General features: G+C 54.8%; 3 protein-coding genes across 4 annotated transcripts; 1 reads left to right on the top strand and 2 right to left on the bottom strand.

Moving 5' to 3' along the window:
- Nucleotides 1-14814: 14814 nt before the first annotated feature.
- ADAM11 (ADAM metallopeptidase domain 11) lies at nt 14815-30129 on the bottom strand. 2 transcript variants are annotated; one of them, XM_059489355.1, is made up of 27 exons: nt 29987-30129; nt 28653-28843; nt 27333-27409; nt 26979-27045; nt 26547-26632; nt 26402-26468; nt 26251-26299; nt 26096-26163; nt 25579-25653; nt 25418-25489; nt 24805-24971; nt 24644-24728; nt 24471-24561; nt 24313-24364; nt 23685-23784; nt 23380-23451; nt 23204-23296; nt 22355-22435; nt 22224-22274; nt 21028-21091; nt 20855-20954; nt 19815-19934; nt 19564-19732; nt 18302-18416; nt 17696-17786; nt 17291-17308; nt 14815-16991 (listed from the first exon to the last, which is right to left on the bottom strand). In XM_059489355.1, exons 1-27 carry the CDS (start codon nt 30042-30044, stop codon nt 16976-16978), a joined length of 2295 nt encoding a protein of 764 aa, XP_059345338.1. In that variant the 5' UTR covers nt 30045-30129; the 3' UTR covers nt 14815-16975. The 2 variants fall into 2 exon arrangements, with proteins under 2 accessions (XP_059345338.1, XP_059345336.1); XM_059489353.1 differs by having other exon boundaries at nt 14815-17308.
- Nucleotides 30130-32598: 2469 nt separating this feature from the next.
- Nucleotides 32599-44010, bottom strand: DBF4B (DBF4 zinc finger B). The gene is made up of 11 exons (XM_059489421.1): nt 43743-44010; nt 42191-42382; nt 40733-40783; nt 40086-40155; nt 39271-39341; nt 38525-38561; nt 36701-36743; nt 35746-35862; nt 35480-35606; nt 34781-34890; nt 32599-34320 (listed from the first exon to the last, which is right to left on the bottom strand). Exons 1-11 carry the CDS (start codon nt 43851-43853, stop codon nt 33060-33062), a joined length of 2190 nt encoding a protein of 729 aa, XP_059345404.1. The 5' UTR covers nt 43854-44010; the 3' UTR covers nt 32599-33059.
- CCDC43 (coiled-coil domain containing 43) lies at nt 43948-53606 on the top strand. Its single transcript, XM_059489422.1, has 5 exons — nt 43948-44374; nt 48605-48692; nt 50633-50768; nt 51145-51200; nt 52410-53606. The coding sequence occupies exons 1-5, from the start codon at nt 44144-44146 to the stop codon at nt 52595-52597; spliced, it is 699 nt and encodes a 232-aa protein (XP_059345405.1). The 5' UTR covers nt 43948-44143; the 3' UTR covers nt 52598-53606.
- The last annotated feature ends 617 nt before the right edge of the window (nt 53607-54223 follow it).

Raw genomic sequence — 54223 nt, 5'->3', positions numbered from 1 at the left:
AAAAAACTGAATGGAAATGTCTGGATTCAGTAACTCAGCGTGTTCCTGTGAGAGTGATGGGAAGAGAAATTTGTGAGGCCTTCTGTTGTGTAACACCCTGTGCCCAAGGGCAGGCAGTGCTACCTTTTGGGGAGGATTCCTGTGCTTTCCACATTAATGGGGTCAGATGGAGCCCTGGTAGCTCTGAGTGTGGAATCCCCTCCCTCTCCTGCAGCAGCACACACGAGCTGCCTGGGGAGTCTCAGCCCTCTCAGAATATCAATGATTCTGCCTTATTCCAGACCCCTCTTCCTTCCCTTCTGTCCAAGTTTTGTTCAGACACAGCAATATGTATAATTTAGCTTTCTGCTTGACAGACCAGCCCGACCTGGCATTCTGTGGGTTTGGCATTTAACTTGAATTTACAATTAGCAGAAGGGGAGTGAGGGACTGATGCCTTTGGCTCTGTCTTTCTGGCAGGGAGCCGGCTCTGCTGGGAGAGGCACTGATAAATATCTCTGCTTTCTGCTGCTATTTATAAGGGATTCAGGACCTTGCTCTGCTCCCTTTCTTTTTTCAGGTTTCCATGCATTTTAATATCTTTTAGGGGCCTGTTTCAAGCAGGATTGTTCTCTTTCAAGGCTACCTCTGTCCCTCCTCAGATCTGGGTCAGGATTGATCCCAGAAGGATTGGGGTGGGAAGGGACCTTAAAGAGCATCTCATTCCACCCCTGGCATGGGCAAGGAGCCCTTCCATTATCCCAGGGTGCTCCAAGAATGTCCAGCCTGGCTTTGGACACTTCCAGGGATGCAGAAACAGCCACAGCTGCTCTGGGCAGCCTGGGAGCAGTGAGGGATGAGGACACAGATAAATCCCTGCCCTATTCCTGTCCCACAGAACATCCAGGGGCAGTCCAGTCCCACATTAAATTCACTCCAAGGGGACATCAGCATGTCCTTGCTGTCCCCTCTGCCCGAACAGCTCCTGTGAATGGGTGTTGTGCTGACTTGTTTTGCTCTGTTTTCCCTCTGGGACAGCAGGCAGGCCAGGCATGGATCCAGACTATCCCTGAGCAACCCCTCTGTGCCCAGAGCCAGCACAGCTCCTGTGGGAGCCCCTCTGGAGCTGGGGGCACCCTGAGAAGGGAATTGCCCCCCTGGCCTCTGGCACTGCCCCCTGGCTGCTCCAGGGCTGGAGGGGAGCCAGGGTGGTGTCTCCAAGGAAGTGAGAGTGCCCCAGGACGTGTGTGGCAAGTGGATGTGGGCAGGGGTGGCCCGGTGAGCTGTGTGGTCCAGGGCAGCTCTGCTGCTGTGTTTTGTGTTCCTCTGATTGAACTGGCCTGGAGAAAGTCACAGTGGTGGGCAGGGGCTCTGAGTGTGGCTGGGGAGCTGGGTGGAAACCAGGTCTGAAAATACGAGGGAGAGGCATTGGAGCCTGGAGAGAAGCAGGGCTGGTGGCCACAGGACACTCATCAGCCCCAGCACTCCGGTTCCTCTGTTCAGTGTCCTCAACTCTGTTCAGTGTCCCAAAAAGGTGACATTTAACCCCATGTGGTGTTTTGGGAACAGCCTTTGCCCACTGAGAGCAGGGGAAATCCTCACTGCTCCCTTCAGTGTCCCAAAAAGGTGACATTTAACCCCGTGTGCTGCTTTGGGAACAGCCTTTCCCCACTGAGAGCAGGGAAAGTTCTCACTCCTCTCTTCCCAATCTATAGCAAATTCTGTCAAGGACTTAGAGCAGGCTCCCACCTGCTTTTGTATTATTTTGTGTGAAGTCCTGTGGGCTTCTGCCCACCCAGTGAATCCCTGTTAATGAGCAGAGTGTCCACAATATTCCAATCCCAGTGCTGGATTCATTCTGAAAATCCCAACTAATGGAGTTGTTTCTGTTGCTGCTTTTTATTTTCACTTCCATTGTGTACAAAGTGCACATTTGGGTTGGAGCTGAGTGTGTGTTGCTGGTTGTGGGGTCTGTCCCAGCTCTGTCTGGCTGTGGCTGGTTTTGGAATATCAAACTTTGTTTTTCCTTTTGAAAAAAAACCCAATAATTTCCTTTAAAATGCTCTTGCTTTGGCTTAATTGCAATAAACATCCAGGAGAGACTTTGGGACAAAAAAAATGCCAGATGGAATTTGGATTTGTGGTGACATTTAAAAAAATTGTATTAAATCCAGTGGATTACTCCAGTCTGAGTGAGATGGCTTCTTTTTTCCAGCAATAGAATATGGGGAATGGGAGGAAGAGGGACATTTAACAATTTGTCTTAGAGCCACAATTTGGAATTTTTTTTAGATGTGACCTTATTTAGGTCAACAAATAGCTCAGAATGAGATGAGAATAGGATGAGAAGAACCACATTAGAAAAGGGAAAACCCACCAAGCTGGGAGAAGGTGGCAGAGAGGGAAATCTGCATTTCTGCATATGGATGAGAGGCGGGCAGGGTTTGCTGCCCCGCTTGTGGCTGTCACCGGGTGGCTCCGCTCGGTGTCCCCGCTGTCCCCTCGCTGCCAGCCCGACCCCGGGCTGCGGAAGGAGGCACGGGCTGTTTGTCCTGCCTGCAGCTGGCACCGAGCTGGGTTTGATTCCGGAGGTTGGAACAAGGGCTGTTTGTCCGGAGGGAGGAAAGGGCAGCGGGGCAGGAGGGGTGGCGGCCACCCAGGCCAGCTCCAGCAATGACAAATTCTCTTTTCTCCACTGCCAGGGCGGCCCAAAGATTGCACAGCCTGGGAGAGGGGGTGCTGGGGCTGCACCCACATCTTCAGCTGGGGTTAAAATCATTTCAGACCTTCTCACTGGGAATTCGCTGTTCAACAGAGGCTTCTCTACCTAAAACCACGAGGCTTCTAACCCTAAAACCAAGGGGTCTGACCCTAAAACCAAGAGGCTTCTGTACCTAAAACCAAGAGGCTTCTATACCTAAACCCAAGAGACTTCTGACCCTAAAACCAAGAGGCTTCTGACCCTAAACCCCAGAAGTTTCTGAACCTAAAACTGAGAGGCTTCTGACCCTAAAACTGAGAGGCTTCTGTACCTAAACCCAAGAAGCCTCTGTACCTAAAACCAAGAGGCTTCCGACCCTAAAACAAAGAGGTTTCTGTATCTAAATCCAAGAGACTTCTGTACCTAAACCCGAGAGGCTTCTGTACCTAAATCCAAGAGGTTTCTGACCCTAAAACCAAGAGGCTTCTGACCCTAAAAACAAGATGGTCAGGGAATGCCTTTACCAGCTCCATGCCTGGGAAGGGCAGCACCAGCCTGAGCCATCGTTCCAGTGCAGGGATAACTGGGGCCAGGGCTGCTGCTGGACCATGCAGGGACCACTGGGATTTGGGCTCCTGCTGCTCCCAGACCCCCCCTTTACACACTGGGTGAGTCCCTGCAGGCAGCCACAAACTCCAGCTCAGCCTTGCCCTGGTGAGATTTAGGGTCAGAAGTCTCGGGGTTTTAGGTACAAAAGGCTCTTAGTTTTAGGGTCAGAAGTCTTTTGGTTTTAGAGTCAGAATCCTCTTGGGTTTAGGGTCAGAAGCCTTTTGGTTTTAGGTACAAAAGCCTCTTGGTTTTAGGTACAGAAGCCTCTTGGATTTAGGGTCAGAATCCTCTTGGGTTTAGGAGCAGAAGCCTCTTGGTTTTAGCCACAGAAGCCTCTTGGATTTACGGTCAGAAGCCTCTTTGTTTTAGGGTCAGAAGTCTCTTGGTTTTATGGTCAAAAGCCTCTTGGTTTTAGGTACAGAAGCCTCGTGGTTTTGTGGTCAGAAGCCTCTTGGATTTAGGGTCAGAATCCTCTTGGGTTTTGGGTCAGAAGCTTCTTGGTTTTAAGGTCAGAAACCTCTTCATTTTAGGGTCAGAAATTTCTTGGTTTTAGGGTCAGAAACCTCTTGGTTTTAGGGTCAGAAGCCTCTTTGGTTTAGGGTCAGGAGCCTCTGTTGAACAGCAAATTTACAGTGAGAATGTCTGAAATGATTTTAACCCCAGCTGAAAATGTGGGTACAGCCCCAGCACCCTGCCCTGGTGACACATTTTTGGGGCAATGGTAGGGTAGAATCCCATCCTGTGTTGGTTGTGGTTGATCCTGTGTCAGGAAGAGAAGCAGAGGTCAAAGCTGGGATCACACCCAGCTCTGCAGATGTGGGCAGATGTGCAGAGCTGCTGGCGGTGCCCCTGGGTGTTTGTGTGGCCTCCAGCTGCAGCTCCAGGAGGGAGCAAAGCAGCTCCCAGGGGTCCCTGTCACATCTGCCAGCCCTGGGAGGATGCCTGGGGTGCCTGAGGAGCTCTCCCAGCACCACACGTCTAGACGTGGCCCCAGAGGAGCCTTTGTGGTGCCTGCTGACAGCTCCACGTGCTTTTCCTCTGCTGGGAAGGGAGGGTGAGGGTAAAAATCCTCTCTGCAGAGTGATTTTCCCTTTGGAGGCATAGGTTGGCTGTTAAATATTGTTAACGTTAAATGTTCCTGCCTGTAGTTCAGCCACTCTTGTGTGGAAGTGTGTTCCATTCCTGGAGCTTGATTTGTGAATAATTCAGGAATTCCTGCTCCCAGGAACACGATTTGCTGCTGTGAGGCTCCATCCAAAGGAGCTGTTCATTGAGGTGTGCTCAGAGCCTGATCCCTGTGAATGGGACATGGAGCAGCTCCTGAAGGGCAGAGCCGTTCGCATGAGTTAAAGGATGCTCTGTTAATCCAAAACTCGCTGTAATCCACGCTCCAAAGCAGCAGGGCAAGGAGCCTGAGGGCTTCTGCTCCCAGGGAAATTGTCATTCATTTTCTGTGTATCAGAGGAGGTTCCAAATACCAGCTCATCATTGCTGGGCAAATGACATTTTGTTTTCTGCAGCGTGACATTATCGCTGTTGTGTAAATTCCATGTTGATAGCCGGGCAAAATGCCTTGGAGGGAGGATTTAAAAACATCTGATCGGTGCTTATTGGGACTTGGGAGCCATTTCTGTGCAGGCCAGGATTTGCTGTCCTCCTCCCTGTTGTTTTTATTGCATAGGATGTTCTGGTGACTCTGGGGCAGAGGACCCAAGGAATTAAGTTGTGGTATTTTCTGGGATCCCTGTCGTTGGAAGGAAATGATGAATCTGACTCCATGTTCTTAGAAGGCTGATATTATATTATATTATATTATATTATATTATATTATATTATATTATATCATATCATATCATAACATTACATTTATAGAATACTATATAATACATAATTTTATTTATTCTGTAGAATATATAGAATACTATATAATATGTAATTTTATATATTCTATATTAAAAATATATAATATATATTTTATATGTATAATATTCTATATTTTATATAGAATACACTATAAAATATTTTATTCTATATTTTATATAGAATTTATTCTATATTTTTATATTTATATATTTATATATTATATTTATATAACTATATAGAATTTATTCTATATATAATATAATATAATATAATATAATATAATATAATATAATATAATATAATATATTTAATATTTATTAATGTTAATTTTAATAATAATTATTATTAATTATATTATCTACGATATAAATATAATATATTATAATATAATTATTAATAATATTATTAAAATAGCATAATAATAAAAAATTATATACACTATGTATATAATATATAGCATTCTATAATTATATATTTTATATAAATACTATAAAACTATACCAAAGAATAGAGAAAGGATACAGACAGAAGGCTACAGCAAATGATAATGATGACTTGTGACTCTCTCCAGAGTCTGACACAGCTTGGCACTGATTGGTCATTGAGTCAAAACAATTCACATGAAATTAATAAAACAACCATTTGTTGGTAAACAATGTTCAAACCACATTCCAAAGCAGCAAAACACAGGAGAAGCAAATGAGATAATATTGTTTTCATTTTTCTCTAAGGTTTCTCAGCTTCCCAGGAGAAAAATCCTGGGCAAAGAGGATTTTTCAGAAAATGTGACAGTGACAGTTGAACAGGGGTGACACTGGACGTTCCCTAAAAAGTTCTTTTCAACACAAACCAGTCTGATTTTGATGGTTTTATATCTCTGATATCTATATAATATACATTATATAATAATCTCCAGCTCTCCTGCAGGTGCTGCTGCCTTCAAAGAGAGTTAAAGGGAAGTTTGGGACCCTCCCAGTGCCAGGAAAAGTTGTGGTGACAGAGGTGCTGCTGCTGCAGACAGGTAAGAACAGAGTGAGGAAATGGGGCGTGGGGCTGGGCAAGGTCAGGAGAGCCTGGCGGGGCTGAGAACCAACCCAGATGCATTCTCTGCATCTCAGAAAAAGTGAATTTATTGAGTGGAATGCAGGGAGAGAGGCACAGAGAGGGGAGCAGAGGATGAGCCCATGAGGAGATGCAGATCCTGGTGCTGCCAGGAGCTTGTGGGTGCTGCTGGGCAGGCTGGGAACAGCTCTGCAGGAATAAATCAACAACCTCACCCTGAAGGATGGAGATTTGGGGTGAGAGATACCCCTTGGCTCACCCAGAACCGGGGATTGCCCCAGAGTTTCCTTTGGCAGTTTCTCCAAGAGGCCACAGTGTCCCTGGTGTTGAGCCCTGTGCCCAGAGGAGGGGACAGCCCATGGCTCAGCAGGGTGGGATTTAATCACTCTGGGGCCCTCTGTGTGACTCTGTGTCCAAGGCTGATGCTCTCAGAGGTCTTTTCCAGCCTCAGTGATTCTGTGGAATGAAACCCTGCTTTAATTGTTGCCTCTGAAATCTGATTTCTTTTCCCCTCTTGCCTCCTGGATGGAGCAGCACAAGGAGCCTGCTGGGTTTTTAACAAAGCAGCGCATTAGGATGCTCTGCAGCGCTCAGATTCAGCCATTTGGGGTGTTTGGCTGTCCAGGGAAGGAAGGGGAGGATCCCTGTGAAGAAAGGAGAGTCAGAGCAGGGTGAGGAGGGAGTTACATAAAATTCCCTGACCTGGAGGCTGAGGCACCACCGACATCCCAGAGAGGAGAGCCAGGACCTCGGGAGACCTGACTGAACAAACTGCCCATTCTAAATTCCCAAAGACCAGGAAGAAAAGCTCAGGAAATGGGGAAAACAAACCCTCCCTTTGGGTTAAAGCAAGCTGGGATGGCACGGGCTGGGAGCTGGGAAAGAGCTCCAAGGGATGCCTGGCTGTAAGAGCCTGAATGAGAGATATGGGACTGCAGGTGGCTCTTCAAAATGCACTTTATTGTGTACAAAATGCAGCTTATTACATCTAAAATGCAGTTTATTGTGTACAAAATGCAGTTTATTGTATACAAAATGCAGTTTATTCCATCCTGGACTTTATAGCAATCCAGGGTGGCGGGTGACAGAGCTGTGCCCACAGCTGTCAGCTCCAGTGACCCTTAGTTTAGGTTCCAATGCATTCTATACTTTCCTTTGTTTAGCATCTTCACACAGTAGAACCAATCTATACCTTAACTTTTATCCATAGCCTGTCATAACTACTGTAATTACCATATTCATGTTACTGTTCTCCAATCACTCAAAGTCAGTACATTACAGTTTAAGCTAGAAGATATTTTTCAGTTTTCTTGCAGTGGAAAATTCTGAGACCTTTTTACTACTTGCTTGTTTGCCTGTGCTATCTCTCTGCTTGCTAAAAACATTTTCTTGTTTGGGGTGGGTTTATCCTTTGCTCTAATTCATAAAAACCTCTTCTAACCAACACACCCTTTGCCTTGGTTATCCAGTAAGACTGGCTCAGAAATTCTATTCTTCTATATCAAAATTTGCTTTAATTTCTATTCCTTCTTCAGTTTCTATATTTAAAAATATTTCTGCTAAGCACCTGTGAGACTTCCTTGTCAAACTTTCATCCTGGCAGCGCAGGGGTTAAAGCGAGCTGGGCTGACACGGGCTGTGAGCTGGAAAAGAGCTCCGAGGGATGCCTGGCAGCAGCACAGCGCTCCTCAAAGGGCATTGGGGAGATGCTGCTGCTCGCTCCAGCCAGGGATTTGGGTTTCCCCCGTTTTCCCCGGGAATGCTGCGCCCTCCCTCCGGAGCTGGCGAAGTTAAAGGACACCAAAGCCTTCAGTGCTGTTTCCGGGCCATTGGCCGGTGAAAATCCTCCCCTGCCCCGATGGTCTGGGCTCCAGCAGCGCTGGTGTGACTGAGCTTTGACCCCGAGCTCCCTCCCCATTGTCCAGTGGAATTCCCGATGGGATCCCCGGTGCCCTGGGGCTGCTCCCGCTCCTCAATCCCTGAGCTCAGCCCCGGGCTCTGCTCCTCTTTTACTGTTGGGGAAGATGAAACAGGAAAGCCTTATAAATATGATTGTCTGGCAAAAGGTTTTGAGAATATGGAAACTATAAGTGAGATTGAAATGAAAGCAAGCTTTGAGATCCCTCAGTTACTGAACAACTGGAAAACAATGGTGTGGCCGGCTGAAGGTGATCCCCTTTTGATGGAACAACACCCTCTGCTTGCAGACAGGCCCAAGGGTCAGAGCAGACCCTACAGCTTGGCAGAAGGGGCCCAAAGAGGAGTTTTTAGGGTTTAAAATGTAACACAGTGTGGTAATGTAATGATTCTTATAGGCTGTATGGAAATGCTATAGGATTTATATATTGTACTAGATTGGTTAGTGAGAATCAGAATACTCAACACAGAAGATGATTTATTGCATTGTAACAAGAACTTAACACTTTTCTACGCTCTTACCTCTTGTCTCTTAGCTCTTGCCTTTTACTCTCTCACCCTCTCACCCTCTCTCCCCCTCTCTTCTCTCAGCCTGCTCTGAGCTGTGTTTGGCAGCTCCCAGCAGGGCCCTGCACCCAGGCCCTTTGCAATAAACCCCAAATTCCTCGACCTGGCTGCAGAGATCTCTCATCTCCATCCATCCCCACCATCCTACCCCCTTCATTCCTGCACTTTCCTTTTCCCTTTCCCCCCCGTTCAGTGCTCTGGGAGGGGGATGCTCCATCCCCGATGTCCCTGGCTGATCCCTCCCCTGAGCTCCTCAAGCCTCTAAAAATCCTTTTGGACCTGGGTCTGTTCTGTGGGAAACCCGATTTTCTGCTCCTATCCTTATTCTCTGCTGTGGGGTCCCCTCTGCTGGTAGAAATCGAGTCAGGGGTCAGCAAAGGTTTCAGCTCAGGGATCTTTGCCTAAAAGCTGAATAATCCCCCTGCACATTCCTTGAGCACTGGGGAACTCTGGGTGCGTTATCCCAGGATTTTCAGCATTTCAGGGGATAAGAGGATGGGGACAAAGTCTTCAGTGGTGCCTGTTGTGACAGGACGAGGGGAGATGAGGAAGATAAAAATCTTCTTTCTTAAATTTAATCTAAATCGATCCTCCTCCTTATATTGGAGATGGATGGATTTGGATTAAATTTAAGAAAAAATATTTTATTACTATATTATTTACTATTATAATAATATTATATTTATATATTTTATATATAATATATTATATATAATAATTATTATATAATGATAACAATTATATATGATAATAATTATTATATTTATAATATAATAATAAACATAATGATTAGATTTATAATAATTATAATAAATTTTAAATTCTATTATATATAACACATAACTATATATAATATATATAATATAATATATATTATATACGATATGTAATTATTATAACATATAATTATATTTTATAATTGTATTATAATTATAATAATTATGTAATAATATAATTATTATAATTATATAATAATTATTATAATTATAATTATATAATAATTATTATATTACAATAAATACGAGTATGTTTATAATAATATATATAGTAAAATTATAATTTTATTATAATTATTATTATAATAAAAATAATATTTTAATGACTGAGGCATAGCACGGCTTGTCCAGAGAAGCTGTGGCTGCCCCATCCCTGCAGGAGGATGGAGCTCCCCTGGGGATGTGCTGTGCTTGGCAGAGCCTTGGCAGCTGGGTGCTGCCTCTGTCCTTGCCCCATGGCTGTTTCTGAGTGCCCTGAGCTGTGCCAGCCCTTTCCCCAAATGCCTCTTCCCCATGCCTGCCTTTGTGTCTTGTTTCCTTCTGGAGCCTAAAAAGCAAAATTCCCACCGTGGGCGAGGCAGAGCTGGGATCTGCTTCCACCTGAGGTGTGCAAGCTCCTCCTGCTGAGCTTCTCCATGGTGACAAACCCATCCCTGAATTCCCCTGAATTTCCCATGTGTGAAATGAGACAGGCTCAGTGGAGATGCTCCATCACAGGGCACACTGAGAACCAGAGTGTCCTGTCCTGTCCTGTCCTGTCCTGACCTCTCCTGTTTTTCACCTGGAGCACATCTGGCACAGCTGGATGAAGCCCTGCTGTGTTCCAGGATCACTCCTGGAGCTGGAATCTCTCATTACTCCAGGTGTGAGTGCTGTGCCAGCTCTGTGCCAGGCAGGTGCCAGCCCTGGGAGGGTTCCTCAGCTGCAATCAACCCCTTTGTCCTGCTCTGTGCTCAGAATTCCCTTTTATTTGCATGGCTGTGAAATCTTTTTGGGGTGCTCCTTGGGCTGTAACCCAAGGATCCGTGGATGTCCCCCATTGCTCACATTTCCCCATCACACTGCAGAGATGTTTCCCAACCATCTGATGCTCCTGATGTGCCTCAAATCTCCCAATTCTGGGGCGGGGGAGCAACCTGAGCCCCCTCAGCACCCCTAGCCTGGCCCCCCACATCTTCCTCAAGGCCTTTTATCCTCATGCTCACCCCAAAAGCAGCTCCTGCCTCCTGCCAGATGGTCAATCATGAGCTCCAAGCACCGGAGGAGCACTGGGATATTTTAGTTTTGAGGGTTTCCCATTATGCAATGGCACAGACACAGCGTGGGGGAGGCGTTGGCTCCTTCTTGCTTTGCGTTCACTAATAATGAGGGATTTGCATGGATTTTTGTGTTTCTCGAGTTTGAGCAGGAGTCTGATGAGGAGAAGCTGAGGAGCAAAGGAGGCTCAGGGGGGACCTTGTGGCTCTGCACAGCTCCTGACTGGAGGGGACAGCGAAGGGGACAGCCAGGGGGTCGGGCTATGCTCCAGGGAACAGGGACAGGACAAGGGAAATGAACTCAAGGGGAAGCTTAGGCTGGATCTTGGGAAAATTGCTTTTTGGAAAGGTGTCAGGCATTGGCACACCTAATATATAATATATCATATATAGTATATAATATATAATATATCATATATAATATAGAATATAGAATTTAGAATATAGAATATATATAATCTAACATATAGTATATATAATATATATAATATTATATAATATATAATGTGTTATCTGTTACATATTACATATTACATATTATATATAATATATAATATATAATATATAATATATAATATATAATATATAAAATATGTTATATATTATATATTATATATTATATATTATATATTATATATTATATATTATATATTACATATTATATATTACATATTACATATTACATGTAATATGTAATAAATAAGGTGTGACAGGGCAGTGGGGGAGTCACTGTCCCTGGGGTGTTTAAAGCCATGTGGATGTGGCACTTGGGGACAGGGGTCAATGGTGGCCCTGGCAGTGCTGGCAATGGTTGAACTCAATGATCTTAGAGGGAATTTCCAGCTAAAAAATTCCCTGAGTTTCTGATCTCAGCACAGGAACACGAGGCTGTGGCTTCTGCCCTGGGCTGCTTGTGGGAGGTGCAGCAAGAGCAGAGGGTGAGGAGTGAGATCAGAACTGATCATGGGACAATCCCTGACAGAACAATGAATTAGGAGGGAGAAGGACATTGAGGCCCGGCAGGAATGCTCAGTGCCTGGGGACGAGCTGGAAAGGAGGGTTTGTGATGCAAAGAAAGGGCAGCCCGGGCTGTTGGGTGTCTCTGGACACCAGACCTGCTCCTCCTGCAGCTCCTGTGGCCCTGGGCAGGTGGCCAAGCACCATCTCCCTTGCACCAGGCACATCCAACACGTCGTGGTGTCCCTGTGTCCCAAACCCTGCCCTGCTCAAGAGCTGTGGGTGTTGTGTGACCCTGCAGGGCAGCAGGCTCAGCTGGGCCCACTTGGATTCCTTGTTTTTTGCCCTCCTGACCCCGAAGATTTGGAATAACTCAAAGATTCAGGAGCAGCCGGTGCATCTGGAACGTTTCTGACTCACTCATCGCGCTGGTATCTCGACACCAGCCCAAAATAACTCTGTGCTGTGGCACAGCTCTGCTGTGGATGGAGCAAAGCTGCACCAAACCCTTCATGGGGTGCAGAGCTGCTCCTGGGGGGACACAGGGGGACACAGGGGTCAGCAGGTCCTGGTGCAGACCCCCCTCACCCCCTGGGCACTGTCACCACAGGACTCTCCAGCCCCTTCCTCACCCCTCACCCTGTCATAGGGGCAGAGGAAGAGGCTGATGGTGCTGGGTTTAATGAGGTGGGAGACACTGCCCGGGGCTGGGTGTTCTCCCGAGGGAGCAGCACCCCAAGATGCTCAGACACCCCCAGCAGCACCCCGAGGGGCTCAGACACCCCAAGCACCCCAAAATGTTCAGACATCCCCAAAACCCAGAGATGCTCAGGCATTCCCAGCACCCCGAGGCACTCAGGCACCCCCAGAGCACCCAGAGGGGCTCAGGCATCCCCAGCACCCCAAAATGTTCAGGCATCCCCAGCACCCCGAGGTGCTCAGGCACCCCCAAAACCCAGAGATGCTCAGACATCCCCAGCACTCCAAAGTGATCAGATACCCCCAGCAACCAGAGATGCTCAGACACCCCAAAAAGCCAGAGATGCTCAGACACCCCCAGCAGCCCGGGTCGAGCTCAGCTCATCCCCGCCGGGACCTGGGGCCGGTGCGTTCTCCTGCCACCCCCGGGGACACCGGGGTCCCCCCAGGCACTGCCAGCCCCACTCCGGGGGCTCTGGGGGAGGTGGCACAGCAGGATTGTCCTGAGTGCTGCCCCTTGTCCCCCCTGCGGGACTCACGCTCGCGTGGTGCCCCCTGAGCAGCGCAGGGATGTGCGGGGATGGCACCGCGGGGACACGAGGACGGCTCCTGGGGACCTGGAGCGGCTCCTGGGCCGTGCTGGGAGAGCCCTCTCCTGGTCGGAGTGCGGGGAGAGCGGAGTGAAGGGAGAGATCAGCCCGGGGAGATCAGCCCGGTGTGACGGGATCCCGGCCGTGCCGGTCACCGTGGCCGCGCTGCCCCGGGCTGGTGCCGCGCTCCGTCCCCGTGGGTCTCTCTGGGGGCTGGGGTCTGTCCCCAGTCCCCTCCTGCCAGCACCTGTCCCCTATTCCCTTCTGCCAGGACCTGCAGGGTGCTCGCTCAGCTGAGGGTGCTGTCCCTGGGATGGACCCGTGTCCCTGTGCTGGGACAGGGTTAGAGCAGTGTCACCGTGCTGGGACAGGAGTGGCAGTGTCCCCATAGTGGAACAAGGATGCAGAAGTGTCCCCGTGCTCGGACAGGGATGGAGCCGTGTCCTCGTGCTGGGGACAGGGATGGAGCAGTGTCCCCATGGTTGGACAGAGGCAGCAGTGTCCCTGTGCTGGGACAGATGGAGCCGTGTCCCCGTGGTGGGACAGGGACGGAACAGTTTCTCCGTGCTGGGACAGGGGTGGAGCAATGTCCCCATGGTGCGACAGCGATGGAGCCGTGTCCCCACACTGGGACGGGTATGGAGCCATGTCGGTGTCCCTGTGCTTGGACAGGGGTGTAGCAATGTCCCCATAGTGGGACAGGGATGCAGAAGTGTCCCCATGTTCGGACAGGGATGGAGCAGTGTCCCTGTGTTGGCACAGGGGTGGAGCAATGTCCCCATGCTGGGACAGGGGTGGCAGTGTCCCCATGGTGGGATAGGGCTGGAGAAATGTCTCTGTGCTGGGACAGATGGAGCAGTGTCCCCATGCTCGGACAAGGGTGGAGCAGTGTCCCTGTGTTGGGACAGCAATGCAGAAATGTCCCCTTACTGGGACAGGGATGGAGCCTGTCAGTGTCCCCGTGCTGGGACAGGGATGGAGCTGTGTCAGTGTCCCCATGCTGGGACAGGGATGGAGCCGTGTCAGTGTCCCCATGCTGGGACAGGGATGGAGCCATGTCAGTGTCCCTGTGCTGGGACAGGGATGGAGCCGTGTCAGTGTCCCCGTGCTGGGACAGGGATGGAGCCGTGTCAGTGTCCCCGTGCTGGGACAGGGATGGAGCTGTGTCAGTGTCCCCGTGCTGGGACAGGGATGGAGCCGTGTCAGTGTCCCTGTGCTGGGACAGGGATGGAGAGGTGTCCCCATGCTGGGACAAGGGTGGATCGGTGTCCTTGCACAGGTTCTGAGCATCCCTGTGATGGGACAGATGGACTGGTGTCCCCATGCTGGGGACAGGGGTAGCAGTGTCCCCATGCTGGGACAGATGGATCCGTGTCCTTGCACAGGTCCTGAGCATCCCTGTGCTGGGACGAGGAGCAGCCACACATCCCCACGGTGGGACAGGGTCCCCAGCCAGGCAAAATCCTGGAAGGAGGGAGCTTGGTGACACTCACCATGTGCCATCACCTCCATGCCGGGAGGATACTTGGGTAACATGTGACCACTCTTTACGTTGTTATAAAGTGAATTTGGGTCTCCTGTATGACCGCGGTGGCTGGCACAGGATTTACCAACCCTAGATTTGCTGTGGCTAAGTCAAGTTTACACACTCCACGCTCCTGACTCAGTGTGGAAATCATGGGGGACAGACCAGGGACATGTGGGACATTGGGAACATCACTGGGATGAGCTTTAGGGCTCCAAGGACCGCAGCACCCTCACTGATGAAACCCGGGCACCCTCCCAACCCCTGTCCCCGTCCCCCTCTCCCCACGCGGGTGACAAGCACAGCCCCATCCTTTTCCAAATCTTTATTGTAAATAAATTCTGCGACATGGCAGGAGTTGGCCGAGGCCGGAGCCAGGGCCGGGCGGCTCCGGGGGCTCCGGTGGCGGCTCCCAGCGCGTGCAAAGCGGGGCTCGGGGCCGGGGACGGAGCGGGGCTCGGGGCGGGGGGGGCCGGGCCGGGCCCGAGGCAGCAGCGGGGGCCGGGGGGGTTTTGCTCTCTTGGCTCTGGAAGCACCGGGTGCCCCCCCCTGCCCTTCCCCCGCCGCTCTGACAGCGATAAAATCATTAAGAAAAATCCCGGTATTTATATTTTTATATATATATATATAAATATATATATATGGATGTCCCCAAACCCAGTGACAGCGGTGGCTTCTTGCTCTGAACCGGGAGCAGCCCGGCACTGTGGCTGTGGCAGCTGTGGGGACACTCGGGTGACAGTGACAGTGTTGGGGTTGATCCCAGAGCCCTGATGCCCACCCTGGTCCCAGGTCCCCAGGTGTCCCAGCCCAACAAGAAGCCACCACAGGATCCCAGCCAGGGGATGTCCAGCCACCCCCATCCTGCTGTCACCTCCCATGCTGTCCCCTGGGGTGCCACCACAGCCACAGCTCCCGTGGGTGTCACACCAGGCTGGGTGCCACCCCATGGCCATGGCTGGGCTTGGGGACACTTTTGGTCACTCTCTGTCTCCATGGCAAAGGGACCTGGTGGGGGGCAAAGAGGGGACACAGAGGGGACACCCCACACTGCTGTGGATAGTGGGTATCATCCCCCATTGTCCCCGTGCTGGGTGTCCCCAGGAGTGTCCCCACAGAGGGCTGTGTCACCAAGTGTCACCAGGGATGATGTCCCCTCCATGCTGAGTGTCACCAGTGGTTACAGGGACCCGTGTGGCCCCCAGTGCTCTGTGTGCTGTGCTTTGGGTGGCCCTGCAGAGCCACCCCGTGCAGGGTGACAAGTGCCACATGCCACAAGGACAATGGGGGTGATGTGGGGGACAGCCAGCCTGGGGTCCCACCAGCCTGCCCTGGGGCCGGGGTGACAAGTGCCACCCAGCAAGCTGCCCTGTGTCCCCTGTACCCTTCTGTCCCCCCCAACCCCAGTGTCACCAATTTGGGGGTCACCTGCCTGAGCTGGGGAACTGGGGGAAGCCTTGGGGACACCCCTGTCCCACCACTGGGGACTTCGGGGTCCCATGGCTTGGGGATGGGGGGACAATTTGAGGGGACAAACCCAACATGGGGGTGCTGAGCTGCTTTGGGGGGCGGGGAGGCACATTTGGGGTGCAGGACCCCATGGGACCCAGTCTGGCCACTGGGCAGGGGGGGCACAACTCCAGGCCCTGAACTGGGGATGGGCACTGGGCTGGTACTGGGGACAGTGGCCCCATACTGGGGACACTGCCCTTGTCCTGGGGACACTGGCCTTGCCCTGGTGACAATGGCCTGGTCCTGGGGACACTGGCCTCATCCTGGGGACACTGCCCTTGTCCTGGGGACACTGGGCTTGCCCTGGTGACAATGGCCTGGTCCTGGGGACACTGGCCCTGTTCTGGGGACACTGGCCCCATCCTGGGGACACTGCCCTTGCCCTGGGGACACTGGCCTTGCCCTGGTGACAATGGCCTCATCCTGGGGACACTGGCATTTTCCTAGGGACACTGGCCCTGTTCTGGGGACACTGGCCCCATTCTGGGGGCACTGCCAATGTCCTGGGGACAATGGCCTCATCCTGAGGACACTGGCCCCATCCTGGGGACACTGGCATTTTCCTGGGGACACTGGCCCTGTTCTGGGGACACTGGCATTGTCCTGGTGACAGTGGCCTCATCCTGGTGACAGTGGCCCCATCCTGGGGACATTGCCCTCGTCCTGGTGACACTGCCCTGCCTTTGGGTGCCAGGGCCTGGCTGGAAGATGCTGCTGGGGGGCTGTGGGGGTGTGGGGGTGTGGGCGGGGGTCCCCTGGCCCCGCGGGTACATTCATCATTCCCGTGCCTGCCGGGGGGGCCGGGGGGTCCCCGGACATTCGTGGCCGTGCTGGGGGGGCCGGGGGGCGCTCCCGGGTGTCCCCCCCCTCCCCGCTCTCCTCGTGGGCCGGAGCCTCGGCAGCGCCGCCCCCGTTAATTGGTGTTAATGAGGCGCTGGGGGGGTGGGGCGGAGCGGCCCCGCTCAGGCCCCCCCGGACCTGCAACACAAAGTGGGGAGCGTTTAGTGGGGGGCTGTGACACGGGGGGACACACGGGGGGACACTGAGCTGAAATGAGCCAGCACCAAGGGGGGGGATGCTGTCAGACCCCCCCCCCAGCGCTGCTCCCCTTCAGCCGGGGGGGCACAGAGATGGAGACAGCACGGCCGGACACACAGCACACGGACAGACAGGCTCCCACGCCGTCGGGCTGCCGCACGGTGACGGTGACGGTGACAGGGACGGTGACGGGACGATGGGGGGGACACGGTTACACTCCCTGCTGCGCCGGGTCGTACCTTCCTCGGCGGATGTTCCTTGGGGGGGTGGCAGGGGGAGAGGAGAGCAGCGTTAGTGCCACCGCCGCCACCCCCGCGTCCCCGCTGTCCCCTCCCCGGTGTCCCTGATCCCCCCACAGGCAGCAGCAGTGCCACACACGGGGGGACCCCAACCCAGCATCTCATGCTTGGGGACACAGCCACGGGTGACAGTGACAGTGACACCCCGATGGCACATGCAGGCAGGGCAGGCGGGGACAGACAGGGATGGCGCAAGGGACCAGGCGGGGACAGGGGACCAGGCAGGGACAGGAGCCGAGGCCACACCGCGGGGGGATGGCGGTGTCCCGGCGGTGACGCTGTGCGCAGGGGACGTGGCCGGTGACAGCAGCGGAGGGGACGAGCCATGCGGTGGTGGCTGCTTACTTAAATCCCCAGCCTGTCCCCCCTAGGACGATGGCAGCCACCAGCACGGCCCCCGCGATGGAGCCGATAATGATATTGGTGCCACTGGGACCTGTGACAGACGGGACAGGGAGGAGGGGACAGGGTCACACTCAGTGGCAAGGGGACGTGGGGACATGGGGACATAGCCCTAGGGATGCCCCAGGGCCATGGGGAGTCGGGAAGGGGACAAACCCAGCCAGAGGGAATATGTCAGTTGGGGGGGGGACAGGGGGACACAGGGACACAGCGCTGTGGGGACCCGGGAAAGAGGCAAATCCAGCACAAGGACCCACCTCAGTGGGGACAGGATGCAGGGACACGGGGACACCAGGACACAGCCCCAGCGCTGTGGGGACACGGGAGGGTGGCAAACCCAGCACAGGGACCCACCTCAACGGGGACATGGGGACACAGGGACACAGCCCCAGAGCTGTGGGGACCTGGGAGAGGGGACAAACCCAGCCCTGCCCGGCTGAGCTGCGGCACCAGGGTGGGGTGGGGACACTCTGGCTGGGGACAGTGCGGGACAGCCCAGCCTGTGTGGCCTGGGGACAGCAGGGAGCCTTGTCCCCGGGGCACACGGACCCTTGTATCGCTCCGTCTCCCCCGTGGGCTTCGGCTCCGGGATGGGGTCGTAGACGCTGCAGTCCTTGCCCGTCCACTCGGCCCGGCAGATGCACTTCCCCTCGTTGCTGCAAACCTGTGAGGGGACAGCATCACCCCCTGTGAGAATCTGAATTTTCCCTCATCTGCCTCATTTGGGGACCACTGAAGAGAAAACCCCCCCTGTCTAAAACCTCTGGCTCTGAAGGAGAAAGTCACACGCCAACAAGGCCCTGAGATCTGAGAGCATTGCTAAGTTATTGTTTTCACAGGGGTTGTTTGCTGTATGCTAAGGGGGCACCGTGCCCTTTTTTCAACAATAGCTTTGGAAGCTGTCCCACCTCTCGGCCTGGCTGGACTTCTCCTGAGTTCAGGTGGTCTCCCACAGAAGACCCTCACTCATTTGCAACCACTGTGAGAGGCAGACTGAGATGTAAGGAGCCTCTACATCAAGGACTGAAAAGGCCCCTCTGCTCCTTCCAAGGACTGGGACTGAAACCCCCAGCCCGGGGCAGGTGTGTGGGGGACCAAAGCTGACCAAAGCGAGATGTTTGCCTGCAGGTTGTGACCACTGGACCAAGAAGACAATTGCTCTCATTTACTGCTGAGTACATGGACTACCTGTTACATCTATTCCTTATTGTATCTGTTTCCCCCAGCTCACAATTTTCAATAGAATTATCATAATAAAAACCTCTGAGTTAGCTGGAGATTTTGAGATCTCCCCAGCGTAACAGGCAGATCCTCGACTGGACTGGACCAAAGGACTATTCCTCTACATTTCCATCTACTGATGAGGATCTTACTTTTCTAGTATATTAATTACAATGGACTTCCAATCTTTAGAATCAGGTTTAAATCCAGAGAAGAGTAATAAACATAACCTTACTCATACTAACCCTAAGTATCTTCCTGACTGCACTAAACTTTTCACTCGCCCAAATAACCCTGACTCAGAAAAACTATCCCCATATGAGTGGGGGGATATAGCTATGTTCGGTAGCTATATCCCTCTCTCTCTTTTCTCTCTCTTTCTCTATCTTTTCCTCTCCCTTAATCCCTCTATCGCATTTTGCTGTGGTCATTCAATAAAGGTTCATTTGTTTTGATTGTCACTGCAAACCCCCTTGTACCGTGTTGGTTTTTACACCCTGAGATCACTGCACGAGCCATCACGAACCCCGTTTGTAAGGACGGATTGTGACACCCCCAAGGTGTCCCCCTGTCCCCAGCAAGTCCCTCACCCCGTGATCGAAGCAGATCTTCCCGTCCCAGCTGCCGGGGCAGGAGCTGAAGTTAAAGGCGGTGGCTGGAAGGCATTTGCGGTCGAGACAGAGCATTCCGGGCCCGCAGGGCGTCCCGTCCTCCACGTAGCTCAGGTCCGAGCCGTCCACCAGCTGCACGTGGCCGCCCCTGTGGCAGGACAGCCCCCCAGGTGACACCGGGTGACACCGGCACCCCGAGAAGCCGCGGCCGGTGCCGGCGCTGACGGTACCTGCAGTCCACGTAGCGGTTCTGGTGGTAGAAGGTGGTGGTGGCGATCTCCCCGCTGAGCTCCCCCAGCCGCGGCGAGCCCGAGATGTTGGCACACAGGAGGAAGCCGCAGAGGACGTCCCTTCAAAGGGGGGACAGCGGTGGTGTCACCAGGTGTTGCAGTGTGATGGAATAGCCTGTTTCAGCTATCCCAGCTCTTTTCCCAGGTGTGCCAATCACCTCTCCCTTCCCCTCTCATTGCCTCCTGCTGAGTGCTGTCCATCAATCTCGGTATGCCAGCAAGGGCATCGTGTGATTGGCAGAGTTCAAAAGATGCCTTTCAGCCCTGGGGACATTGGGCCATCCAGGTGTCATTTGTCCCCTGAGACTTCCTCTCCCTTACCTGGTTGGTGGCTCCCTACCCTTTCCCTCCCTCTCTCCCTGGACTTCAATGTCACAGCAACCACACAGTTCTTGTTCTGTTGGAGCTGTTGCTAGATTCAGAGGCCTGTGTGCCAGGAATAAAGCTCTGGATCCAAACCCTCCAGCAGGACCCGTGTCCTTTTCCTTCACCTCGCCTAAAGCCTTTCCACCAGAGGTAAAACCTGAGCTCCTGCATGACTGGACTTGTCCCAAGCGCCAGCTGCAGCATCCGGCCAGCCAAAGGTGTCTCTGAGGTGAAACCACCACACCTGCTGCCCTTGGTCAAGGAGCAAGGGCCAGACAAACCCAGGCACGTTCCATCCAGCAATATTGGGATTTAATTCCAATATATTGGTATTTAATTCCAATATATTGGCGCCCAACGTGGGGCAGCTCCATCCTGGGGATGGATCAGTCAAGGAAGAGACCCCTGAGGTGGCACCCTCACTTTTGCTGCAGCATCCAGCCAGCCAAAGGTGTCTCTGAGGTGAAACCACCACACCTGCTGCCTCTGGTCAAGCAGCAAGGGCCAGATGAGCCCAGACACGTTCCATCCGGCAATATTGGGATTTAATTCCAATAACCAGGGCGGGCAGGTGGCACTGGAGGGGTGGTAGCATGGGGACAGGGGACACTCACTGCTTGTTGCACTGCAGCCAGCCCAGCCCCTCGCGGCCGCAGTTGCCCCGCTCTGTCCCCTCCACGTTCAGCTTCTCGTAGCAGAAGCGCTCGGCCGAGCCTGGCAGAGAGCAGCGAGTGTCACCCGCTTGTCACCCCCCCGTGTCCCCTCCCCGCCCCAGGCTGGCACTCACTGCGGCCCCAGAGCGCGTTGCACTGACGGTCCCGGGTCTTGCAGCGCCCGCCGTAGCATCGGCCCTGTGGGGAGGGGATGGGGTCAGGGTGGGGGAGATTTGGGGCTGGAGAGGGGTCAGGGGCTGGAGAGGAGTCAGGGCTGGGGGAGGATTAGGGGCTGGAGAGTGGTCGGGGCTCCTGGAGGAGGCTCAGGGGGCAGGACAGAAATCAGGGGTCCTGCAGGAGGATCAGGGACTGGAGAAGGGTCAGGGCTGGAGGAGGATCGGGGGACTGGAGGGGGCTCAGAGGACAGGACAGCAATCAAGGGTCCTGGAAGAGGATCAGGGGCTGGAGAGGGGTCAGGGGTCCTGGGAGGGGGCTTAAGGGACAGGAGAGCAATCAAGGGTCCTGGAAGGGATTCAGGGGTTGGAGAGGGATCAGGGGACTGGAGGAGGTTCAGGGGACAGGAGAGCAGTCAGGGGTCCTGGATGGGGCTCAGGGGCTGGAGAAGGGTCAGGGGCTGGGGAGGGGTCGGGGCTAGAGAGGAGTCAGGGGTCCTGGATGGGGCTAAAGGGGCAGAAGAGCAATCAGAGGTCCTGGACAAGGATCAGAGGCTGGAGAGGGGTCAGGGCTGGGGGAGGTTTAGGGGCTGGAGAGGGGTCAGGAGTCCTGGAGGGGCTTCAGGGGACAGAACAGCAGTCAAGGGTCATGGAGGAGGCCCAGGGGCTGGACGGGGGTCAGGACACTGGGGAGGGGTGACGAGGCTGCAGAGGGGCTCACCCACATGCCCTGCAGGGAGGTGCTGCAGGGACAATGAGCCCCCCACACATCCCTCCCATGGGTGGTCCCAGGAGCTCTGCCCTGGCTCATGCAGTGCAGGGATCAGAAACCACATCAGAAACCACATGTGTGCACAGCCAGGGGACAGCAGGACCCCCAAACCCACACCCAAGGGCTCAGGACCCCCAAAACCCCCAAACCCACACCCAGATGTGTGTGCATGGCTCAGCTGTGGCTGCGATGACTGAAAAAGTCACAAAACTGGTTTGGGTTGGAAGGGACCTTAAAGCCCATCCAGTTCCATCCCCTGCCATGGGCAGGGACAGCTCCCACCAGGCCAGGCTGCTCCCAGCCTTGGACAGTCCCAAATGCACTTTTAACATGCACAAGCCCCAATGCAGGAGCCTGTGGGGATGTGAGGCTGGGCTGAACTCACCTGCTCATTCTCACAGAAGTATCCATCCAGCTTGTGCAGGTTGGGGGGACACTGTGGGGACATGGAGAAGAGGTTGGGTGATGCCACAAGGCCCCACAGTGTGTCCCACGGTGTCCCCTGGCCCCACTGACCTGGCTGGAGTCCCCGGTGCAGGTCTCAGGGATGTCACACTCGTTCACAGCCTCCCGGCAGGACACTCCACGTGGCTCGTACTGCCCGGGGCACAAACCCCACTCAGCAGGAAGGGGACAGGATCCCACTGGATCCACATCCAGTCCCTGCCCCCCCTGAGCCCCCTGGATGCCCCCAGCCCCTCACTGCTGTAGTGCGTTTTTATACTTTGTAATACTTTGAAGTAGTTTTGTTTTGTATCCCCATATTTTTCCTGAATGGCTTATCCCAGATTGTTCCCCCCTCCCTTTACCTGTGTAATCCCTGGATGAGATCATTCCCAAACCCCCACCCTGGCTCTCTGTCCATCACTCAGCATCTCATCCCCTCCATCTGGAAGCTTCAGTCCAGGTCCTGGAGTGATCAGCCAGAGGCCAGGGCTCAGCCCCCCAAGCCCTACAAAGAGTGTGTTAAAGCTCTACCCTACAAAAATACAAGAACTTTATGACTCTCTCCCCATTAACAGGCTAACCTATATTTAAATAGCAGAATTAACACTGTCCTAAATGTCCATCCCCCAGTACCCATCCCTTAGGGTCACTCATTGGTCAGTAAGTGTTCTCTACTTTGGGTTTCCACCTCCCTTTAAATGTAACCATGGCACATCTCCAGGGCTCTCGGCAGAACCCCCTGAGGTGTAGGGGCTCCTTTGGGACTCCTAGAATAAAACTTTGGGTTAACCCCCGCTAAGAGTCATCCCTTTATCTTCTACCAATGTTCTGCTGCAAAGGTGGCCAGCCTGGGTGCCCTCAGTTCCCTTGGGGCACAGAGAGTGTCCCCCCGCTGCCAGAGGGACAGAGACCCCTCACCTTGCAGCCCTTGCAGCAGAGCCCATCGCTGCACATGGCGTCGTGGGTCAGGGTGCATTTCTTGCAGCAGTTTCCGCCGCTCCTCGCGCATTCCTGCCGGGACAGCAGCCGGGATCATCCCCTGGGCATCCCCGCAGCCTCCCCAGGGCGGGGGGAGCATCCCCGGCCCTGCTCACCGCCAGCGAGCCGCAGTCGCACTCCTCGCCCGCCTCCACGAAGCCATTGCCGCACTCCGGGGGATCCAGGAGCTGCGGGGACCGGGGGGGACAGGGCACACACAGACACACACAGGGAGCTGCTGGGGACCCCGAGCCGTGAGCCCCCCAAAAGGGCATCACATCCCCGGGGGTGGCAGCAGCCCCAAAGTGTGCCATGAGGTTCCCCCGCTCCGGGAGCTCAGCAGGGGCTGGGGACACCTCGAGGGACCCCCGGAGCATCGGTCCCCACTGTGTCACCCCAAAGGGCCGGGGGGTTGTGTTACCTTCAGGGGTTTGTTGAAGAGGCAGCTGCCGCCGCCGTCCTGCAGGAACTGGTTGTACTCATCGATGCTGCAGCGGGAGAACTTCCGCGGGAGGTAATACCTGTGGGGTGGGGTCACTGTCACTGTCACTGTCACACTGCCACACCCTGCCTGGGGCACTGCCGGACACAACAACCCGGGCAGGAGCTCAGCAGCGGTGACACGAGGTGCGGTGGCAGGGGATGTGGCAGAGGATGTGGCTGGAATGTGGAAGGGATGTGGCAGGGGATGTGGCAGGAATGTGGAAGGGATGTGGCAGGGGATGTGGCAGGAATGTGGAAGGGATGTGGCAGGGGATGTGGAAGGGATGTGGCAGGGGATGTGGCAGGGATGTGACAGAGGATGTGGCAGGGGATGTGACAGGGATTTGGCAGATGTGGCAGGGATGTGGCAGGAATGTGGCAGAGATGTGACAGGGATGTGACACGAGGTGTGGCAGGGATGTGGCAGGGATATGGCAGGGGATGTGGCAGGGGATTTGGCAGGAATGTGACAGAGGATGTGGCAGGGATGTGACACGAGGTGTGGCAGGGATATGGCAGAGGATGTGACAGAGGATGTGGCACTGCCACCCCGAGCGGGCACCCACCCTGTGTCCTCCATGATACAGCCCAGCCACGAGTCCGGACAGCGACAGTCCCCTGCGAGGAGAGGAGAGGCCTGAGGCTGCAGAATGTCCCCCTGCCAGCCCGGTGGCACGGCGGCGTGTCCGCTCTGTCCCCTCTGTCCCCGCTGTCCCCGCGGTACCTGCCGCCGTGCGGTGCTTGTTCCACATCATGCCCACGTTCTGCCCCAGGGTCTGTGCCAGTGTCACCGCCATGGCCGCCACGTTGCCGTACTGCTCGGGAGGGACGCGGTGTCACCTCGGGGACCCCCGTGCGTGTCCCCAGCCCTCCTGGAGGGGATCCCCCCGCACCCACCTCGTTGACGCCGCAGGCGCGGGCAGCGGAGCAGATGCCCCCGACAAAGGCGGTGCCGCTGCGGCTGCTCTGGAACGTGTGACCCCTGCGAGGAAGAGGATGGTGGGGACGGGGGACGCTGTCCCCGGGCCCGGGAGGGGACGCGTGGGCGCAGCGCTCACGAGAAGAGGTGCACGGTGTCGCTGTGCTCTGCCAGCCCCTCCCGCCGGTACTTGACAAACTCGTTCAGGGTCTCCAGGGAGTCGTGTCCCACCCGGATGCGGTCCTCGGCCGCCCACGTCTCCATGGCCACCAGCACGATGCGGGTGTTGAGCTGCTCCTTGTAGATCTGTGGGGACAAAGGGACAGGGCTGGGGACGTGAAACCTCCCAGGGACAAATCCCTGTGGACAACTCTAGGAGCTGGGCACACACATCCCTCACCAGGGACAATTGCCCAGGGACAAACCCAGCAGGTGCCAAAGGACAAACAAGAGTGGGACAAATTCCCTGGGGCCAAACTCTCAAGGGACCAACCCAGCAGGTGCTGAGGACCAAACCCCGGGATACCCAGCAGGAATTAGGGACAAGCTCCCTGGGAACAGATCCATCCGCTGCTGGGAACAGTCCCCTCAAGGACAACCCCCCTGGGACAGGAGGATAAACCCAGGAATTGCCCACTGGGGATAAATCCCATGGGAATGAAGGGTAATGAAGCCCCAAGGGACAAACCCTTCAGATGCCGGGGATTATCCTCCCAGGAACAACCCCCCAAAGGACAAATTCCTCCCCTCACCATGTCAGCCAGGTTGACCACGGACTTGGCGAAGTTGCTGGTGAGAACTACGGACTTGCGGAGCTGCAGGAACTGCGGGCACAGCAGGGCCGGGTGGGATTGGGGAGGGGGCCAGACCGACCCCTCCCCGCCCCCGCCAGCCCCGGAACCCCCCCTCTCACCAGCTGGTGGTCGTTCACCACGGCCAGCTCGATGTACTTGGTCTCGCTGTGCACCGTGTGCTGGGCTCGGCGGACCTGCAGGGGGAACCCGCGGCTGAGCCGGGATGGAGCTCCCGAGCCCCCCGGGGATGGTTGGGATGCAGGGAGAGGGCAGAGCCATCCCATGGTTGGGATGCGGCCCCACCAGTGTTTCAGGCAGGAACAGCACTCTGCAAACACCCACGGAGGAGCGTGAGGAAGGCCACTGTAATTAAGATTGTGAGGGCTATGATGAGGTTGATTAAGAGAGGATAGTTAGTCATGGGAGATGATTTGAGTTAAGCTAGGGAGAGGATTTGGACCTCTGAGTTAAAGGACTGAAGCCTTTTGCATTTTCCGAGCTCTGCCACGCTGGCTGGTCGTTTTCTTGGACGTGGTGGAGAAGCCCGGCTGCACCCACAGAGATCAACCAGGCTCCAGCACCCTTGTCCCCTGCCCGTGTCCTCTGTCCCCTGCGCACCCCGCTGTCCCCACTGACCTGCCGCCGCCGCCGCAGCTTTGGGATCCCACCGGGGACACGCTGGCTCAGCGCAGGGAAGAGGCAGCCTGCAGGGAAGGGACAGAGCTGGTGGCACAGCAGGACACGGGGCCACCGAGGTGACCGCCAGGGGACAGCTTTGTGAGAGCGCTCACCCAGTCGGGGACAGCTGGGGATGCGCTGCACGACGTGCGGGCGAAGACCCTGCAATGGGGAGAGGTGTCACGGCCATGCGTGCGACAGGGGACGGCTATGGCTGTCCCCAGGCCACAGGCAGAGTCACCTTGGGGCGGTGGCAGCGCTCACCTGCCCGCTCTCGGCGCCCGCCTGGGGCTCGATCAGGTACGTGGCTCGGCCGTCCGAGAAGACCCCGCTGCAAACAGAGGCGGGAGTGTCGGGGTGCAGAGGGGCGCAGCCCCCCGGCCCCCCTGCCGGCCCTGGGGGTACTCACCGCAGGCCCTGGCAGCTGGAGAGGGCGGCGAAGGAGCGCGGCTGCCCCCGGATCCGGCCCTGGTAGTAGCAGTGCTCCCCTGCGCCCTGCAGAGCGGGGATGGGTGCTGAGCATCGGGGCTGCCCTGTCCCACACCCCCAGGGCTCTGGGGTTCAGTGCTGGGCACCCTCAGGGTGTCCTGCTCGAGGAGCATCTCCCAGCACCATGGCAGCACCGTGCCAGGCAGGGCTGGGCACCCAGGGGCACCCAGGGGTGGGTGGGGGGATAATGAGCTGCTGGGGACCATTAATGGGCTTTTATGGGATTTGTGAACTGGCCACCACAACCCCGCACTGGTACAGCACGGTTTGACACAGCATGGTGTAGTTTGGCACAGCACGGCGTGGTTTGGCACGGCGTGGTTGGTTTGGCACGGCTTGGCACACATCTTACCGTGCTGTGGCTGCCGTTGCTGCCCGCGCCGACGTGCCGCTCCACGTAGTGGGAGGCGAGGAGGTGGCTGAGGGAGCAGGTGAGGAGTAAGAGGCCGTAAGGGGTGGGGAGGAAGAGGAGGAAGAGGGAGACAACAGCAGCGATCCACGTGCAGGCACCACCCACCATCCATATCCAAGGTACCACCCCAGCATGGAACCCCCCAGTTCGGGGTCCCTGTCCCCTCTGCTCCACCCGCACTGTTGGATGGTTCAGCACAGCTCCCCCATCCCCGGGCACCCCCAGCTCCTCCTCTCCGCCCTGGGGACAGCAGCAGCAGCTCCTGGTCCCTGCCAGGACCCGCGGGTCACTCACTGGTTCAGCCGGAGATCGAGGGTGAAGGCTGAGCCGAAGGCACGCACCATGAAGCTCACCTGTGCCAGGTGCAGCCCCTGCAGGGGGCAGAGCAGTTAACCCCCCAAAAAATTCATAACTAAAATAATCATTAATACCCCAACCCCAATACACAGCCTGTAAGGATGCCCTTTGTTTAACCAAAAAATTCAGCATAAATAAAACTCTTTTCTTTTCTTTTCTTTTGTTTTGTTTTGTGTTTTGGGGTTTTTTTTTGTTTGTTTGTTTGTTTGTTTTTTAACCTCTGGAGCCCTGGGATGGCACCTACGTTGGGGTGCGGGTACCGGAGGTTCCCCCCAGCACTGGGCCCAGCCCGGCCGCGGCATCGGAGCCTCCGCTCCTCCCGCCCTGCGGCACCGCCGCTCCTGACCTAATTCCCAATTCCTAATTCCCCATTCCTGCCGCCGGCAGCGGGAGCCGAGCGCTGCGGCGCGGCCTCACACCCGGCAAAGTCGGCGCACACCGGTGAGAGCCCGGCACCGGCTGCGGCTCCCTCCGGTGCTTCCTTCACACGGGGAAACGACAGAAAAATCAAACCCATCCCGGTGTGCCCCATCCCCTTGCTGGGAAATCGGCGCAACTCGGGATGAGGAGCTGTCATCACAGGGATGTCCCGGGCCCCGTTCGCATCCCGGGCTCCGGCAGCACTACCGGAGAGGGCTCTGACACCGGAGCCAGCCCCGAGCTCCTCCCGCCGCGACACCCCCGGTTTAACACGGCCCTGGCCCCCCGCCAGCGCTTCCCGGCGTCCGGAGGTTTCACTCCACGCCTGGTGTAAATAAATCACCTCTGCGGCCACAGCATCTCCTCATCTCGCCTTTCTCCGGCGCGCACGGGGATCGATAGGCGCCGGCCTCCGCCGCTGCCAGCACCGCAACTCCCCCGTGGCGGATGGGGAGCGTGAGCTGCTCCCCGAAACGAACCCCGAAACGAACCCCGAAACGAACCCCAAACAAACCCCGAAAGGCGGGGATGGGTGGGGGGCACTGCCCGAGCCTGGGCTGGGCTGGGGAGCGGCACCGGGTGGGACCTGGGGGCCTGAGCCGGACGCACGGGTCTGCTCCTGGCTTCGTCTCTCCCAACACCCAGATTTAATGGGATTTTGCGGCACAAATCCGTGTCCCTCCCGGCAGTGGGATGGTCCCTGGGGGACCCCCGGTTTGGGATGCCGGTACACGCTGGGGTGTGGCTGGGCCAGCGACGGCGCTGTCTGGGGACCTGGAGCTGCCACCTGCCAGGGACCCCGAAAAGGGAGCGGGCTGGGGGCTCTCGTTCACTTACGGGTCCTCCTCCTCCTCCTCCTCCTCCGGGCTCATGCCTGACCCTGGTGTCCAATTGATGCTTGGGGACTTCTCCTCCCGAGCTCTGCCCCACCAGCCTGCTGGGGTGGGTGATTTGGGAGAGCACCCGCCCCTCCTGCCATGCGGCCCGCGGGAGCCGCCGCGGCAGCGCTCCGGCCTGCGAGGCAGCACCTGCGGGACAGGGACAGGGACAGGGTCACTGCCACCCTGGGAGGGGGAGGGACAGAGACACAGGGGCTGAGGACAAGGGGATGAGGAGGGACAGGGAGGTGGGAACACGCAGAGGTGGGAGAGGAGGGGACAGAGTTGATGAACATGCTCAAGAAGGGGACACTCGTGTCCTGGATGGGATGGCCAGGGATTGTCCCAGGGCGCACAGCTGGGGAAGATCCAGGTGTGCCCAGGAGGGGACAGCCAGGCAGCACGGGCTGGGAGGGGTGACCAGGAGGGGATCACAGCAGGGTGGGGAAGCTCAGGAGGTCTCAGGTACAGTGGCATGTCCTGGAGGGGACACACAGGGGACATGGGTGGCTGATAAAGTGATGCATCCCAGAAGGGGGCATGCAGGGGAGAGGGGGCTCAGAAATGCCGGCACACCTGGAGGAAAGGTTGGGGTGGGGTCAGCAAATCCTGGAGGGAGCATGCAGGGAAAAGGGGGGGCTGGAATGGGGACACATCTCCGAGGGGACACCAAGGGGACAGAGAGGGCCAGGATGGGCCCACTGAATGGGAGATGGAAGACCGGTATGGGGACATCCCCCTAGAGGGGACAACGAGCGGACAGCAGGAATGGTGCAGGGACACCTTTGGAGGTGACAGCCAGGGGACACGGTGCGTGGCGGCTGTGGGGACACATCCCAAGGGGACGCGGAGGGCTGCTATGAGGACATCTATGGGGCATGCAGGGCACGGGGGATGCGGGATGGGGACACATCCCGGAGGGGACACGGGGGCTGCGATGCGGCCCCTCCGGAGAGGGAGCGCGGCGGGGCCGCTGCGGGGACAGCGCGGTGGAGGGCGCGGGGCCGGGGCCGGGGGGGACCGCGGGATTGCGAGGCCGGGGCTGCGGGGCCGGGGCCGGGCAGGTGCGGGGGGATCGCGGGCCCGGCCCCTCCCGGGGCTCTGCGGGGCGGCGCTGCGGAAAAATGTGTCGATGCAGCGAAAAAGCCGCAGCGGCGGCGGCGGCGGGGCCGGGAGCGGAGCGGGAGCGATGCGGGGCCGGGAGCGCGGCGGGAGCGATGCGGGGCCGGTACCGGAGCCGGTAGCGGGGCCGGTACCGCGGCGATGGCGGAGCGGGAGCGGGTCCGGACCTACCTGCCCGCGGGGCGAGCGAGAGCAGCGCGGCCAGCAGCCACCCCCGCAGCGGGCTCATGGCTCCCTCATGCTCCGCCGGCGGCCGCGCCGGGCCCGCCGCGCCGGGGACCGTCACCGTCCCGTCCGGCCCCCCCGCCCCGGGCCGGGCCGGCAGCGCCGCCCCCGCCCCGCCCGCACGCGGCCCCGGGCCCGCCGGACCGGACCGGCACCGGCACCGGCAGCGCCGGCAGCGGCACCGGCAGCGCCGCCCCGGGCCCGCCCCGCCCCGCCCGGCCCCGCCGCCCCCGGTACCGGCCCCTTCCACCCTCCCCGCCCCGGCTGCCGCAGCGCCGCTGGCACCCGCGGCACTGCAGCACCGGAGCCCCGCTGGCAGCACCAGCACCCCCGGCCGGTACCGGGGCTGCCGGTGCCATCACCCCCGGAATGGCACCGGAGCCTCGGGCACCCTGCAGCAGCAGGGACCGCCGGTGCCAGAGCCCCCAGCCAGAGCAGACTGTGTCACCCCACAGCCAGGGACAGGGACACCAGGACAGGGACACCAGGATGAGGCTCCCCAGCCAATACTGGAACCTCGGGACAGAATCAAACCCCCCTCAGCCACTGCTGCCCCCCAACCAGTGCAGGACCCCCACACCAGCACCAGTCCCAAACCCTCCCCACACCAGTACCAGGCTCCCCAGCCAGTTCAGGGCCTCCAGTTGGGATTGGAGCCCCCCAGTCTGCACTGTGCCCTCCTCAGCTGGCACAGAGTCCCTGACTTGTCCCCAGCTGCTCCCCAGCCAGTCCCAGAGCCCCTGCAGATTGTCCTGGTGCTTCCAACCAGTACCAGGACCCACAGCATCGTCAGAGCCCCCCAAATGGGACTGGAGCCCACAATCAGCACCACCTTCCCAGCTGGAACTGAGCCCGTGCCTGGTGCCAGGGCTGGTTCTGGCTGTGGGAGCCCAGCTGTGCCAAGTAAATGGTACTGGAACCAGGGAGTGCTGCTGCCCACAGCACTTGGGACATGGGGCTGAACTCCCAGTTCACATCCCTCACCCACCTCCAGGACAACTTTTTTGACCTTTTTGCCCCATTTTGTTATGGCTCCAAGCCCCTCTGCAGCTCAGCCTGTTATCCCCAGTGCTGGCAGAGCCACCAGGAGCTGAAACCTGAGGGGCAGCTGCCCAAGAGGGGCTCCAGCACCTTCTCAGCCACACTCAGGGGGTTCCTGGTTGGCAACTGGTCCTTTCCAGGCAGATCAGCATGGGGCAGGCAGGGCTTCCACACTGGGACCTGCTGCCCTTGGACCTTCCTCTTCCTCCATGCAGCATCAGGTGCAGCAGAGATGATCCAGCACCTGCCTGGCTCCTCAGGAGCTCTGACGCTGCCAGCCCGAGGGGGACAGTCCCTCCCAGAGCCCTTCTGGCGCTCCTCAGCACCACAGGGACAAAGAGGTGCCCAGCAGGGTGGATCTACGCCTGGTACCAAGGAAAAGCTGTTCCAGTGGAAGGTGTCCCTGCCCCGGGCAGGGGGATGGATGATCTTTAAGTCTCTTCCAAGATTCCCCATCTCCAGCCTGAACATCTCATCCAAGGTCTACAGGGTCCCCAAAAGGCCATGAAGGAGCTGCTTCAGTCCCTGAGAGAGCAGGAACTCCATGGTGTAAATCACTGGTTGGCATGAGGAGGGGACAGATGGCACTTGGGGGTCCCTCTCTCCTCCCTGGAAGGGCCAGGCTTGGTGAAACACAACTGCTGATCTCCCAGGTGAGCTCACTACCATGAGGTAACCAGTGTCCACAGGGTCACTTGGAGCTCTGGGGCCTGCAGGGGCCATTCCCCTGGGCCCAGGGCACCCTCTTTGCTGTCTGGGGGCACAGGAGGCTGAGCCCACCAGGCCAGGGGCTGGTTGGTGCTCCAAGCCCCTCTCCAGGGATCACCTTCCTGCAGGGACAGCTCCAGGGCAGAACCCTGAGCCCAGTGGGCTTTGATCAGCCCTTCATGACAGGGGCTGTAGGAGGTAAAGAACTGGGGTTTGGCTGTGGCACTGGAGAAGGATTCAGCTCAGGAGGAACCTCTGAAGCCTTGTGTGCCCCAAGTCCCTGCTCCCACTTCAAGCCTTCCCTTTGAGCCTGGAGTGTTGTCCTTCACTCAAGGACTGAACATCCCCAAGGACAGACAGACCCCACTCCTCTGGGTGCCTGGCCCACCCTCCTGGGCCCTGAGCTTTTCCTTTTCCCAACCCACACCTGGAGGCAGCTTGGCACCACAGAAGGGTGGCTCCATTCTGCTTGGAACTGCCCTTCAAGAAGCCACAGGCTGCTTTAAACACTCCAGAACATCCTCCAGCCCACCCTTGACCTTCATCCCTCAGCTCCATGCCCAGGAGAGGTGAACAAGATGTTCTCCAGGTTCTCCACACCCCTCCTTGCTGGGCACCACCCCTGCACTGGGTACAGGAGCTTCCCAGTGCCTGCTGGCCACACTCCTCTGGCAAACCAAAGATGGGGTGATGTTCTGGGGCTGGACCCCCTTCATCATGGTGTCCATTGCCCACAAAGCTTCCTCCACCCAACCCTTACTGCTCTGCTCCTGCCCCCAGCCACATTCCCACAGTAAGGCAGAGCAGAATCTCATCCCTCCATTTTATTTCAAAAGTTTGTAAAAAAATACCCAAACAAGTTAAAACCACCTGAAAATATATAAAGATAACACCCAGATCACAAGAGCACAAATCTCATCCCCATGACCCTTCTCTCACAAGTCTTTGCAGCTCTGGGGACCATGTGGGAGGAAGAACTCTGGAAGGGTAAGGAGCACACAGATGTTGGGTGGACACTTCCAGAGGCACCACTGGGTCAGTGATGAGTCTTGTAAGGAATCTGCTGGCTCTGAACGTGGCCAGCAGAGAGGAGGGAAGATCACAGCCAAGGAAGCCACTGCATCCCCACCAATTCCCACCAGGAGAGCTGCCCAGGCTGCCAGTGCTGTCCTCACTCTTGGATGGCCCTCCTGCTCCTGACACAGAGGGTGCCTTGGTGAATCCCATCCCAGCTCCCACTGAGGCTCCACAGAGCAGCCTGGAGATGCTTTTAGCTGCCAAACAACGTTCCAAGGATGGGGAAAGAGGCTCCTCGTGTCTCAGTGCAGCAGTTCCTGCAGCTCCTGTCCAGCTCCGCCTCCCTGAGCACGGAGCAGAGCTGGGACTCGTACCCGCTGTCCCTCACCCTGCCCTGGGGCTGCACCTGCAGCAAATCCCTGCCCACAGCTGGAATCCTGCAGCCCGGGACAGCCGGGAGGAGCTGCACACCCCAGTCTGACCTCGAGGAGCCCCTGCTGGAGCCGGGAGCAGCCTGGGGGCGCTGGGGAGGAGGCGGGAGGACACCGGGAGCTCCAGGGGCTGCTGCTTGTGCTGCCCTGACACAGCAGCAACATCTGGCTGCAGCCAGGGGCAGTGTGGGAGAGGGCAGGCAGCCAGCAGGGCAGCTGGTCCTGCTCGCTGTGCCCTCCAGAGCAGGCCTGCTCCCATCCCTGGGCGTGCTGTCACTGTCCCTGCTCCGGCCACGCTCAGTGACAGCGCTGGCTGCAGCTGCCTGCCCAGCATCCCAACCTGCAGCCACTGCTCCTGAGGATGCTGGCTGGGATACAGGGCCCCCAGGGCTCTGACACAGGCACAGATCCAAAGCAAGGCAGCTGTGAGGTCTGCTGGAGAGCTCTGTGCCCAGGGGCAGGCTGCCAGCCCTCCCCAAGGCAGGCAGGGCTGGCTCAGACACCTGCCCTGCACCCTGTGCCCCCATCCCAGCACCCACCAGCTCCATCTGCTCACCCAGGGGGGACAGGCCAGAACCCAGCTCCAGCCTGGGCCTCTTTGCCCCCTGGGAGCTGTGTCTGGAGCACAGCTGGCGCTTCCTGGAGGCAGCCTGGCCTTGGGGAGGGTGGCTGACAGGTTCACTTGAAGCCACTGCCTCTCTGACAGGAGTGGGTGATGCATGAGGCCCCCAGCCCAGCTCAGGAGCCAAATCTAAACCCAAAGCCCCCAGCCCAGCCTCCCCCATGGCACCATGGGCAGCACAGACCCCTCTGCTGAGCCTTGCTCCCCTTGGCAGCTGCAGGGAGCTGGGCTTTGACAAGTCCCCTCCTCCTGTGGGATCTGTGACCCTGTCCCTGGGCAGGCAGGGGGAATGTCCCTGGGTCTTCATGCCATGATCCAGCTCTGTATCTGTTATCAGCTCCACAGCATCCTGCTCAGGCTGCTCCCCTTCCTCTCCCAGCTCAGCTGGCAGCAGCTTCATTCCTCCAGTGCTGTGTGCTTGAGGCACCACACGTTCATCTGCCAGGCAGGACCAGGGCACCCTGGGAGGAACCATCAGTTAATGCTCACCCAGCCCCAGCCACAAACACTCCCCCCAGGGAGACAAAACCTCTCTCCTGCACTGCAGGGTGTTTGCAGCCCTTGCTCAGGAGCAGGGAAGCAGTTTTAGCCTGCTGAGGCTCACAATGACTCTGCTGCTGGCAGAGATGGGCAGCACAAGGGAGCTCAGGCTCCTCAGCCCAGTGCCCAGGCACAGGGGGGCTACAGAGCAGCAGGGACAGAAGAGGAAGGCTCAGCTGCCCTTTCTAATTTAGGAGGCACCAGGAGTCCATGGAGAGTTCCCTGAAGGAGAAACCCCACGGAAATGCAGGAACATCTCCCATTGTTTGTCTGAAATTTGCCCAGGAGGTACCAAGTTGGTCCTGCTTCAGGCACAGGCACCCCATTCCATGGATGTCTGCTGCCTTTGGGCTCCAGGAGTTCCCAGATCCCCAGACTTACTTGGCTGAGCCCTCCAGGAAGCTGTTGGTGAGCTGGGAGATGACACGGTCCACAGGGATGTACCGGGAGCTGTCCTGGGCAAACCTCTGGTGCTGGGGGCTCTGGAGATGCTGGAAGGTGGCAGAGACCCTTTAACAACACTCACAGCTTTGCCAGGAGGGGAATTTGCACTTCCCACAGCCTAAGAGACCAGAGGGCAAAGGGACAGAGGCAATGTCTGCCAGGTTTGGGAACACACAGTGTCCTGTTCCATGCTCCTGCTGATGAGGAGGCTGTGTCTGGATCCAAGAGAAGCCCACAGGAATTTCCCATTTCCTCCCCAGCAGCAGACTCCACCACCATTGTCTGGCACTAACAGCTGGGCTCTGAAAGCCCCCTTGCTTGGCACCTAAAAAAATCTCATCTCACCTTTCCAATCTGCCGGTGCCCCATGGAACAGACTCTTCACCTTATGGATCATGCAGCAGGATGATCCTTGAGGCTCTGGCACCCCAAGAGAGGAGCATGTGCTCCAACCTTCAAATCAACCTTCAAACCCCCTGTGCTCTGACCACATTCCCAGCTCAGAGGCAGATCCTGCTGGATGCAGCAATTCCTCCCAAAGGGGCTCACAGTGCTAACGAGCATGACACAATTAACAAAGCCTCTGAGTGCTCCCCACAACTCCTGCAAGGAACCAGCTCCCAGGGGAACCTTTACCTTCTGCAGCTCTTCAAAGGTCTCTTGGCAGCACTCACAGAACCCCCTCCTTTTCCTGGGCACGGTGACGTGTGTGGAACGAGGGCTCTTCCCCCCAGTGCTGTGCAGGGCACAGCCCTCAGCACCCCTGCAAGGGACAGCACAGGGTCACCCTGCCTGGCAGGGACAGCACAGGGCTCCCTGTGCCCACACCCAAAGGCTGGTGGCTCCCAGAGCCCAGGAACCAGCAGTGAGCAGGGTTAAACACAAAAGGAGCTGCAGCCTACCTGGCTTGGCGGGAACTGGAGAGGCTTTTCAGAGGCTCAAATGGGCTGGAGCTTTTGGGTGCCAGGAAGTTGAGGGCAGGAAAGCTTTGGAATTGGTGATGGAAGGGCCTGAATTGCCTGGAAGCAGCAGATCAGGACATCAGAGTCATGGCAAGGCTTCAGAGCTGTCCCTCCTGCAGCCTGGAGGGGCTCAAGGTGCCACCTCATTCATGGTGAGGTGGTGCCCAGTGCTCTCCAGGGGCTGTGCCAGAGTTCCCATTTCTGATTTCACATGAGAATGAAATTCTCATTCCATTGAACACATTTAAAGTGTCAAAACCAGCTCCCAGTAACAGCCCCAATGTTTTGGACAGAAGGCAAATTTGCCTGCTCAGCCCAAATTCCATTTTTTGTCCCAGCTCAGAGCAGTGCAGCATTTCCAGCTACCTCACTGTACAGGAAGGTTTTGATTCCCACATTTCTCCCCTCACACTTCACTGCATGCAGATGTAAACCCCAATATCTGACTCTTAATTGAGATGCCTTCAATGTTGCCTTTGGAATAATTAATTGGCCCCGTGGATGCTGGTAGAGTTACAAACTCCTCAGAAACACCACAGGGATCAGGTCCCCTGTGCCCAAGGCTGGCCTCAAGTTACAGGCCCTGACCTCCTGTGCTTCAATCTCACTCCTCTCTGCTGAGGGTGGATTAAGTGACCTGCTGAGGATCACACAGGGAATGTGAGCAAGGAAGGAAACTGCTGTCAAGTCTCGTTTGACACCTTTTTTCTCCCTGACACACAAGACACCTGGATTGTTTCTCTAAACTCCATCTGCCTCCCTCTAGGAGAGAATCAATTCCCAGAGTGGAACAGGGCTCTGCACAGAAGCCAGGGCAGCCTCATGGGCAGGAATGAAACCAGGGAAGGAGAGGTTTTAGGTTTTAGGGTAGGATATTTAGAAAGGTCTCATTTACCTGCTCTGGTCTTCAACTTTCAGAAAAGGGGGCTTCAATTTTCCTGCCAGAGAGAAACCTGGTTAGTTTTCCTGGCCAAATTCCCTATTAAGACACTCATTCCCCAACAGAACTGGGCTCCAGAGCTGAGTGTATCACAACTTCTGGCTCTGGTGAATGCCAAGTGGTGGCCAAGCACAGACAAAACATCTCTGGGTGACCCCAACAGCCCTGGTCCAAGTTTGCAGTGGGGTGAGCAAACCCCAGGCAGCCCAACCATGGGACATTTCCACCTTTGGAAGGGTATCCAGCCATCCCCTCACATCTTTAATGCCTCCTCAGCCACACAGCCACTGACCTAACCCTGAGCTTTCTGATTCCAGCCCCAAAAATTGTCACACAATCCCCCCACAATGTGTCACTGAGTATGAGGAGGGAACTCAGGAACTGCAGCAGCCGCAACAACTTCCAGCTCCTTTTCCTCCATTCACCCTGCCTCAAGTGCAGAACCTGGCTCATCAGCCTGGCTCAGGCCAGGATGGGGATGTCAAAGCAGCAAGAGATGCTGGAGACAAACCAAGGTGCAGCCAGCCAAGCCTGGCACCAGGACACTGCTCGAGAGCAGGATCTGGCCTCTGCTCAGCTCCCAAAGCAGCTTTGCTTCCTTTGGAGAGCAAGGACAGAGCAAAAGAGCCTCAGCAGAGCACTGAGGGAAAATGTTTTCAGAGCCAGGCTGGGAGGGGAGGTTCCAAGGTCCCTCCTGTTCTGCAGGTTCCACTCACATTACGCTCACCTTGGAAACCTGAGTCCTGATCTGGCTAAGAAACAAAAAACACCAAGGTGTTCCCACAAGGCATCTGCCTGACCCTGAAACCAAGCCTCTCCTGCCTCCCTCATGGTCTCTGAAGGGCGAGGAGTTTTGTTTTCTCATGATCCTGGCACTCAATGCTATTTTTTCCCAAAGATATTTCACCCTCCTTCCCCAGAAAGGCTGAGCCCACCTGTCCTCACCAGCCTCACCCTCTGCTTGCCTCAAATGTGCTGCCACGTCACTGGAGCTGCTATTTCAGTACAGGATCAAGTTTTTTCCATGCAAACACTGCCAAATGCTCAGCACTTCTGAGAGAGAGGCCCCAGATCCAGCTCAGATGGGTGAGTGATCCCAGCAGTGGCTCTGATGCCACTGTGAGACCTCAGAGCAGATCTCAGAGCTTGCAGGCACAATCTGAGACATCCAACAGCTTCTTGAGCCTTTCTTCAGCACCCCAAACTGGGAAATAACTCCCAAGTGTGTCTCACACACCACCCAGGCTGGAGCCTGCTCCAAACTGACACAAGTCGCAGACCCAGCTGACGTCAGCAGTGCCAATTTCAGCCCCAATTTCTGTCTAATTGCAGATGAGATGAGATGAAAACCTGGCTGTTCCCCCTCCCTCCTGCCTGCCAGAGCCATCCCCAGCTCGGTGTCTCAGCAGCACATCTCAGCCTAGCAGAAGTGAGTGGGCTGGGAGGAACACGCTCTCCTCTGCAGGATGCATTATTCCTCAAAACCTCCCTGAAGCTGCTGGATTCAACGAGCAGAACTGTTCTCTCTGTTCTGGGAGCTGGCAGCAAAGGGTTTTTAGGATTTTGAAACACACTGTGACATCAAAGATCCTCAGCTGTCCTGGGAGGCTGCAGCCAGACTCCAACAAGGAGTAACAGAGCCCATTCAAGGGGAACTGCCTAAAGAGTTGGCATATTTTGGGATTGCCAAAGGTTTTGATGCATTTCAAATTCTAAATGGAGCTTCTCCAAGCAGCTCCACGTCTGAGCATAAACAGCAGCAAAACTTCCAGGCCTTACCTCTGTGAATTTTGGATTTGGAGGCAGGGCATTTCACCTAGAGGAAAAAGGGACACATTCAGAATGGGAGCAGCACAAGCAGAGCTGCAGCAGCCTCACCCACCATTTCAGAGCTCCTGTACCACCCAGAGCACCTCCCCTCATTCTGCCTCCCAAATTACCCAGGGTTAGCTGAAATACTAGGTTAATAATATAGTATTATATTAAATATAATTATTTACTAAATTAAATATATGAAATATAATTATTTAATAAAGGCTGCCATGCTCTATCCTTACATCCCACCTTCCCTCTGACCTCTCCAATGCATTAACCAATCCTTTGGTGAGCCAGTGTAGCACCCACATCATCATCATCATCTTTGATTTGCTTGTGTGTGTGGTTTTTGCTTTCCTAACTAAATCACCTTTATCTCAATTCATGAGCTTTCTCACTTTTGCTCTCCCATCCCAGAGGATCCCAGAGGGCGGCTGTGTGGGGCTGAGTTGCCATTTGGGGTTAAACCATGACCCTTAGGGTTAAAGTCAGCATTAGCTGTGCTATGAATGCTGATATTTAGCAACAGCTGCCTCATTCTCAGCTGGATTTACCCCCAACTTTATATTCTTTGATTTTTTTCATCTTCACCACTAACGCAAGCACCAGATTGGATCCAGCATCCCCCTGACTGCCCCACTGGCACTGAAGCTGCTACAAGAACTGTCCAAACCCTGAACTGCTGCAATTGGCTGCAGGTAAATTGTTACCTCTGTCTTCTGGCACTGCTTCCTTGCTCCTGAGATGGCTCGCAGCAGCTGCTGGGCATAGGACAACATTTCTGTGCAGGTGGGATGTCAAAGAGCCAAAGCTGAGCCAGGGAAAGGAGCTGTTCCCTCAGAGTGCAGCCCACCCCCCCAATACACTGGGAAAAGCTGGAGCCTGCAGGAATGGTCCAAGAGAACATTTTGAGCCCCTCTGTGTGCTCTCTGGCAGAGCTGGAGGCTGCTGGGGCTCTGCAGGAAGGAGACACTGGCAGGAGCTGTGCAGCACACAGAGCAGAGCCCAGGGACAGGAACCAGACAGGCTCAGCCACAGCTGTATGTCACTGTCACCAGACACTCAGGAACCTTTTACTCCACACCTATTCTTAGTATCAGAGCTCCACCATCTGCCTTTCCCATCACCCCCTCCTCATCCATCATGGGGACAGGAGGTGCCTTCCAGAACAGGTCCTCAAACACCAGCACTTCCTAATTAAACCAGATCAAATCCTGCCCTTTTCATGATTGTACTTCCAGGTTAATTAATAAAAACAGTCTTTTTGGAACAAATTTTCCTAATATTCCACCTTCAGTAGATGACAATGTGCTTGCTGTTGCAAATGTGACAGTGGCACATTCTGTACACACAAATGTGTTTGAGGGCAGGATGGCATCACTCAGCCAGGCCAGCATGGCATCACTCCAGGAGATTTGCTTGCAATTTCTTCCTTCTGTTCTACTTTTCTTCCATCCCTTCTGCTCCACCTGTCTCCAAAACCCCTCATTCCCAGCAGGCTCCTGCAGCCCACAGTGAAGGATACCATCCACATGCAGGATCTGGACTCCCCACAGGCGAGCGTTGGCGAGGATGCTGCTGCCACTGCAGGTGTCCTGCACAGAGAGGTTTGGCAAAGCCCAGCTCAAAGCTCAGCTCTAAACTGAGCTCAGAGCCCTTCCTGCTGCCCAGCTGACAGAGTGTGGCTGCTACAGAAATCAGGGCACAGCAGTAAAGGATGGAGCTCATGCTTTATCCATCCCAAATTAACAGCAGCACCTTGGGCAGGTGTTTATTTAATCAGCATGAGCTTTTAAGTGGGCACTGAGATTTATCTGGGGAAACGACTGCAGGGGAGCATTTTGCCCCAGCTACATTACTTTCAGTTCTTTTTAGGCTAAAAATTCATCTAACAACAGGCCTAGTGTTAATAATTCTCTTGTGTTGAGCACCCAGCTGGCTGGGAGAGGTATCAGAGGTGTAACACTGGATGCCATGGCTCCAGAAATAGTGACCAGGAGCACTACACAACCTCCTGCAGGCCACAAGCAACTGCTTTGTGCCTTTCCCAGCCCCAGGATCTGCTCTGTCAGCAGGCCAGGGGCTCTGCAGGAAGGCTGGCACTGGTTCTGCTGTGCTCAGCAGAGCTCTGAGCACACCCAGCCCTAGCAGAGCCCATCCAAGGCTGCTCACCTGGTTCTTCATGGCCTTGTTCAGCAGCTCCTTTCCCCTGCTCAGCAGTGCCTGTGGAGAGAGGAGACATGAACAGGTCATGGCAAGGAGCTGGAGAGCAGCAATCCCTGGGGATGCCCAAAGTGCTGGAGAGCAACAATCCCTGGGGATGCCCAAAGAGCTGGAAAGCAACAATCCCCAAAGAACTGGAGAGCAACAACCCCTGGGGATCCCCACACTCTGCTAGTCCAGAGAGCCTTTCAGAGAATGCAAACTGCAGACAGAACCACTCAACTGCACCACCAGCAGCAGCCAAGGCTTGGAATTATTGACCAGCAGGGAAATGAAAGCTCCAGAGTGAGCAGCAATTTAGTTTGGAAAGTGCCTGCTGCATCATGGAATTGTTCAGGCTGGAAAAGCTCTGTAAGGTCAAGTCCAACTCCTCCCCAGTATAGCCAAGGTCACCACTGACCCATGTCCCCAGGTGCCACATCCACTGAGTTTTTAAATCCCTGCAGGGATGGGGACTCCACCACTGGCCTGGGCAGCTGTGCCAGGGTTGGACAACCCTTTCCATGAAGTTGTTTTCCCTAATATCCAATCTAAACCTGCCCAGCACAGCTTGAGGCTGTTTCCTCTTGTCCTGTCACTTGTTACCCAGGAGAAGTGACCAAGCCCTACCTGGCTACAACCTCCTATCAGGGAGTTGTAGAAAGATCAGGTCCCCCTGCTCTCCAGGCATCTCAAGATGTTGGCCAGGGTTAGGAACATCCTGGGAACTGAGCCAACAGCCTCAGCAGATTGGGTCAGCTCTTTGTAAGACAAGGGACAGTGCTGGGAGCCAGGACAGGGGACAAAAACTGGGAGAGAACTCTGCAGCTCAGCATTCCCACTGCAGGTGCTTCTGCTCCAGCTGGCAGAGATTCCCCAGGCCTGGGCTGGGGCAGCTGCTTTTCCCCAGACACCACATTCCAGGTGGGATGTTGGAGCTTGGCCACAAGGATTTGTGAGCAGAAAGCCCAGCTCCAACAGGCAAATGGGACCAGGAGAAAAATGGGACCAGGAGAAGCCCCTTCCTGCATGAGACCCTCATGGATCTCCTCCAGGGTACAGGGGCCTTGCCCTGTGACTACCCAGAGTCTGCAATGCTTTTCTCTGTCTATATTTCTGTTTTTTCTCACTACACCTCTGGGAACCAGCCATGGCCTCCACATCCTCTGCCATTCCAGATTTCCTTGATTACAGCCCAAATCTGTGACATGCACAATGATGGCAGACACAAAATGCCAGAGTATGGATAAGGACAGCCAGGGAAACAAGAACAGAGCAGGGAAAAAACCACACAGAATATTTGCTCAGAGCAGAAACAACTCCACCTTCCAAAACTGTCCCCAGATTCTGCCCTGCAGCCTCCTTGGACAAAACCTTTGTAGTTCTTACAATGTGTGGTGTCTTTGGACAAACCCTTGTAGCTCTTACAGTGTAGGGTGGCTTCTGGTGAGCTCTGTTTGGGGTTCCTTTGGGGACAGCAGTCACTGAGCTCGTGGATTTTGTTCTTTCTGCAGTTGGGTTGTTCTGCTTCTCCTCCCGAGCCCTGGGCTGGTTCCTCTTGGCCTCTCTGTTGCTGGACACCACACAGGTGACTTCTTTGCTGAGGAAGCTTTCTGTCACCTGCAGAGAGACAGAACACAGCAGCTCTGCAAGGGCCTGACCCTGAGCTGGCAGAGTTCTGCTGAACAAAGCTGGGCTCAACCCACACACAGCAGGAATATACACATTCCTATTCCTTCTTTCATTCCATACCAACCAGGAGATCCTGTGATGCCCTAGAGATTCACTGCAAATAAACCCCAGAAATTCAGATCCAGACATCCAGGACTCTGTCACCTACAGTGCTTTCAGAAAAAAAACCCCCAACATTTGAGGAAAACAACCTGGATATCATAGATCAGCTTGGAGGAGCTCTGTCCTCAGAGAGTGTATCAAGTTTTAGAAAAATAAAGGAGAAAGGGAACAACTGGGCAAGCAGCTCCACAGAGGGAGGAGGGAAGCAGAGAGATGAAACACATACACACAGCAGTCCTTCCAGCACTGGCCTGATCTGGAACACCTGGAATGTTGGGAGGGAAAAGCCAGAACAGCTGGAATGTTGGGAGGGAAAGGAGCTCTGTCCCCAGGAGAAAATAACCAGTTTTTGACAAATAAAGGAGAAAGAACAACCGGGCAAGCAGCTCCACAGACAGCAGGGCAGGAGGGAAGCAGAGAGATGAAACACACACACATCAATCCTTCCAGCACTGGTTGGAGCTGGAACACCTTGAATGTTGGGAGGGAAAGAGGTACTGTACCCAGAAGAACATAACCAGCTTTAGAAAAATAAAGGAGAAAAGGAACAACAGGGCAAGCAGCTCCACAGAGGGAGGAGGGAAGCAGAGATGAAACACACACACACACACACCAGCATTGGTTGGACCTGGAACACCTGGAATGTTGGGAGGGAAAGGCCAAAGCACCTGGAATGTTGGGAGGGAAAGAGGTTCTGTACCCAGAAGAACATAACCAGCTTTAGAAAAATAAAGGAGAAAGGGAACAACCGGGCAAGCAGCTCAACAGACAACAGGGCAGGAGGGAAGCAGAAACACACACCAGTCCTTCCAGGGCTGGCCTGACCTGGAACACCTGGAATGCTGGGAGGGAAAGGCCAAAGCACCCGGAATGTCGGGAGGGAAAAGCCAAAACACCTGGAATTTTGGGAGGAAAGGGCCAGAACAGCCGGAATGTCGGGAACGAAAGGCCGGTGCCGAGCCCAGGGAGCCCCGAGGGCCGGAGCGCGGGGACAGGGGCGATCCCCACCAGCCCCACTGTGGGGCAGCCGGGGAGGGAACAGACTCATCGGAGAAACATAAATCCCAGGAAACATTAAAAAATGAGCAGAGTTAGAAAAGGGGCGAGGCCATCCCAAGGCACTCCCCTAGAGCCCCCCGCAGTCCCGGGTCACCCCCAGCCTCTCACAGGCCCGACCCGAGCTCACCCCGCCGAGCCGCCCGATGGCCTCCGCCAGGTACCGGGCGCCGCGGCCGCTGGGCAGGTCCAGGTAGAAGGACTGCCCGCGGAGGGGCCGAGGGGAAGACGTGCCAGCCATGGCCCTGCCCGGCTTGGAGCCCGCCGCTTGTCCGTGTTTAAATTCCGCCGCCCGCCCCGCCCCGCACGGCGGCCGCGAAGGGACGCGCCGCTCCCCGCGAAGCCGCTCTGCGGGGAAAGGAGAAGCTGTGTTAAAGGCGTAGGTGGCGCAGGGGGTACACCGGGCACACCGGGCCCCGCCGCTCCGGTCTGGGCACGGCCGCACCGAGCCTGACCGCCTTGCCTACTCTCCGGCCGGCGCCACAATTTTGCCCCGCCGCGGCCGCCGTCCCCTCCCTCTGCAGGCCCAAGATGGCGGCGCCCGGCGGGGCGGGCGCGGCGCCGATGGCGATGGCGATGCCGATCGCGGCCCCCATGCTGCTCCCGGAGCCGCCGCCCTTCCCGGCATGGCTGGCAGCACGCCTGGACGCGCTGGGGCTGGACCGAGCCGTGTACGGCGCCTACATCGAGGGGCTGCTGCGGGAGGAGGAGAGCGATGAGGAGCGGCTGGAGGCGCTGCGGGCCGTGCTGGCCGCCTGCCTGGTAAGGGCGGGGGTCGCTCCGCCGCACCGGGCTAGCGGGGTCTCCCCGTCCTCCTTGTGCTGATGAACGTGCTCCTGGGTCGTGCTCCTGCCGGGGCTCCCCTGCTGCCCACAGAGGGGGCTGCGGCCTCCACAGGGAGCAGGACGGGCGGGGCGGCTCCTGGCATCACCCCGTTCCCGGAGCGGGTCACCCCCTTATGGGAGGACGCCGACAGCAGGGGGTTTTTAACCCCCACCCGAGGGTCTTGTGGGGTTTCGGGTGCTGGTTTGGGGTTCTGGTGCCTCACACCCGCCTTGTCTGTCAGGAATGGGATCCCGCTGGGGCTGGGACGGACAGGAACAGCCGTGGGTGAGCAGGGATTCCCTTTGCTCCTGCCTCATTCCCGGGACCTTTCCCAGAGCGGGTCACCCCTTTACTGGGAGGTCACCCACATCAGGGGGTTTTTAACCTTCACCCGTGAACCTTGTGGGGTTTTTGGTGCTTGTTTGGGGGTTTGTGCCAGGCTCGGGCTGCTGGGAGCTCTGTTCGTGGGGATCCCCCTGGTTTGGGTGCAGCGCTTAGGGTTCACCGCAATCTGTGCGGTCTGGCAGTGCCAGGTGGGCACCGAGAGGTGAATTTAAGGACATTACTGGGAGGACACTCACATTAGCAGCTTTTTAACCCCCACCCGAGAGCCTTGTGGGGTTTTTGGTGCTTGTTTGGGGTTTGTGCCCGCCTCGGGCTGGTGGGAGCTCTGTGGAAGGGGATCCCCCTGTTCTGTTCGTGGGGATCCCCTGGTTTGGGTGCAGCGCTCAGGGTTCACCGCAGTCTGGGCGGTCTGGCAGTGCCAGGTGGGCACCGAGAGGTGAATTTAATGGTAAATCCTCTGCCAGGAGTGTGGGGTGGTGCTGTGGTGGCTCACAGCCGCCTTGGCTGTCAGGAATGGGATCCCGATGGACAGGAACAGCCGTGGGTGGCAGCGCTTCCCTCTGCCCTGCCGGATTCCTGGAGCCAGGAGGGTGCAGGGAGGGATTTCTCTTCCTAATCCTCCCTGTATGATTTTTACAGTGCTTGTGTCTCGGGCTTTTTCATAAATGGATGTTTCATAGTTGTGGAAAATGCATGTATTTTATGATTGGCTTTTTGCAAATATTAAAAAGAATATTATATGTGTTGTGTTAGAAAGTAATCCTGTATTAATTCTCTTAAGTACTGTGTTAAATATAGTTTTAGGTTATAAAAAATGTTAAAATAGAAACAATGCTGTGTAGGATACTTTTTTAAAGAAAGGACTCACACTGAGATAGCAGCCACAGGACACCTGAATCTTTCAGAGAAAAGGAATTTATTGCTCCATTATCAGAAGAAATGAACTTCTTCCCACCTCGAAGGCGCTGTCAGGATTCAGAGGAAGAAGTTGATGATGACCAGACAGAATCCTGTGTTTGAATGGAATTTATGCATCATGTATGAAGTGTATGAATATGCAACAAGCTATTGCTTTTAAGGGTTAATCCTTTGTTAACGTGGGTCCTTTTTTGGGCTCCTGCTGCCCAGAAAAGGTACCCGGACTTTGTCCCTCTTGTCTCATATTGTCCTAATTCAATTTGTCCAAATTATTATTACTCTAATTGTATTACTATTTTTATAACCATTTTATTACTATTAAACTTTTAAAATTTTAAAAACAAGTGATTGGCATTTTTCACAATAGTGTAAAATGTTAACTCATGAGTAGTGCTGGGAACTGTCTGCTCAGTTTTCCTCCCAAATATCACTGTGGGAGCACAAATCCCACAGGGACTGTGTGGTGGTGTTCACAGGGGTCCCAGGATGAGAATCTTGACTCCATGTTTCAGAAGGCTTGATTTATTATTTTATGATATATATTACATTAAAACTATACTAAAAGAATAGAAGAAAGGATTTCATCAGAAGGCTTGAAAGGAAAGGAAGGAATGGAATGATAATAAAATCTTATGACTGACCACACAGTCTGAGCCAGCTGACTATGATTGGCCATTAATTAGAAACAACCACATGAGAGCAATCCCAGATGCACCTGTTGCATCCCACAGCAGCAGATAACCATTGTTTACATTTTGTTCCTGAGGCCTCTCAGCTTCTCAGGAGGAAAATCCTGGCAAAGGGATTTTTCAGAAAATATCATGGCCACAGGCCTTGGAGCCTGAAAGAGCCTGAGAAGCAAACGGTGCACGCTGAGGGATGGAGCCAGATGTCTTTGCAAAGTGCTGCTCTGCAGTACTGGAGGTTAATTAACCTCCCTGTAATTACCAGACTTCATTCCATCCCCATTGCTGTGCCTGGCTCTCTCCAGGCCTGGGAAGTGTGTCCTGGCTGGAATATTCCCCTTTCCTGATATTCCAGCTTTCTGCTGTTTCCCCTTTTCCTTTCTGTGCTGCTGCCAGGACTGAGCAGCTGTGGGGTTCCCTCCAGTCCAGAGCCTCATTTGCAGTTTCTGGCTCACTTTGATTTTTCTGCCATTCCTGTAAAACATTTTTGTCTCTTGAACCCTCAGACTTCATAATTATTCTTTGTAGTCTGTTCTTTTTTAATGTCTTTTTTTGTTTATTTTTAGACTATGTGCTTATTTCTGTGCTGACTGTTGAAACAGTATTTTATTTGGTGAATTTGGGGGTTTTCTTGCCAACTCTCTTCTCCGAATTCCATACACAAATTATAGGGGATTTTTTTTTTCCAATTTCACAAACACTGTTAAAATAAGGTGACATCTCAAGTGATGTCACAGACATATTTTATGAAAAATCCTTTTTCTCCTGAGAAGCTGAGAGGCCTCAGAAATGAAATGTAAGCAATAATTATCTGCTGCTGTGGAATGCAACAGGTGCATATGTGATTGGTCTCGTGGTTGTTTTTAATTAATGGCCAATCACAAGATTTTATTATCATTTTATTCCTTTCTATTCCTTGGTAGTCTTCTGATTAAATCCTTTCTTCTATTATTTTAGTATAGTTTTAATATATAATTTATTTTTAATATAATATATATAATAAAATAATAAATCATAAATAATATAATAAAATAAAATTATAAATAATAATAAAATAATAAATGGAGTCAAGATTCTCATCTCTCCCTCATCCTGGGACCACCACACAGTGGCATCTCCTCTCATGTCCATGGTTCCTCAGTCCTGCTCATGTCTTGCACCAGGGATTTTCTACCATTCCTAATCCAGAAATTTAAAATCAAGTTCTATTTCTGTCTAGTTTTTAAACCAGACAGAATCCACCTCACCTGTATTTTTCATGGTTGATTTTTTTTCTGTATTTACTGAATGCCAAACCAAATAATTTCTTGTTTGTTTGGAAATATTTGAGCTCTGTGACCTCCATCAGTGGTGTTTGCCTCTCCTGTGTTCCATGGAGCAAATACCAAATGGGCTCCAAGACATTCAGCACCTTTAGGGAACAAATTTAAGCAAGAGAAAAAGAGAAATTCTGAGCAGGAGCAGAGCTGGAGAGAGGAGTGAGAAGCTGTGAGAGCTCTGCAGGGTCAGGAGCTGCTCCAGGCACCATGGAGGGGATTCCACAGAGATTCTGTGGTGGGACCATGGGGAGGCAGCAGTGCAGCCCCTGGAGATCCACCTGGGAGCAGAGATTCACCTGGAGATCCATGTTGGAGCAGAGATTCACCTGCAGATCCACACTGGAGCAGAGATTCACCTGGAGATCCATGTTGGAGCAGAGATTCACCTGGAGATCCATGTTGGAGCAGAGATTCTCCTGCAGCTCCTGGAGATCCACCTGGGAGCAGAAATTCTCCTGAAGCTCCTGGAGGAGCCCCTGTTGGAGCAGAAATTCTCCTGCTGATCCACACTGGAGCAGAGGTTCTCCTGGAGATCCAGGTGGGAGCAGAGATTCTCCTGCAGAACCCCTGCAGATCCACCTGGGAGCAGAGATTCACCTGCAGATCTACATTGGAGCAGAGATTCTCAAGAAGATCCACCTGGGAGCAGAGATTCTCCTGCAGATCCACACTGGAGCAGAGATTCCCCTGCACTGTGTGTCAGTGTCTCTGTGCACAGTGACCAAACATCCCAGGCATTCCAGAGTCCTGTGTGTGTTCCACAGGCAGATTTGGGTTGAAAAGCTGTTCCTGAGCTGGGCCTGCAGATCCTCTGTAGCTGCTGCTTTTCTTGCCTGACTGGTGCTGTTTGAAGCAGCCAACTCTGTTCCAAATCTGAGGAGTCTCTTTTCCCTTTCTAGGAAGAAGATCTCTTGAATGATGTGTGCAGGGAGGTTGTGGAGAGGTGGTCTGACTCCCAGGTCGTTGATTCCAAAGAGGAGAAAGAAGGTAGAGTGCTAAGGGCCTCACCTCAAAGGGAATTTTGTGTTTGTCCTGCTGGGAGTTAAACCAATGCCTCTCACTCCATTGCTGCTCTTTTCACCTGGCTTGGGGAGGAGCAGCTTCACTTTGGGCTGCCCCAGCATTTGCTGCTCTTTAGGTTCATAATTTTTTCTTATTTGTGGTTTTTTTTGCCTTCTGTTGTTGTTTTTTTTTTTTTTTTTGATTTTTTTTTGTGGTGGTTGTTTGGTTATTTGTTTGTTTTGTTTTGGGTTTTTTGTTTTCTTTGGGTTTTTGTGTGTGTGTGTGGTTTTGGTGGGGTTTTTTTTTGTGTGTTTTTTTTTTCCCTACAGGATTTTTTTTCTGATGATGACATGGTCATTAAGGTCCAGCCTGAACCATTCTGTGCTTTTTTCAGAAACCTTTCCCAGCACATCCAGAGCTGTCTCTGCTCAGTGCTGGCACTGCAGCTATTATGGAATAGAAAAATAGTGCTGCTCCTCTCTGGGCAGTCTGGAAAGCAGCTGCTTTGTCCAACTGCAGTGCCCTGTGAGAGCTGAGCTGTCCCTGCTGCTGCTGCTCACCCCCCTCATTTCCTCTTCCAACATTTTCCCTTCCAGCTCTCCCTTTTTCCCCATAAATGCTTGTTGGAGGGAGCTCTGTGAGGCTGCTGATAAACTCTCACTGCTCCTTCCTGTGCCTGTGTCCATCCCTTGTCCTCAGCTGTGGGAGGTTTGTCCTGGTCCCTGTGCAGTTGGGAGGATTTGTGCTTCAAGCACGGATCAGTGACATTGCAGTGACACAGACCTGACAGGAGATTGTGACAATGGAATGTCCCTTTGGTCTAAATCCTGCTTTTTGTTGGTTTTGCATTTTCTTGTTGCAAAGAGCTCGTTGTCAGTCCCTGGTCACTGCATCAGCCCCAGCATCCATGGCTTTCCCCAGAAATCCTGGAATTCTGCTCTTGGCCTCACCTTACCTTTGGCTGGGGACAGGGAGAAGTTAATGCTGTTCTATGCATTAAATGAAATAAATTCTTCTTGAGGACAAGTGACTTGGATTGCTGGAGCTGCTCCTGACAGTGCTCACCCACAGGGATTTTTCTTGTTCTAAAAAGGCAGCACAGTGTGTGTGGATTCATGGAATTCCAGGGTGAAATTATATCAGAGGGGTTCCATAAAAGGATAAATCCCCACTGAAGTGTGGATCCACTCAGAATAAGAGTCCTGAGGATAAGTGATTAACAGACTGAAAAAAAAAATTGGTGTCAAAACCCAGATGTCAGTTTAGGAAATGGGCAGTGGAATTTCAGTGTTAAAAGGTAAATCTGTAAGGTAAAGGTAAATCAGCTGTTGATCTCTCTTGGTTGGAAAGAAAGGGAGAGCATGGAACTGATCCCTGACTTCAGGTTTTCAGAATTTCTCTTTGATGGGGGTTAAGTACATATTAAATAAACTTATTAAGCTGCTTTGAAGCAGAAGAGAATGTGATTTGGAGTCAAATGGATTTTCATTAGCCAGAGCCTGAGTGATTGCAGTTTCACTGTGAAACTCCCCTTACTCCAGGAATAAGTAACAGTGTGTGCTCCAGGAATAACAACAGTGTCTGGTGGTGGCTGGGTGCAGCCCAGGGAATTGCCCTCCAAGAGAAGCACAGGGTGCCATCACTGTCACCTCAGGGTGTCACCTCAGGGTGTCAGCTCCATGCTGGCCCTACCCAGCCCTGTGGTGGCTCCTCAGCAGCTCCATCTCTCCCAGATCCCAGCTGGAATTCCCAAAGCAGCACCACTGATGCCCTTGGGAAAAGCTCAGGGGTGGTTTTGGGTGAGATCTCTCCCTTTGGGTGGGTGCATTTCCCCTGCAGGACACGGGAGCAGGCAGTGAGTGACACCAGGGGCTTGGTGGCCTTGTCTGTGGCGTGGGCTGACACTGTCACTCCTCTGCTGCCAGATGAGGTCCAGGCCATTGCCAGCATGATGGAGAAACAGGCCAGGATAGTGGTGAAGCCCAAGGAGGTGTCCCAGGAGGAGAAGCAGAGGAAGGCTGCGCTCCTGGCCCAGTATGCCAACGTGACTGACGAGGAGGAATATCCTTTTCCTGCACTGCTGGGGGCTCTGAGAACCATCAGCTGCTCTAAACCCCCTCAAACAATGCTCTCCCAGCTCTGCAGGGTCTGCTGGGGAAGATTTGCAGTCTTTCTTCATGATAACTGCCAGGGACAAAGCATGGGAGCTCCTGGGAGGGTGTTTGTGGCACTGCCCAGCCCAGGTGTGGCAGGAGAGCACTGAGTGCCCCCATCCCTCAGCAGCTTTCCCAGGAGAAATCTGCTGAAATAATCCTTTACACAGAGAGTGTGTGGAGTGGGAGGGTTAGAAATTAACTCTTTGTGGTGCTGAGGAATGAGTTCTTCCCTGCCCAGCACAAGATCATTACTGGTGGCTGTGTTTCCTTAACTCTCTCACTGGTGGGGATGAACAGGATGGATTGACAACAGCTGTAAATATTGGATCAGAAAAATGTATCCTTTCAATTCCTGGTGACTCAGGCTGCTTGGCAGGCAGGCAGCCTCCATGGTGAGTTTCCCATCCTTCTCTCCCTGTGCTGGTCTCCCTGGGATAGGCTTTTCTCTCTGTGTCCCCTGACCTTGCTCACAGTGACAGTGACAGTCTGTGTGCTCAGAGTGCAGCACTCAGACCAACCCTGCCATTCACTGCCTTCTCCTCCCCTCTTTCCCTCTTCCACATTTTTTCAATTTCATAGATCATGCTAATTGATAAGGACAATGCTCCCAGAACATCAGGTTAATGTTGACTGGTGTCCAGAGAGGGAAATCCTGTCAGGAATGAAGCTTTGAGGCAGCTGAACACCCAGGGTTGGCAGGACCAAGGGGCCATGTCTGTCTCAGAACTGGGACCATCCTTGAGCTCCCAGCTGGCACATTTAAGATGGTAGCAGGTTTTATCACATAATTAAATATGAAAGCTAAGTTATTGGGAACATGTATTTACCTGTCTGTCTGCACACATGTGTGTACACATATGTGTTCAGACATGTCACACACAGCTGAACCCACTCGAGGCTGTGCCCTGGGTGTTTGCTTCCTTTCAGGTTTGTAGAGGTTTGATATTTATTTTTACATATCAGTCTTAAGAAGCAGTAGGCAACCTCATTTTTCTAGGAAAAAACCAGAATCACTAAGGTTGGAAAAGAAAAAGAGTCCTCTGGGATTGAGTCCAACCATTCTCCCATCACTGCCAAGGCCACCACTAGCCCCTGTCCCCAAATGCCAATGCCTGACCATCCTTTCCATGAAGCAGTTTTTCCAATATCCAACCTAAACCTCTCCTGGCATAACTTGAAGTTATTCCCTCTGTTCCCTGGGAGCAGAGCCTGACCCCCACCTGGCTGTCCCTTCCTGTCAGGGAGTTGTGGAGAATGACAAGGTCCCCCCAAGCCTCCTTTTCTCCAAGCTGAGCCCCTTCCCAGCTCCCTCTGCCACTTGTGCTCCAGACCCTTCCTTCTCTAGGAGAGAATGTTTTTTCTGGTTGGACAAACAACCAGATATTCCTTCTCCTTTCTGCATTCCTCATTGCCCAGTTCCATCCCTGCCTGGTGAGGAAGCAGGGAGTCAGAAGGTGAGGGGGGAGGTAGAACAAACCTCCCAAGTGCCCAGGCAGTGTCACAGGTGCCCTCAGGCAGAGCATTGTGAGCCCTTAGCCCTGCCCAGCATTGTTCAGAAACACCAACGTGGAGGATGTGCTGAATGCCAGGAAACTGGAGCGGGAGCTGCTGAGGGATGAGTTCCAGAAGAAGAAAGAGCAGGATAAACTGCAGAGGGAGAAGGACAAGCTGGCCAAGCAGGAGAGGAAGGAGAAGGAGAAGAAACGAACACAGAAAGGGGAGCGGAAACGGTAGCTGGTGATTTCCAGTTGGACTCTGAAAGGATAAAATTAATTCTGAATATGGTGTGTGTTTAAAAAGCAGCAAGAATTCCAGGCACGTGGCTGGGAGCAGGTCTTGGAAAGTGGTGCCTTTTTTTCCTTTTTGTTTTGTTTTGTTACATAGCAGAACAGAATCTCTGAGCAGCTCCTGGACTCAGTGTGCCCTGTGCTTGTGGTATCAGTGCTTGTGTACCAAAGAAGGGTGAAGTGATTATGTCTGTCTTGTTAAATTGATCCATTTTTACTTCTGACCACCTGGCAGCAGAGCATGGTGTAGGAGCAGCCCCTGCACTGGCTGTGGTTTGAGGTTTGAGCAGGACATGCTGCTCCAGGGCACACACATGAATTCATTGCCACAAGCCTTGAAAAATGTCTTTGCAAATCCCTGTTTGCACTGCTGAGGCCAACACTGCAGCCCTGCTCAGGCTGGGCTGGAGCTGAGATGTGTGAAACAGCTGAGCTGCAGGGATGTGACTGTGGATGAGGGAAACACCACCCAGGCAGGAGCATTGGCCTCAGCAGCAGCAAACCCCACTCCTGACACAGTTTTAAGGCTCCAGAGAGTGGAAAATGTTGCTCCCTGATGTTCTGTGGGGTGAACATGGACTGTTACTTCTACAGCTGTTGCCAGGGTGAAGCTCTGAAGCTGGGTGAGCCAGGGATGCCCTGGGGTCACTGCTGGGCACAGCTGTGTCCTGAATGCTCCTCCTCCCCCCAAAGGGCTCATCCCTGCTGCTCCAGCCTTGTTGTGGTGGTGTTGCCTGCTGGGGAAGGAGAACACTAACCCTGTGAGCTCAGGGGGGGAAGGAGGGGCTGAGGCTCTGTGCTGTTTGCTGTGGGGTGACCTGTGCTGAGCTCCTGCCCTGCCAGCGTGCCTGACTCCAGGGCCAGGCCTCCCCCTCAAGCTGCTGCTGTGTGTGTGTGAGTCTCCAGCTGCTTTATCTTTGGACTTGAATAATAAATCTTGATTGGCAAAGAAGTGATTTCCTCTGAGTGATGTTGCCATTCATGTGTTCTGTGTCCTTGCTGGCCCCTTGCCCAGCAGCAGCATTTCTCAAGGCTTGCCTTGGTGCAGATGCAGCTTCATTCATGCCTTGTTTCTGTTTCTCAGGGCTCTTTCCTGGGAGCTGGACCAGCTCGGCTGCTCCCCAGGGCTCTCTTCCCAGAGAGAACCACTGTGTTGGTTCCTGGTTGGTATTTCAGGTGGCTCAGGCAGCTGCCAGGGTGTGGATCAGGGCAGGGGGCAGCTCTTGAGGGAGGGGGTGTCACTCAGCCCCAGCTGTCACATCCAGGTGCCCTGGAGCCCTGTGCACACCCCGGGCTGAGGCTGGGTGAGGCACTGGCTGGGATCTCACCTCCTGCTGGCACCCACTTGCTCTGCCCATCCTTGTCAGCCAAAGTGGCTTTTCCCAGAGCTCTGTCACCTGGCACTGAACTGCCCAGCCCTTGGCTTCCAAGAAAATGCAAGCTGAGGGCTGGAGCTGCCTACCTGCATGGGCATGGCCCACCTGAGCCTGTCATGGCCTCCTGAGACCTTTGGTTGTGAGGGTCCAGGGAAGGGCAGCCTTCACCTCTTCAGGGGTCAGGAACAAGGGCAAGT

Source organism: Ammospiza nelsoni, chromosome 26, assembly GCF_027579445.1.
Source record: "Ammospiza nelsoni isolate bAmmNel1 chromosome 26, bAmmNel1.pri, whole genome shotgun sequence".
Classification (NCBI taxonomy): Eukaryota; Metazoa; Chordata; class Aves; order Passeriformes; family Passerellidae; genus Ammospiza; species Ammospiza nelsoni.
This window is presented reverse-complemented; position numbering and strand designations above follow the sequence as displayed.

Bases quoted from the DNA above. Each gene is read 5' to 3' on its own strand.
- ADAM11 (XM_059489353.1), bottom strand. From the start codon at position 30,044: ATGAGCCCGCTGCGGGGGTGGCTGCTGGCCGCGCTGCTCTCGCTCGCC. The intron at 24,972-25,417 runs GTGAGGGGAGGA...TTGTCCCCACAG, and splicing joins TGGTCAACCTGGCTGACATG to ATCTACAAGGAGCAGCTCAA. The intron at 20,955-21,027 runs GTGAGTGCCAGC...GCTCTCTGCCAG, and splicing joins CAACGCGCTCTGGGGCCGCA to GCTCGGCCGAGCGCTTCTGC.
- DBF4B (XM_059489421.1), bottom strand. From the start codon at position 43,853: ATGGCTGGCACGTCTTCCCCTCGGCCCCTCCGCGGGCAGTCCTTCTAC. The intron at 42,383-43,742 runs GTGAGCTCGGGT...GTCTCTCTGCAG, and splicing joins CCATCGGGCGGCTCGGCGGG to GTGACAGAAAGCTTCCTCAG. The intron at 34,891-35,479 runs GTAAAGGTTCCC...GCCACCTTCCAG, and splicing joins CCTTTGAAGAGCTGCAGAAG to CATCTCCAGAGCCCCCAGCA.
- CCDC43 (XM_059489422.1), top strand. From the start codon at position 44,144: ATGGCGGCGCCCGGCGGGGCGGGCGCGGCGCCGATGGCGATGGCGATG. The intron at 44,375-48,604 runs GTAAGGGCGGGG...TTCCCTTTCTAG, and splicing joins CCGTGCTGGCCGCCTGCCTG to GAAGAAGATCTCTTGAATGA. The intron at 48,693-50,632 runs GTAGAGTGCTAA...CTCTGCTGCCAG, and splicing joins TTCCAAAGAGGAGAAAGAAG to ATGAGGTCCAGGCCATTGCC.